This window comes from Protobothrops mucrosquamatus, unplaced genomic scaffold (assembly GCF_001527695.2).
Source record: "Protobothrops mucrosquamatus isolate PMUCROS unplaced genomic scaffold, P.Mucros_1.0 scaffold638, whole genome shotgun sequence".
Taxonomy (NCBI): domain Eukaryota; kingdom Metazoa; phylum Chordata; class Lepidosauria; order Squamata; family Viperidae; genus Protobothrops; species Protobothrops mucrosquamatus.
The window spans coordinates 849,306-921,394 of record NW_015386930.1 but is presented as its reverse complement, the minus strand read 5'-3'; the positions used below and the strand labels follow the sequence as shown (position 1 = coordinate 921,394).

Sequence of the window (72,089 nt, the reverse complement as noted above, 5' to 3'; positions counted from 1 at the left end):
ATGCTTAGCCCTCCCAGAAAGAAATAACTATTTACTACTATTATTATTTATTTAGCATTGATCCCTAAAATTCAAATCTATATTATTTTGCTCTCTGATCAGGCTCTTTTTGCTTCTCTCCTTGTTTTATTTTCATCTGTTCTTGTCATTTTCACCTTATCCTTCTACATGGACCATGAAGGTCTCTTGAAAGGTAGGAATGACCCAAACCCTTGCACATACTTTCTTTCACCATTTTTAAGCATATCTAATTTCTAACTCCCTTCCATGTTTCTGTTCCAGCGGTTTTCATCTAACAGAGTTAAAGAGTAATTTCTTTCTTATTCTGAGATTCAGGCGTCCTGTGTCCATAGAGTTGCATTCTGGCTCTAGATTGAGAGCCAACATCATATCCAATGACATTACAGTGGCCCTAGCTTCATTCCTTTTTCTTGACTAATATTTATATGTGCAGTGGGAAACTGCACACTTGAGTGGTGATTATTGTCATGAAAAAGGGTCTACTGGATTAGAGACTTTGAGTAGTTCCATGTTATCTGGTAAGCTACTGGTATTTTAAAAGCAATTATAACTGACTTCACTTACTGGGTGCTAAAACAAAAGAAGCATGGTCAAGAAGAAGCCAGCAGTTCAGAAGTTCAGAATGATGATCTTTCACTCACAAATTATTCCTTCCAATGTAATGCAACTCTTGAACATGATGCTCCTAAACCAATTTCACTTGTGGCTTGGCTGACTGTGTTTAATATATTAAATAAGCTGCAGGATTTATTTAGTAAGTACATTGTATTTGTGCATTAAAGGCTGAATGCACTTATTTTCCTAATGTATTAACAAGGCAGTATGGTTACTTTTTTGGCTTGCAGTCCAGAGAGCCATGTGCAGAACATCAGAGTATTTGGGGCATGTCAAACAGCATTTCTTACATCTGCTTTTCAATAGCAGTCCTTTAGAATAAGGATGGGATAACTTTATGAAAGAAGACAAAAACAAAAAACAAAAGACTTCATACAGCATACATTGCTGTGTGGTTCTCTGGAATCCAGCCTTTGGGAGATCAAAATAGGAAATCCCTTGAAAACTTTACTGCCATTAAATATGGAAGGGGAAAATTTTCATTGCAATTACATTTTATTTAAATACTTGTTTTAACTTGAAAACAAAGACCTCTAGCATCTGTGGCTTTTGCTGTTCTTGTCTTTATGCCTTCATATAATGCTAAACCATTCTGTCTCAAAGCTCCTCTTGCCTCGGGTTCAATTACTTGCCCAAACCCTGATAATGAAATTAACTTGTGCCATTACAAGCATGTTAATCCACGTTTGCAAAACATGAGATTTGCAGTTTACTAAGATATTCAAAAGCAATATGTATGCATTTTTGAACATTGGCTCCTTCCAGAAGAAAAATAAATTCCTCTTCTCATTTCAATAAAGAACGTTGTACCTGGGACTGCAAGTAACCTAGAATGATTATCTATCTGCTGGCAATTCAGATCACATCAGAGCAAGATGTAACTTTCAATATTATAGTACCGATCTATTGGACAGGTTGAAAAAAGCAATGAAATGGCGATGCTGGAAACCAAAAGTCATTTGTGATGTTAATATAGCTATTAATATTTGCACAACTTGCAAACAATTAAAGGAATACATCTCACATGAGTATCCAGCAAAGCCTTTCAGCACTTCAGACTTAAAGACAAAAAGTGTTACAGAGTGCAGGGTTGTTGGTCATGCCTCTGGAAGAGAGAAAATGCATGAATATGGCACCAGTCTGCAACTCTGAAAGCAACCATCTCTTTTCTTGAGATTGTGCAGTGCCTAGAGAGGACAGCTATAGTACCCTGAGGAAAATGTAGCTACTTTAAGGTGTTGCAGAGAAGTGCTGTGTTCACACTTCTGTGCACTTTAAAATGCATTTTGGCAATCAAATCCAAATTTCACTATCCTCAGGATTCATAACTATCAACAAGACTTAGTCCTGGGAGTCTCTTTCATCTTTTAAAAAAAGACTCAAAATAGTTAACCCATCTTACAAATTTTGCAGAAGCTTTCTCAAGGTGGCAAAGAGAAATGTTATTATATGTCTATTAAGAGTAAATATTCCCTTAAGCTGAGCTTGATTACTATATATTAATGCATTTTCTTGATACCAATATGGTCATCATTTGTCTTTGCCATTTTTTTTAAGTTTTCAATTTAGCCCCTACAGTCCTGAGCTTTTCTAGTGGCGTCCTGGTGTACAATTAACAAGGTTTTGACTTAAGACATTGCATAATTTTCTTCTTTTTTTCTTTTTTCTTTTTCTTTTTTGAGATCAGGCCTGCATCATTTTTTAAAAATTGCCTTCATATGAAATGGCCAAAATGAAGCTAAAAAGACTTCTGTCCTCTTTAGATCTACTGAAACACTTTCAACTAACTTGTCAGTCAGTGCACTTTGGACCAAGTGTATCTTTGATGAAATATATAAACTAGAACGCTCAGAACTGTGATATATTATTCTCCTATATGGCTTGCTAACTTTTATGTTTTTGGCTTTTCAAGATTACTTTCCCTATCGTAACATTTAGGGACTTCCTTCTCCTAATTTATGTAGGTTCTTTGGGAAATGTTACTTTTTGCCCCTAAATATTTCCAGGCATCTGTATTTACAAACATCTCACCATATTTTCCTAGATCTTTATTCACAATTGTTGCCTTTTTGTGTATCATCACTTGGACACTGCTTTCAAATTCTATGATTATGCTTTTCTTTTAAACCATATTTTCTCATTTCTGATGCCTCTCCTTTTCCTTTTAATGTCAGTGATGAAGACAACAAGCCACTGCAAGGCAGTCAGACCTCCTTAGATGGCACAATAAAGCAACAAGAAAGTGATGACAGCTTGGTGGACTATGGAGAAGGAGGTGAAGGACAGTTCAATGAAGATGGATCCTTTATTGGCCAGTACACAGTTAAGAAGGACAAAGACGAGACAGAAGGCAATGAGAGCTCAGAAGCCACATCACCAGTAAATGCTATCTATTCCCTGGCATAACACTATATATTGAAGCAACAGCAGCTAAAATAAATAAGTTGGTATGGATCAGCAGAGTCACCATGAACAAGAGAAAGCAATCAGGGTAGGGCAACAAAGGCCAAACACACAAACCCGACCAGTGCCACCATCTCTTTAGCAAATGGCATAGATGCACTGACTGCTGAAGTAATCATACTGCAGCTGAAATCTGAGCTAACCCACCAGAGGCCAGCTGAAGAGCAGAATGCAAAGATTCTGTGCCCCAGGCTTCGGAACTTGGACTGAAATAAACATCCCCTCAATACCCCCTTTGTCTGATTTGTGAGATAATGCAATTTCCTTCATTAATAATGTATACATCTGACCTGGGGAGGGGGATCCTTTTTTTAAGGATTCGATGCTGTCCTTGTAAAAAGAAACGTCTGAACATGAGGGAAAACTGGAATAGGGAGTGGTGATAAAGCTGAGCACATAATGGCACGCCCCTTGCTAAAACAGCATGAAACCACATTGCAGAATCAGTTATTGATTTAAACGATGAGCTGTTTTATAAACAGGAACTTTTCTGAACATTTATTTCTATTGGAGATCATTGTAGACAGGCCCTAGCCTATGCTTTTCACTAAGCAAGGTATATGCTGCTGCTTCCTATGAGATAAAATGGTTCAGTGTGGAAGCTATCAAGTGGGAAAGGCAGGATTGTTGCATTGACTGAAGATCTCACTTTTAGCTCTGTATTTCAATTTCTGCTTCCCCTAGAAATGGCAAAATGAAGTTGTGCTCTACCCATGCTATCAAAGAGTTTAATTGAAAAGTTGTATCTCTGCCAAAACAAGCAAGAATAGGAAAACAGGACTGGATTGGTGTTTTTCAGAAGAGAATTATTGGAGGAAATTTGTTGTTAAATCTTATTAAAAACAGCCATTCCTCACAATGCGTGCACATGGTATTAATTACCATCCCTAAATCCTGCATGAAACAGGAACGGGAGCAATGGTAACCAGAGAAGATCAGCCAGCCTGGTCTTTCCTATTGCTAATTAAAAGAGGAAAGTAGTTCCCTACTAAAAACAAAAAAAAAGTAATCTGCAAGTCTATGAAAAAAAATCTGGGATTTCCTAGATGTATATGTTTGATGCAAAAGTACATATGCACATAGAATAAATCCCAAAATGAATCCATCTGTGTCTACTTTGCATTTTCAGGTGAAGCAGTCTCCAATATATGTTGGGACATCTTCTTGCTCACACCCCTTCTGTCAGCCTAAAGGCAGTCTTTCCATTGCTAAACAAGCAGCAGCATGGAACTCACATTCTATTAGTTGCGCATCAAAAACACTCAAGTCAAGCTAATTTCCTAACTTGCAATAACCCTGTTTTCCCCAGATGCAGATTCTATTGTGACATTACTCTTCCATATATGCCTTAAACAGCTTCATGCATTCCCTGAAGCTTAATAAACTATGAATATTTATCCATAGATTAAGCCCTTTGTGTGATGGTCTGTAATCTTCCATGCATTTTAAACAAGACTATTACAGCTTGGCAGAATAAGAAAGAAGCATGGATAGTTGTAGAAGTTAGAGATTTACAATATACTGTGTTTAGCAAAATGTAGTATGTCTTCTCTTTATGCCCTACATTTTTCAAACCAAAGGTATTTAAAAGAAGCAATTTGGCTCCTTACAACAGTTGAATAGCTGGAAAATAACATGTAGGAGAATTTTGAAGATCTGCCTAATAATCACACTCAAATGGAAACACAAATATGGGTAAATGTTTCTGTTGATTTACTGTAGAAGGAGTTTTGCTAACATGCATAAATCTCAAGAAGCAAACAGTTTAGCATACTTCATAAAATACTGTCATATTTTAAAAAAATTTAAAGTCAGCTAAATGAAAATTTTAATGCAGCCAGTCTGTATTGTGTAACAAAAAGGCAACCAAATGAAGTCTTTTGGGTGAGTTAGGCTTCCTACCCTCCAAAAGTGGCGTAGAATAGTGTTAATTCCAAATATTGAATTGACTATACTTCCTTGAAAAAAACAGGCTCTATGATATACAGGTAGTCCTCGGCTTACGACCACAATTGACCCCAACATTTCTGTTAAGTGAGACATTTGTAAAGTGAGTTTTGCCTCATTTTATGACCTTCCTTGGCATTGTTAAGTGAATCACTGCAGTTGATAAATTAGTAACCCAGTTGTTAAGTGAATCTAGCTTCCAAGTGACTTTACTTGTGAGAAGGTCGCAAAAGAGGATCACATGACTTTGAGACACAGCAATGGTCATAAACATGAACCAGTTGCCAAGCATCTGAATTTTGATCACATGACCATGGGGATGCTGCAAAAGTTGTAATTGTGAAAAATGATCATAAGTCATATTCTTCAGTACCATTGTAAATTTGAACAGTCACTATACGAACTGTTTTAACTTGAGGACTACCTGTACTGAGTGAATGGTAAATAGAACTGGCTCCCAGTTAACCTTTTCATCTTTGTTTTTCATGCCTTCGAGTTAGTGTTGACTTCTGGAGGCTGCCTGGACAAGGCTCTGCAGTCTTCTTGGCAAGATTTTGAAAATGGTTTGGAAGTCCTTTTTCCTAGGGCTGAGAGAGGGTGACTTGCCCAAAGTCATACAGCTGACTTTGGGCCTAAGGCAGGACCCCCAGTTTCTAGCATGGTACCTTAACCATTACATCAGCTGGCTGTCTTTGTATCTATAGCTTCATAGTAAATGTAATTTTATTCTTTCCAACTCAATAGAAAATGAAGGAAATAAATTGTATATGGAGGTTTAGGATGCGGGCTTCCTGTCCATCAAGATCTTTCTGTCCAAGTAGATAATTCCCTGAAAATCCAAATAGAACTTGACTAAATTTAATGTTGGATTGGGAGGAAGAATGACGCTATCAAAAGAAATTGCAGTTCAAAAATTGTTTGGATCTGGCTCGGGAGCTGTGAAGAAATCCCCCGTGGCAGAGGCAGGTGGCCAGTGGCTTGGAGTGTTGTTGAGCCATCTCTAATTCTCTTCCCTTGTTCTTTCCCAGTTATTTCATCAAGAACAGAGCTATTATTAAGAGGTGGGAAACAATTCCATAAATCATGCTCTTTCTTAACTGGCTATTATCTAGGATTAAAGGAAACTTCTAATCTCTATTGGTTCATTGTTGAACTTGTTGCATTATGAAACATTAGTCAGTATAGCAATAGTTCCCCAGGGTTTCAAAAAGGAGCTTTTCACAGCGCTACCCAAATCTATCAGGGATTTTTTTAAAAAAAAAAAATCATTTGCATGAAAAGTGTGTGTTCTACTGCTCATAGGACACTGAAACATCCACAGTGTCAAAATGTTCGACATATCCTATATAAATTTAAATTTTCATTTTCAGTAGAAAGTGATAAATATTAAACTATACACATATTGTTTCTAAACCTGTCCACAATTGTCAGTAATCCTATGTACAGAGACTCCGAGGATTTAAAGGAATATTCCATTTTACAGATTCAGCTTGAGGCTCACCAGATAACAAGAGAATTCCAGATACATTTAATCACTTCTGTGCATAATGTCTGTCCATAAGATCTGAATGAATATGTGTCTGTGTGTGTGTGCATCCACTTTGCCAGCCCATATATTTGAAGAAAACAGTAAAGTATGTGGTTAACTTTCCATGGCTCTAGAGCAGAGTTCCCCAATCTTTCCAGCTTTTCAGACTGGGGGCGGGGGGTTGTTCCACATGAGCAATGGGCAAGAATCTCACGTATCAGGTATATTTAAATAGTTTGTATATATAACAGTATTATCAAAACTTTTGTCTAATAACTATTTTCTAATGACAGAAAATTACTTACAATGGAAAGCTTGTTATCCTCAGTAGAATAACCTTGGGAACAGAAGTGTCTTAAAAAATGGGGGTTATGTGCCACAATTAAAGCTCTATATGGTCTATTAAAAACAAAAACCAAGGACTCTTGCTAAGATTTTATTATAGGAGATGATGCACTTGCAACGTTTCAAATAGTTTCCAACAATAGAAATATTTTACAATAAATACATCTAAATAAATCCACTATAAAAATATTAGGAGAGCTTTAAAATGTCATGTGAATGGAACAAGTATCCCCTAATTTTGAAAGATCAATGAGATTTGACATTCGTAATACTGATTTAATATTAAAGAACTGAGAGGGGTGGGAAGGCTTTTGATAGGTTTGGGTTCAAGTGTTCAATTGCAAGAAAGGACTCCAGTGATTGTGCAATCAGTTTGGAAGTTTTCTAAATCAAAAATTATAGGGTTTATACATTTTTTTTATTTAATCTGAGTCTTGCAATTCTCTAAGGAGTCTCTACTGTTACAACTGATAATAGTCTATTCTGCAACGTACTAATTTTGCTGACAGAAAATTGTTCTATGGAAAGTCTTTATCTGAACTCCAAACATATATCCCAATCATCTCCAGACTTGGTGTGATCAGAGATAGGAGCGGAAAATACATTCATGGAATATTAGGCTTATGGGTCATGATGCTAGTTAAAATTCTGGTCACTTTTTTATATCTATGATACCATGTTATGGAAGATGGATGGTTTTCTCTTCTCCGTAGGACTATCAACATGAATTTTATTACTAAATTGTTCTGGTCATTTAGATTTAAGGGGTTTGGCCAGCCTAAGCACTGAACCGGTCAAGAAGGTAAGTATTGTTAGACCATGCATTGTGCCTCTTATCCATTGTTTGCTCTCCATCTGCAAAGGCTCCTGATGTTCTGTCACTTTGAGAAGAAGCACTGAAAAAGTTTTCAAAAGTCCACCCAATCAATATAGCATGAAACAGGTGCAGATCTATGCCCATCACTTCCCTGGCCATAGATCTGCACCAAGTGTGACATTTGGCAAGGTGCTATTCAAATTTGCTTAATTTACTCTATATGATGTAAGTTCTAAAAGAATGCTATTGCTCTTCTGCACATTTTACAGTTCGGGTAAGTTCAATTTTTAAAATAACAGATCTGACATTGCTGATATTTTAAAATAACATTTCTCAAGCTAATGCCATTCACCTACGCTGGACTGCAGTTCCCATCAACTATAGTGAGATTCAAAGATTATTATCTGAGCCAGCATAGTCAACCATATGACTAAGCCAGAAGGAATGAAAATGTTATTGTGCTTTGTGCATTTTGAACTAGAAAAGAAATGAATCTATTTCCCTTCATATGGGCAGGAGCCAGATTTATCTAATGTGCTCCTGGGGTTAAGATTGGTACATTTTCTTTATAGATATGGATGACTGCATAATCACATTCATTGAATCCTTGCACAACTGATACTGAGATGAAACCAACAGAAAAAAAATGGCCTACAGTCTTCCTAACATTTATTTCATCCAACTCGAGTTCAATCCTATAGAAGTGTCCCACAGCTCCACTAGAAGAGTAGAGCCTGACCTCGCCTTATCAATCTATCTGCCGTAACCTGAATCCATGCCCCAATTACCTATTAGAAATATCCAAGGGAGATGCTATATAATATTGATTTTCTTTAGGACTCAGCCTCTTGTTTGTATCTTATACCTGACTCCCATGACCATTCCTGCTGGTAGCTGCAGGAACAAACTTATGCTCATTTCCTGGCATGCAGAGAATTGGAGGGATGGAAGAAACCAGATTCATGACTTTGACCTATAAAGGAAGCAGAGTTTGCACCAAGTTTAATTCTTGACTGCTGTCAAAAATCTTCAGCTCAGCAATAATCATCATCAGCATAGTAATAAAACATGAAATGTGTTTCAAATCTAATTCATGGTAGCTCATATGAAGGTGGCGATTTTTTCAGGTAGTAGAAAATCCAGAATATTGTTTGGCTCTTCATATACTACAGATATGCCCATCTCTTGTTATGCTTTGTGATGTGAAAAGTTACTTTTAGACCCTTTACACTGAACTTACAGAGACTCAGTGAACTTCCTTTGCACTTTGAAAGTTTATTTGTTGGACCTATTTGGATTAGGTTTTCACTTATTAATGAGAATAGTCATACTTATCCCCTTTCTCTAATAATGTCCCAATCCTGATTCTCATAATTCTTATATATTTGTTTTGTTGTTTTAAAGTGTTTTATCCCCTTTCCAGATGAATACATAACTGGCTGCAAAAAATGGTTTACAATGATTATTTTCCAAATTCTGAAGACAAGTTTAATGTTCAGATTGCATGAACAATATGAAAAAGACCCAAGCATAGATAAATGTTTTTAATCACTGTAAAAAGTATACTTTTGTTTGTTTATATAGAAAACACTAAATATAATAAAGAATTATTCAAAAGATAGGCTAAGCATGGCATTCATTTTTCTCCTACACAAAAGAGGAAAAATGGCCCCATAGTTATAATGGGAGGTGGAAGGAACTTAGAAGGATTAAACTAATTCCTTTTCTCTTTTCTCCTGTCACTAATGCTTTTAATAATGCTATTGAGAAGCAGGCTAATGCTTTCACTGCTGACAGTTGCCAAGGAGCCTTTAAAAAAGGACTACAGAAACATCTGCCAAAGGTGGTTTTAAGGATATTAAATGCAGAGTGGAGAAATGAAATGATTGGACCAGATTAGATTGCCACTTAGACATTTTTTTAATGGTTACACTTCGCCCATTCCCCTAAACAGTATTACTCCATTTTTGAAAATGCTGAAACAGGGTTAAGCAGCCCAAAGTGGATGATGAACTATTAGCTTACTTGTAATAATATGTGTTTGCATCATCAATGCTGCATGTTCTTGTTTCTAATGATTTGTAATGTAACGATTTATTTGAGCATCTGGTTTGCTAAGGATGATTGACAAAAACACAGTGTTGTATTCTGTATTTTCATAAAAGTATCTTGCATTTCCACAGTATTATAGAAAAAAATGACATAGAAAGATATCATTTATCACATATAATCAAGCTAAAGGGAATGTCATGTCATCTGTGAAGGAGTTTTTCATTGATAATAGAAATACATAGAAATCAAAACCAACCTTAGTGAAAAACTAGAGACCTATTGGAAACAGTGAAGTAATTTTCCAAATGCTGCCATATAAAGGTTTAGCTCTGCAATTTGAATATGCTCTCTGGCCTTCTGCCATTTCAAAATGGCATATACTGTATGAAAAATGACTGCAAAGGGAAATCATCCATAATCCACACGCATACGTCCAGATATACTGTATTACCAGTGAGAGACAAGCAAGCTTAGCAGGTAATAAATGCATTGGCACCATAGACATTCTGATTTAAATGTTGCTTTCTAAAAAACTGTATTCACAGACGGAGCATCCCACATACAGATGCTGTTGTAAAGTTTGCGGGGTTATTGCTGCTTATCTCGACCAAGACAGCCACAGCCTTCTTTTCACCAAACATTTCTCTTGACTAATGAAAATGGTCATCAATCAGAATAGAGCTGGAAGGAATCTTGGAGATCTTCTAGTCCAGCCCCTTGCTCAAGCAGGATACCTTGTACCAGTGGTTCTCAACCTGTGGGTCGGGACCCCATTTGGGGTCGATCGACCATTTCATGGGGGTCGCCAAGCAAGGCTGTCCGCCATTTTTTTTTTCTGCCATTCTTTTTGTCCGCCATTTTTTCCCCCTTTTCCAGCGGGTGCCTTACCTCCCTTGGGCTGGGCCAGCTGGTGGTCGGCCTGCTCCATCTCTGCCGCTTGCCAGCTATGCCTCGGCCGGCGCAAGGGGCAGAACCACGCATGCGTGGCGCTCCCGGGCAGGGAAAGTCCTCGACTTACGACCGGTTGGGGTCGCGGCATTAAAAAGGTTGAGAACCACTGCCTTATACCATTTCAGCAAAGTGGCTGTCCAGTTTCTTCTTAAAAACCTCTACTGATTAAGCACCCACAATGTCTGAAGGCAAACTGTTCCACTGGTTAATTGTCCTCACTGTTAGGAAGTTTCTCCTTAATTCCAGGTTGCTTCTCTCCTTGATTAGTTTTTTGTCTCATCAGTGAGACAAAAGATAATTTTCAGGGCATGATTAGATGGGAAGCAATAAAGGCCTTGTTATTGTTATCATCAAGGTCTTAGATTGCCAAAAGTTTTTTAAATTTTATTTTAAAAGTCAGACTGTTCTTGCAGGTACAGAGGCAAGGATGGTAATACGCAAGTCCAGACTTTATCTTCCAATGCTGTATCTGACTGACAGAGATACCTCCTTTCCCCCTCCCCTTCCCATCCCAGCACAATTGATGGGAGCCCACTCAAAGGGAATCATTGTAAGGACCCGCCTCAATCAGTTCTCCCAAGAAAGCAGAACTCTTGAAACAGCATCATTTCAAAAAGAACTTTTATTGGGAGGTGTTGACAGCAGGAATAGAAGGCAGGATCTGAGGGTTTCCCGCGTGAATCAAGTAATTAAAAGTGTCCATAGTAACCCCACCCAAACTGTCCATCTGGACGGTTCAAACAGGCCAATCCGCAGGTTTGAAAACGCCATGGGAACAGACTGATAAGGCGCAGCTTCCATGGCTGCTAGATGTCTGTGTCATTTCTTCCGCACTCGGAGATAAGGCAGATGGCCGGAGGTACATTCCATTCTCACCCCGTTAGAGACACATCAAAGAGGATAGAACAAGAGACAGAGCAAAGCAAATACACATCGGCACCTCAAGCTTCCCCGTTCCCCCCCCCCCATGAGAATGGCAGAACCTGAAAAGAATAAGAAATCTCATGCACACAGAACATAGGGTTCTGACAATCATATTGCCATAATGGTTTTAGAAAAATCATGTCCTTTCCCAAGGCAACCTAGGGATATTCCAACTGGCCTCTGGTTCAAAATAGCATAAACTAAACAAGCCTATACAAAACAAATTAGGCAGTGATCTCGCCCACGCCCACCCTTCTCTTTGGAGAATATGTTCCACTGAATGCAGTGAGTGTTATCTTTGAATAAACATGCACAAGGTTGTCTTCTTATTTCCATATATGCATTCAGAAGATAACTCAAGCTCTGTTGGCAAATAACAATCACTACTTCGACATCTTGTGTATTTCAACCATCTTGTGCCAAAACAGTGTCACCAAGCTCAGTGTTCAGCACTTTTTTCATTCTTCCATGACACTGAGGAATGTAAGGAGAAATATAGTGAAAATCTCCTTGATGTAGATGCTAAAATAATGACAATCCTATGTGTTAGTTTTTCTTTCTGATTGACAATATTTTTTATGGGTAACTCCTTGCTGACTGAGTAACTTCAGTTCCCAACCAGCAAGCACCAACCAGTTAGAATGATTGATAAAAACTGAATTAAGTAGAAAAAGCTCCCAGATTTAACTGGGCAACTGATTTATTTTAAAAAAGCTATTAGACTGAGTTATGAGCCAGGAAGCTTTTAGTACAAATTCCACATCTGTTATGATTTTATTAAGTGGCATTAACCAAGCGGTAAAGGATATGTACAGAAATTTTTATTTTATTTAGTCCAAAAAGTTTCATTAGCTTTGAACAAAAATATACAAGCAAGATTGCACACTTTTTGATAAATAGGAGCTGTAGAGCCTAAGGAATCAACAAAAAACCCTACTAAGCCCACCCTGGATGCAGGCTGGCCATTTGTTATATTTCTTGATTTTATGACTTAAAATAAAGGTAAAGACCAAATAACAACAACAAAAACAACAACAACAATAATAATAATAATAAAAATGCATGGGAATATATTTTATGTTCCTAGTTCATCACTTGCAAGCACTCATGAATTGCCTTGTATGGGTGCTGTGCTGCTTAGAGTCACATTCCATGACATTTTAAAGTCTATAGAGAGTGGCAAAAAAAATTCCAGTAATGGGAATTTGAGATCAGTGTTATTCAGATTTCACACAAAAGATAACATGAACTTCATTCAATAAAAAGAAGTGAGAGATATTTTTAAGAGAGAGAAGTGAAGTAATATGGTAAGAGGACACGCCACTTCAGCCTTCTTTCCTTAAAATATCACACTGATTATTTTCTGTTATCTGTTATCATACTGTTTTCTGTTATCACACTGTTCATTCTGATGTGGCTGCTCTTGTGAGTGGAGGTAATGATAGAAACCAGAAATTTAGCACAAGGGGGGTGGGATGCTGAATTTCTGGGTTGTTTCTTATTTCCAGAAGACAAAGTTTCAATATTTTTACAGACCTAGGTTTGCTGAAGTAACAATAGAGTTGAAATCCCTTTTCCAGAATTTTTATGTTCTTAATTCTAATCCTCCCCCAAAGTGGGCAAATGAATCTATTTTGGTTCTTCTTTGTGATAATGATGCAGTATTACTTTCTATGATAGAAGTAGGTTTAAGAAGAAACTTTTAAACCTTGCTTTGCATTGTAAGAAGAAAAAACTAGTCATCAGTCAAGCCAAAAAGAAAACTTATTAAAAGGCATGTAAATTGTAATTACTGCTGATAGCCATACAGATCATTTCAAGGCAAATATTTGGGAGTCAATCGTGCAGTGCAGAATGAACAGATTAAAGCTGCTACCAATTAGACAAGAGGTACTACCAATGTAATTCATTGTTTTGCCAGCCATAGAATAACAATTGTGCCTGCTGTTGTAAGCATCTTTATAACAAAAGTAATTTGCCTCTTGCTTTACAGCTCATGGATTTGTTACTACAAGATTTAAGACTCCTAGAAGAATTACAATCTTGATTTTTAAAAGCCAATGCTGCCTCTGAAATGTCTCCAACTTTGATTTGTACCTAAACTATGGGGTTAATCTCCCTAGAGATCCGTAATTTCTCCACATATTATTTCAGATTTTGGTTAAAGTAAAATTTCTGTAATGGATGCCTAGCCCATCTGATCCTGATAGAAAAATTTTCATGGAAGAAACTCCTTGAATTAAACCTTAGATACTGAGGTCTCTTTGCTCAGTCATTGATCCTACTTGGAAATGAAGCAACAGATATTTGACTCTGACCTAGAACAAGACCAATTATTTTTCTTTGTTTGTTTATTAATTTGTATACCATGCAGTAACTCCAGGAAATTCACAAAATAAAAATAGCAATAAAACAAAACAATGCAACAGTAAAGGCAAGAAACAAAAGATAACTCAAACCAGGCAAGGAGAGATGATCCTATTCTGAAGTGGCTTCAACCACTCCAACCCAGGGCCCCGGTAAAGACCAGGTCTTCAAGGCCCTCTAAAACACCAGTAGATTCCAGGGGGAACCTCATTCCAGAGAGCAGGTGCTGCAACAGAGGAGGTCTGGATGGACGACATTGTCCAACTGAAGAAACCCATCTGATAGTTCCCCCAGGTTCCAGGAGCTCTGAAAGATTATGTTCAGTGGTTCCAAGATTATGTCAGCCACCTCTTTCAAAACTCTGGGAGTAATCCATCTGGTCCTGATGATTCAAACTCATCTAAAGTGGATAGGTATTCTCTTACCATTTTCTTGCCTGTTTTGACTTCTATTCATAATCTGTCTCCTACAGTACTGCTTTTGGTAGATTGGACTATTTTTTTCCCTTTTTTGTAAAGACAGATGCAAAAAATGAATTAAGCAGTTCTGCTTTCTCCTTGCCACCCATCACCTCCTCGCCATCTTCTCCCATTGGTGGACTTATTTATTAATTTATTTTAATTAATTAATTAATTTTTAAGATTTATGTAAAATCTTGACTTTTGGTGACAACATGACTGGGTCTAATATTATGTTTTTGGCAACAACATGGAAATGGTTTGCTACTGACTTTTTTCAGGGTACTTTTTTTAACATTTCAATCTGATTTACAGCCGTAGCATTTCCTATTAGTGTTTAGGTTAAAGAAGTGTAGTCTGGAGGAAGGGACGCTCTAGCAGTCTGATGTCTAGAACCTAAAATAACTACTTGCATTACAGTTTAACACAAAAAAATTACCACTGAATTTTTTTTATACAAAGCCAGATGGCAATGACCTCCTTCATTTCTCCATCTCCTATAGGTCTTTTGTTTCCACTCCCATTCTCCCACTTTTACACCTCTGTAAAAGGTGTAAGGAGTACACACTAAAATACACCCAACTTTGCAGTACTTCCTGAACTGAGGGAAAAAAGTGGTGGCAGTAAAGTTTACTTCTCAATAAGTACATTTACTTTTCCTCCTATTGTCAGGATGGCCAAACACATGTTGAAAACCACCGACTACAAAAACGCAAGGCCAGGCTCTGCTCATTCTTCATGATGACTGCTTAATGGCCTGATTCTTTGTGGTGATTGATGCAGTGATCACAGTTTGTTTCATTTGCCGTACAGAAAAGTAATGCCTGCTAAACATTGTCAGCTGCATATGTCACCGCAAGTGGCTTTCTCCGACCGGCAGTACTGCCAATCTCAGATAGATGAAAGATGGCCATATATATGCAGCAGGGACTTTAAACAGCAGAGATACATATTTTCTGCAACCAGCTGAAATCAGGAATGAAAAGATCTTTCCATACAGAATTAAATATTCCCCATGAACAACTGGCCATAATAGTCTGTAGGTAAACTTCTACTGCTATGATTGATTGATTGATTGATTGATTATATGCCATCAAGTTCTTGTTGCCTCTCAGCAACCACATAGACTTTCCTCAGAACAATCTGTCCCTAACCTGGTCTTTCAGGTCTCTCAATGATGCACTAATTGCTGCTGTAACTGAGTCCATCCGCCATGCTGTTGGTTATCTTCCTCTTCTCTTTCTTTCCATCTTTCCCAGCATTAGAGACTTTTTCAGAGAGCTGGGTCTTCACATAATGTGTCCCAAGTAGGATAATTTGAGCCTGATCATTTGTGTCTTGACTAAGAACTCTGGGTTGATTTGTCTAATGATCCATTGGTCTCTTTTCTTGAATGTCCACAGTATTGTCCAATAAAATTCTATTATATGTCACACATATTAGTAAGACTCATCCAGAAAATATCTTTCTTTTTCCTGCAAATGACACTGCCCTTTTTAAAAATAACTCATTAGTCTATTCAGCAGTTGTGCCCATGGCAATCCTGAACTGTCTTTAATTGGTTTGCAATGTTCCCCTTATGGTAAGTCACCTTAACTACTGATCTCTTTGGAAACAGAACAGACGCATTTGCTCATGAAATTGGTTCTGTCTGTAAACCCAATCAATGGAGTCAATTTTTCTCACAGTCCAAAAAGAGGCACAGACCAAGCCGTGGGAAAGAAGCAACCTTTCCTGCAATCTTATTTCTTCTTTGGAAAACACACCTTTATCTTAAATGTTGTGATCTACAACTCAGTCTTAGCTCTTATCATTAAAGAAATGAATTGGCAATGAATTGACAAATATCTAATCAAAATTTAATATAAATATAAATGCAATTGCATTAATATAAATGCAATTCATATCCATTGGCATTCATACACACATATCCAATGTGCTATTCCTTTTCAAAGTAAGGAATGTGGAAATGCAGAAAGTAAGAAATAATAGGATAAATAAATGAAACACCTGAGATAAACAAAAGAAACATCACTAATTCCACTTTATACCAACACCATTCACTTCTCTGTATCTTTCTTTATCATTGGAAACCATTTCTTGCTTTCACCATGTCCATATTCAATTTCATTCACTGTTGTTTTTTTAAACTTCACATCTTTTTTTCTCTGAAGATCTGATCAGCTCCATCTAATCTCTTAATCTTCTATTTCCTCTCACTTTATACATTTGTTCCACAGTTCAATCTTCATTTTGTATAAATCAACCAACTCCAATGTACCTCTTTTGTACGAGCTGTGTATCGTGTATGAACATAATATTTAATCTACATAAATTCAGCATCTATACTCTTCTTGTTTTATCACATGCATCCAGACATATTCAACTTTTGTTTCTTTTAACCTATCTACTCTCATTTCTATATAACTAAACAGATACCACTCAACCTTTCTACCACATTTAGGCTGATTATTTTACCATCTACTGTATTTACCCAATTCTTTTAAGATACATGAGGTTATTTAGTTGCTGTACTTTTTTATCTTTTATATATAGCATGCAATTATTCACTCCATTTTCTTTGTCAAGTACAATCCTTTTAAGATTCATATTCTCAGTGCATCATACAGTCCATTTAACATTCACTGCAAAGCATTCAGGTTCTTCGCCAACATGGTGACACTGGCATTTAAAATTAAAGATACATTCACACCCAAATGTGAATTGTGATCACATGACCATGGAGGTGTTGCAATGGCCAGAAATTCAAGAGCTGGCTGTAACCACTATTCATTCAGCCCCACTACAACTTCAGTCACTGAATGAGCCGTTGTTAACCAAGGATTACCTATACACTCAGGATGCAATTTTGATAAGTTTACACATTTTTTAAAAAATCCTATAAGTTGAACTTCATTACAAATTCCTCTTTATTCAGCATTTCATTTACTAATCAGAATATTAAGATACTAATGTGATCTGAAAACCCATCTTCTTTCTCATACATACTTTGTTTATATAAAGCAATATAGTAATCTAAAATTAGATTTGACATAATTTGTGCTATCAGTTCAGAGCAAGTCTCACAGCATTCATTCTGCTGGACATTCAAGATTGACAGTATATTCTTTCAAGCTAGATTTCTCCAACTGGCACTTTTCGGGTGAGTTGAACTTCAAACTCCCATGATTTTAACAAATTTGATGGACACTTGATTGAGAAAGGCTTTTTAAAACAATAGCACACATTTAGTTTTGCCCATTTTGGTTGATAATATTACATTTATACACAATGTGGATATTTTATATATCCAGGATAATTGCAACCTGCCTGATTACATCATGTCCACCCAAGCAGTGCTTACTAGGAAATTGAATTATATTTTTTAAGAAGATTGAGCAAAAAGGAAGAAGGAAAGACTGAAGAAAAGATAATTAGGTACTTAGAAAAGGAGAACAGAAAAGGTGATATGCTTGAAACAATGCAGCAAATTTCTATCCATCAAAGGCAATAAACAATGCCATGAGCATGATAGGCAGAGAAAGGCAAATAATAAATTAACTACAGCAAATAATTATCCATTTGCCAGACGACTTTCATATATTTAAGATCACCCTCTGGTAGTAAAAGAAACCCGTGTCTTTACAATCAATACAAGGCTAACAGGATTATATGAAACCAATATATTAATTACACTACTTTCCATACCAACTAATCTCTTAGAGTATCCCAATGTCTCCACTGATCTCTCTACATTATTAATAGCCTGTCAATGGTGCTGTGAGGGTGGGCCAGATGCAATGGATGGCAAATGATGACTGGTGTCTTTTACAGCTTTCTTTCTATTGCCTACTCCAGTTAATTCTCACAAATAAGGGAAGACATCTCAGATTTACTGCTTGTATGACTGGAAACTGGTGGAAGGAAGCTCTCTGACAGGGAACGCATGGGATCATTCACCTTTTTGCAGTTCACCCTGAAGGCTGTGTTCATGGAAAGAGAAAGGCCCCATCTGGGAGCAGCATTAAGTTTCACTACTTTGGGGACCATTTGCTGTGACAGAATCATTAGGAGAAGGGAGTAAATGAAGGAAGCTGGGTTAGATGGCATGGCTCAGGGCAGCAGAAATTTGTAACTGACTCTAGGAAGAAGCTCCAGCAGGAAAAAAATACCTCACAAATCGTACATGCAAGCTACTTGTGACAGATGTTCCCCTATGTATCCCATCAATGTTGACAGAAAAGCTGAGTACCACATTTCTGAAAGATCTTTGTAGTAATTAAATGAAATCTAGAGTGTGGAAAAGAGGACTTCCCAAACCAGACACTGCTTTCTAGAGCCTATTTTCATATTTTCATTATATTTCACTCTTCCTCTAAAAGCTCATTTTTTTCTCTACCACCATTTTCATCCATACTACATAACTCCATAAACAAGTTAGCAGAAAGTGAATGACAGACTCACCCAAGGAAATTCCCATGGATTAGAATTTGCAACTCCTCTGTCATTATCCAATAGATATGCATAATATCTGTTATCTATAACAAGTATTTTTTTTCTCCCATGCTTGTGAATGGTAGCAGGTGCAGTCCAACACTTTAATAGAATATCATGCTTGTGGAAATTATTATAACCACTGTATCATTCTAGCTGTAGTTGAATACCCATGTGTTCATATTTCGCATGTAGTTCATAGTATTCTTTAATAAGATATGGAAGGCTGTGTAGTCCTTGGGTTATGATAGCAACTAAGACTGAAATTTCCATTGCTAAGCAATGCAGTTGTAAAGAGCAACATCAAATGACCTCATCACTTAGCAATGGCAATCCTGGCAGTCTCGCATGAGTTGCTAAGCAAGCACTCACATGAGCATAACATGGGAAGTCCCAGACAAGCACTGTGGTGGGCTCTGCCAGTGGATGCTATGACACACAGGCAGGTGGTTGAAAAAGTGACAGGAGTGAGAGCAACTTGCAGGAGTGACTTCCAGGTTCCTGCTGGCTTCTCCATTTACTTTGCTTGTGGGAAGCCAGCAGGAAACATTAGAAATCATGATCACATGATCGCAGCTTACTCTGATGTTGATCATGAGCTAGATGTCAAATATCGGGATTAAAATTACATGACCATGGGAATGCTGCAACAACCAGACCAGTCATATCTCCCGCTCATTCAACACCATTGTAACTTTGAATGGTCACTAAACAAATTGTTGTGACCAAAGACTATCTGTATAGACACAAAGAAAATGTAGAGAAATTTTCTCCTCTCGTGTACAGTGAAAATATTGGCGTTAAATAGCATCCAGCATTTTAGGTTATTTCATCACCTTTTCAATATTGTAAAGTTTACAGATTTTTGCTTCTCCTTTCTTAGCCCCTTTATTGTACCTAAGCCTCGTCATTGACAAAAGAAAAACTTAGTAACAAAAACAGTCATTTCACTAATGAGTATTTCTGCGTAAATTTCAATAATTGCCTAGAAAAAAAAACAGGCAGGATGACAATAAAGATGAAGTAACATCCTTAGAGACAATGCTGCTTCTGCAGAAGATGGAGGGTAACATAACCATCTTCCAGATGTTGTTGCATTTAGTTCTGATCATTTATAGTCCCAGTGATTAGTGGTTATGAGAACTGAAATGAAATGCAATTTGGAGGGGCACATGCTCTTGTAGTAGAATAAAATAAGATGCAAAGAACTGAAAGGAGCCAACGAAGTAGATGTGCACTAAATTGAAATAAACTGAATTAAAGTGTAGGCGCACTTTAAAGAAAAGCTTCCAACTCATGAAAGGGGAAAAAAGCCTCAAGAGCAATCTGTATTTTAATATGATGGTGAATATTCTAATCAAAATACAGAAATCCAATAAGTTACAAAAATATTTTTTCCATAGATTACTTGTTAAAAGCCAAAAGCCAACACATCTTTAGCAGTACAACTCCATAAAGTATATTCAGAAATAAATCCCAATGAGTTTAATGAGTCACCATCTCCCTCTTTCTCTCTCCCATCTATGGATGATCCGCAATCTTTGAAATGTACATCCTCATTGGGACAGAGATGAAAATGAGGCCAAAGTAGGTTTTGTGCCAACCTGATCAAAGGTTTAAATCAGCCTTTTAATTGGTAGCATAGGAGATGCCCACCTGATCGTACTATAATGTATAGGTAGTCCTTGACTTAGAACAGTTCATTTAGTAACCATTCAAAGTTACAACATCACTTAAAAAATTGACATATGACAGTTTTACAACTATTACAGCATCCTCATGGTCATGTGATCAAAATTCAGATGCTTGGCAACTGACTCATATTTATGACAGTTGCAGTGTCACGGGGTCATGTGATCACCTTTTGTGACCTTCTGACAAAGTCAATGGGGAATCCAGATTCACTTAACAACCATGTTACTAATGCAGTGATTCACTTAACAACTATAGGAAAAAAGGTCTTAAAATGAGGCAAAATTTACTTAACAAAATGTCTCATTTAGCAACAGAAATTTTGGGCTCAATTGTGGTCGTAAGTCAAGGACTAGCTGTATACCCCAAATCTCCATTGTGACTACAGAGGCAACAATTTGTTCACTGATATATTCTTTGCTGTGTGCTAAACTACCAGCCTTTTTTTTTTTTTTAGATTTTTAGCTTTTTAAAAAATGAATGGGCAATTAGTATGTTGCAAGGCAAAGCACCAGCTTCAAGCATAACCTGAATTTCCAAGAATACCCTACCAGGAGCAATCTTAGAAAATAAAATGGCAGATGGCAGCTGCCCACTATTTGGCTTGCCTTCTGGCATATGGGTGTTTTGTGACAGCCCACACACCATTATATCCATTTTGTGAGATACTGTAACAGGCTCTCAAGTTCTAAAAGTGCCTAATGGCTCCCAAAGGTCAGGGACCTTGCAGTAGGACAGGGTCTACAGGGCAATCCCACTAGGCATAGGAAATATCATCTTGGCTCTCAGACATCAAAAAGAAAAGTTTAAAGCTTGGAACCATGCAGAATTTTTTTTTAAAAAAAATGATTGAAGAACCAGTGCGACATCTCTATGTTTAGCTCAGAAAATATTCAGGCCAGAAAAAAGAGTGTAACTCACTCTGCACAATCAGCTTCTGAAAGCCATAGCTGTACCTGGTGATGGCCACCACGTTTGGTGGCTTTAACTTGGATCTAGACACGTTAATGAGGAATAAGACAATCACTGGCTGCTAGTCTTGGTGTTGATGTATTATTTCAACCATCAGGTGATGAATGTATGTTCATTCTTGCTGCTGGTTTCTTTTCTTGCTGGGAACTTTCTGCCACAATTGGGCTGTAGGAAATCAGTATTTGCTTGTTTCTTAACAAATTTATGAAGCTGCCCATCTCCCAAAGAAACTCTGGGGACTACTAAATTCGAGACAGACCATATCCTACTTCACTGAATTTCCACAGAAATGAAATTTTGTATGTACAATTAAGAGAATTACAGGTTCAAATGCAGTATTTTAATAGCTACTTAAAACAAATACCCATAGTTTAGTAATAACGTACTAAATTAAAAATTTTATATGGGTATTTTTAAACACCTGTGGTTTATGACTACTAGAATTTTTAAAAATGGAATAAATTCACATTTTAATAAAACATTCAGAAATAAAAGTTGCTTGAGTATTTTTATTTCCCAGAATCAGATTCCAGAACTGATTTATCCCATTATCATCTCTTTGGACAGTCTTGCTTGGAAAAAAAAATCAATCCTTTTTCTTTTTTCTTTTCTTTCTTCCTTTTTAAGACAGATATGGAATAAAGCTTCTCTTTTAAGTTGTTTGGAAATGTCCACGGTGTCTTCTATGAGTTTCCTCCATCATTGGAAAGACAGAGGTGTACAGGTTGTCCTTGTTTAGCGGCCACAATTGGGGGCAAAAACTTGTTCATTAAGCAAAGCAGTAAGTGAAAAATTATGTGACTGCAAGTCTACTTACAATTTTACTTCAGTTTTCCTTTGCTTTACAGCATCAGAAAGGTACAATCCCACACAGCTGGGTGAAGGAAGTTTTCTGGAAATCAACTCACTTTTTCATCACTGTCATAACTGTTGGAGGCAGTTGCTGAATGAAGATTTGATGTGCTGTATGGAATCCCTCTTCTAATTAGAATGTTGATTGCATATATTACATGCATACATTGAGTTACCAAATGGCAAAAGTTAATGTTTGAAGTCTGGGAAGACAAAATAAAGCCTCAATGAAATTCAGAACCCCCATACAAGACTTGCCCATATTTTAGGGAGAAGATCCAGATGTTCAGAAATTTCTTTAGTTCATTACATTTTGAATAGCTTTTTAAGAGCACTCTGAATCATAATCAATCAAAAGATCAACTTGATTTTTGGTATTATTTTTTTTTCCTGGAGCAGTTCTTTAAATCTTTAAACTTGTTCTCAGTGTATATCTTTGCATTTAGATGTCCCCTGTCTCCTCCATCTATCTGATGCCTTCTTCTCTAAATCATTTCCAATTTTTAGCCAAATCATTGCTTCTACATCATTCTTTAAAAGCAGTAGCTAAGAAGATCACTGCAAAAAGGTAAGAGTGCCAAGGCTGTTTGCTCTTCTGTAGCAAGGACTGATACAAAATCTCTTGTTTTGTTCAGAGGTGGACCTTTCATGTAATGAACATTGTAGCTGTCATGATAACCATGGTTTAATCAATTAATCAAATTGCCTAACTTCATATCATAACCTGAGTCATTAATTAATCAGGCAAAATTCACACATCAGGATAAAATGTAGCTTGTGAGTTTATAGTGTAGTGTATCGTGTGGAACCAGATCATGCGCCCCTTTTTAGCTTGTGATTTTATAGTGTAGTGTATCAACCAGATCATGTGCTCCTTTTGCACTTATCCTCAGCAGTCAATACAATCTATTATAATTCTCTTCCCTAGGATCATCTACCCTGACTTAGGTTTTGATTCTTTAGCAGTGAGGAACAGTGATCTGCGCAGGTTCAAAAACACATGCATATGAACACAGGCATTAGAAAAGGAACATACAGCAAGACTTATAGTGAGGAAATGGCAAACTGACTTCCTACAGACATATTGACAATTGCAAATGGTGGCTGGATACTGGATCTTGACTGCTAAAATCTCTCCAAACAAAGGAGAGATCTCAAGATTGCCAATACATATTCTGGACAGCTGTTTTTTGTGAATAGATGGTAGGAACTGAGGCTTTCACAGTCAGCTTGCAAATAGCTGGGAATCATGGGATTCCACTGAACTCATTGCTATCAATGTAGCCTTTATGAACTCAACTGAACCTAAATAATTTTGGATTTTCTGTTTTTTAAACTGCTTTTTAAAGGTCCTTCAGAACAGCAAATTTTATCACATTCATTAGGTGAGTTTTTCTTCAATTGTTTAAGAAAGAAATTTTAATTATGAGCTTAGGGTTTTGCAGAAAAATTGTGACTATACCGCTAAGGGTGATTAGAGTGTTGATTTTATAAAATTTTAACTAGATTAAGGGTCTAAATGAACCTTCATGAAGACTTTAAAATTAATTATAAGAGTCCTTCCCATGGGAAAGTTTGTATGTTTACATCTTGAAAAAAACAAGATGACTTTGAAGGCTGATCACTAGAGGGCTCCAGAAGGAAATGAATATATCAATTATCCATTGAGAGAAATCTGCGACTACAGGGATTCTTCAATTTACAGCAGTGAAAAAAGTGACAGGATCTTTTTTCAGACTTATGACTGTTGAAGCATCCCCATGTCGTGTGATCAGAATTTGGATGCTTGGCAACTGGCATGTATTTAAGATGGTTACAGTGTGTTGGGGTCATGTGATCACCTTTTGCGACCTGACAAGCAAAGTCAATGGGGAAGCCAGATTCACTTAACAACCATGTTACTAACTTAATGACTGCAGTGATTCATTTAACAACTATGGCAAGAAAGGTCATAAAATGGGGTAAAACTCACTTAACAACTTTCTTGCTTAGCAACAGAAATTTTAGGCTCAATAGTGGTCATAAGTTAAGAACTACCTTGTGTTGGCTTCAGAAAAATAACTTTAAAAATATCTGCTATTATAGATATACTAGATGGTGTCATGGAAGAGGAACATGTTCTATTGAATAAAGTTGAAATTGATTTAAATGTGGATTTTAGAACAATAGCTTATAAGAAGGAGATGGGAAAAGATTTAATAGAGGACACACAAAAAGATGAATTGTTGGATATACAAATGAAACTGGATGATTTTTAATGATCAAAAATGACATACAAATACTAAAGCAGAAGAGTGATGTGGATTACCTTTTTATATTGTATTTATAAAAATAAATAAAGTTGCCAACGATTTCTTGAGAAGAGACAGTGAAAATATGAAAAGTGACATGGATAATTTCCTCACACTTGATGTACAAAAGGAACTTGTTAAAGTTGCCAATGATTTTATGAGAAGGGACAAATAGAGCATGAAAAGGAAATAGACATTATATGAGGGGACTAAAATTGTGAGAAAGGGAAAGAACATGAAGTTGATTTATTTGATCAAGGCTAAATTAAATGGCTTGCTATTTCTAGTAATGCTTATAGGTTTATGCTAACTAGGATGAGATGACAGTGTTTTAAAGGTTTTGTTGATAAGATTGAGGGGATTGGATTAAATATAAAAATAAAATAGAAATGTAAAAAGAAGAATTCAAAGTGTATTAAATATAGTTAAAAATAGTTGCATTGTTGCTTCTGCTAATCCTTAATGGACTTTTTTTTACTAATTTAGGATGGAGTAAAGAGGCTTTAAAGATTTGTTTAAATATTTGAATGGGGTAAGATATGGGATGTTGTATTTTAAAAGATGATAATGAATTGTTAATGCTAACTATACTTGCTGGAGATGAAGGAGGAGGCTTTTTCTATTGTTTTATTTTTCTTTTCTGCACATTTTTATTTTTCTAATTTTTTTATCTTTTGCATTTTGCACTACTTTTATCTATATAATATAAATCTAATCCTTAATAAAATGATTATAAAACAAAAAGAAAGAAAAAAAGAAATACGCAGCTACAGTTTTACTGGGAAGCACAACATTTAAATCTCAAATTAAGTTCTGCTTTCAGTCAAGAGTGCTATTGTTGCAGCTTTTAACGTACTCCAGCCAAGAACAGGTAATGAAGGATTGTTCATCTTGCTATGAATCCTAGCAATTGCAAACTGCAACATTTGCAAAAAAAAAAAAAAAAAAAGGAAGATGCTGGTCAAAGTCCTTCAGCAAGACCTTGCTTGCTGGACGAGCAATTTCGAGACCAAATATTCTCTCGGCCACGAGCAGGTTCGAAGTCGGAATTTCTTTGCCGCCGTGATTGCTTGAGGTGGGATAGGGGCAGAAATCGACTTCTAACACTAACCATTAAACCATTTTGTTTCCCCCCCGGCCTGGAGGCCGGAGGAACCCAAAGCAACCGGACCTAGTTCAGAGAAGTGTTAAAAGGAGACGGTCTCCCTGAAACGAGAAAGGCGCCAAAAGAGGCAGTGGCAGCCGCGCAGCTGAAGCCCGACAATTATGGATGGAGCTGCAAGTCACTCTCTGCCTCGAGCGCTGCCTGGCGCTGGCAAACGAGGGAAAGGCAGAGTGGAAAGGGAGGGGGGGAACCCCCTCTTTAGCCCCTTGAACGCTGCTGGAGGGCGGACGCGCGCAGGGAAGAGGGAGGGGAAGGGAGGAGCACATCCTTATGCAGAGATGCTGCAGTGGCTCAGGGCGCGCACACACAACACGGGCAAGCGGGCAGCAGCGGCGGCGGCAGTTGCAACAGCAGGAGGTGGAGGTGGTGGAGGAGGAGGAGGAGGAGAAAGAGGAGGAGGAGGAGGAGGAACAGGGGAAAGGCTCACCTGCAAAGGGAGGACCGGCAGCAGAGCGAGAGGCGTTTGCTGCTGCGCCGGAGCTTCTGAGGCGTTCCTTGCCCCGGCGCGCCACGCACAAACACGTGCCGATCCAGCCACTCTGTGCCTGAGGTAAGAGGGCGGGCGGCTTGTTTATGCTCCAGACTTTGCTTCCCGGAAGCCATGGAGGGTAGCGGCTAACTTTCTAGCCCTCTCTTGGCGGAGCCCGGTCTCGAGAAAGGGAGAGAGCGGGAGGGAGGGAGGGAGAGGCCGGGCGCTTGTGTGCAGGCAGCTGAGCGGGAGCATGACATCAGCGAAGCATCCCACGCAGGGAGAGATGGCTGGGGCTGGCTCAAGAGCCCGCCCGTGCCGAAATAACTGTAGCGGGCCGTCCTGGAAACGGAAAGAGGCGGCGGCGAAAGGAGGAGAAGCCCAGGACACCGGGGCGGAGATGAAGGAGGAGGACCCTGTAAAAAAAAAGTGTTGCTCTGCGAGAAGCGGCGGTGGGACGGGGGAGAAAGTGAGGGCTTCTCTGCTTGGACGCCTGGCTGGCCATAGGTCGAAGGGGACCTAGGAGAACCCCCTTCGCACCTGGGAGAACCCAAGGACGCCCTCGGGATACGGGCAGCGTCTGTCTTCCTCTCCTGGCTAAGAGGAGCGCAGATTTCTGAGAGGTGCGGGGGTTCCCCTTTGGGGAGGTCCGTTAAGCCCTCCCGCAGAGGGCAACTGGAAATGCAGGCAGTGGCTGTGGAAGGGGTTTGCGGGAAAGGGGCATTTTGTGATGAGACGGCCTTTGTGCCGCGGAGTGGAGGAAAGGGCTCTTGTGCCAAATAGCCTTTCATCCATTGATTGCATGTTTATTTTGGACCTTCTTAAACCAGGCCTGCACTTCTTACGATCTGCCAAGCTGAAGAGTCCCTCGGGTTTATAAGGAGGCCAACCAAAACCTAGGAAAACTGCTGGGTTTGGTGCTTTGAACTTCTAAGCACTGGAGAAAAGGTGATAATTAAGTGTAGAAAGAGAAAAGGGAACAATATTTGGTCGATATATACATTTGGCACGGTAGATCATAAATTGTATAGGTCATCTGTTGGTTTTGAAGATTAAAATTTCCAGATTAAAATGAGAAAGTGTCGCTCTCCACCTTGAGCTGCTTCTCATTTTGCTCTGCTGATCTGAAAACTCTTACAGACTTCTGTGCTGAAAATAACTTACCTACCATCTGTTATCACTTCAATCCAAGAATAAGATCTTTTTATCTCTTTACATTTAATGTATTTGGAGCACTGTTCTTTACAAAAGTTTTTTTCAATTTTCTCTCATTAAATCTACATATCCGTGCTATATAGATGCCTCCTAGTGCCTGGTGATAAGACAACGGGCTTCCAAAACTGAGATTTGTCTATAAAACTTAAATGCTGATTAAGTGGAAGATATCCCCTTCCCCTTGGTATACTAGGATCCCCTCTTTTCCTTTCCTGTTGGTTACAATAGGAGGGAATTTTCCTTAGCTGGAAAGAGGACTTTGATTGGATCTTTCTCGTAAGTGAAGCAGGTTTGGATCTAGAAAAGCATTATGCCAGGAAACCCATCTATAGCTTTCACTGTTATAAACCTCATGTATCTTATATTATAATGGTATTTTCCTGCTGATGGAGCTTCTTTATATTAGTGGGGACTGACAAAGTATCTTCCTCTGTACGATTCCACCTTTTAATAATAAATGTAGAAATTTATCTTAGCATTTAAGGTGCCATAGAACACTTACTTATTTTAAATGGGCTAACAGAAATTTGGTGGAATGAAGCTGGTGGATAAACCAGCTAAAGCTATTACATTTGCTTAAGCATAAGCCTGGGGCTCTAAAACTTCACAATCACTGCTTCTGATTTATTTATTTGTTTGTTTATAACTCAAGGCGCCAAACATACCCAATATTTCTTCCTTCTCCCAAGTCACCCGCCTGACTTTCATGCCTAAGGCAGGACTATAGCTCACAGTTTCCAGGTTTCTAGCCTTGTGCCTTAACCACTAGACCGAACTAGCTCTACACATGATGTACTTTACATTTTCCCTAAGTCCAACTTTAGTTTTATATATTCTAATTTGAAAATGACAACAATGTGTAAGTTTTTAATCTAGCAAATATTAGCAAGTGGATAAATATTGATTGCTTATAAAGCATTATAAAAATCAAATTCCAAAATCTCCAGGCTGTTTAGAAGTAATCCTACTGTATATCATACATCACACACTGAAAGAGCAGGCTTTATTATGACATCCTCATCATCCAAGCCAGACTCTGCTTATTTAACCATTAAATTTGATCTACGAATTGTTATCTGGATGACAGAATGAAGTGATCTTGGAGATTCACTATGTCACATTTCTGTTCTTAATGATTCTTAAATCATTTACCTGTCTGGCTACAAGCAAAAACACTCGGTCCTTTTCCTTTATTCATGTACACACAGCTACTAAAAATCTTGCTAAGAATGTGTAGCAAGAAGTGAGATTACTAGAAATATGCAGGAAACAGCCTGAAACATGAATTAATGTGAGCAGAATGCAACTGCTTGATGAAAAATGCATTACCTGATGGGCTAGTTAGGGACGTTGTACTATACCGGAGTCCTGAGCCATAGTTATATACTATTGATATCTACATTTTTTTGGGTATAGCTAGTGATTATTCATAGGGATTTCAGGCAACTCAAAATGCAGGAGAAATTTAAAAGTCCTGCATCTTTTTATTTCTACCCATTCCTCATCTACATATGATGCAGGGGCTATTTAGGCCTGGCAGATTATGTATTGATATGATTGCTGTATGTTTTTCAAAAAGCTTATGACTCAGTAAGAGAAGCCTTTCCCCAACATGAAGATCTAATGACAAAAAAAAACAATGCCCTGAATGTAATTCTGTCAGGAAGGTGGGGTCCTACCATATATAGTTATTTTGCTCCATTTAAAAAATAGCAAAAAAAATAATGCAGATTTTGAATCATGTTATCTTAACACACCTTTCCCTGATTTTCCTTTATACCAAACTTGAAAATTATTATTTTAACTTATCCTGCATATCTTGTGATCCTAATTTTTAATTTGCTAACACAATGATTTGGGATTTCTTTGTTGGAGAGTATGAGAGATGATCCAGCAAATGTAAAAGGTACCAGTTTAGAAAAGTTAGTCTAAGCAATCAATAGTATCTCTGATCGCTTGTGGAGTATAAAAACATGGGGGTGTCTGTAGCAACCACGACTGCCCTTCTTTTTCTTGAAATTGCTAGAAGCTTTGCTTTTTATGGAACCAAGTGATCCCATCTGCTTTGTGCTTGTTGTGAAAATCACAGCTTTCTCTTTTGATTGGATGGCGATGTATCCCAATTATTTTTAAGCAGTATTATATTTGTTTAGCAGAAAATAGCCTAAGTTAGAGAGATTTTCAGGAAGAAAGAAATACTATTGAGTCCTTTAACAAAAAGAATTCTGTGTTTCATGAAGTATAGCAATTACTTTTTCCTTCAGAATCAAAGTCAAAACATGGTTGCACTTCGGTGAAACCTCTATCTGCTAAGATCATGCAATTCATAAACCCACACAATTTAAGTATATTTCAAACCTTGCTTGCTTCTGTGTTCAGACTTCGAGGCCAGGTTTCGGAAAAGCTCTTACCATAAAAGAGTTTCTGATGATCCAAAAGACAGGAATAGCGGTCTAAACCAAATATCAAAGCATTATTAACTCATGCGCTGAAGTTTAGTTAGCGAGAGTGGACAGTTCCTTTGAAAAGGGATTCTAGGAGAATATTTGCGTCACTGTGAATTAATAATAAGCATGACACTTTCCATTACTTATCTTGCTCTTCAGGCCCAAATCCTTTTCCAGAAGCATTGACTTTTGTATATGTCATTTTGATCTGCCCTTTCTGAAATTGTGACACTGTATGGAAGGAAATGATATCAGGGAAAGCCATAGAGTGGTCATATAGTAGAAACACGGGAGACTGAATTATATTGTTGAATTATCCGGGGTGAGGGGGACATTATACTTATTAACAACTCTCAAATTATCAAAACAATATTTAAGATTGAAAATATTATCAAAATATTTTCAGTGGTGTGTACTTAAAACTATGAATGCTCCCAGACAACAAACATGGCTAGCGTTCTCTATAGTGTCCCTATCAACATGATTGTAAAGAAGGAACAACAACAACAACAGAGCCATCTCTTTAAGTGAGGTGATCAGCCGAGGTCTTGAAAAGGAGATTAATGTTATAATTCTCTCTTTTTTTTCTCCATAAGTTATTTTTTGTAGTTTTTTATGTAATTTGAAACAGTTAATGCCTCATTGTTAGCTTAGCTATACTTCATTATTTATGTTAGCGATATAAAAAGAGGTTGGATTTGAAAGCATTTCAGTTAAATCTCCACCCTGAACTGATCTTCCAAATTTCTTTTTCTTATCTCATAGCCCTTGTTCAGTTACGTCTCCAGGCTAAACACAGGAAAGCAAGAGGAAGGGGAGAAAACATTTTTTTATGTGCATTGCCATCTTGACTTTTTTGACCATACCGTGCAGACACTCCTGAGCCAATGAAACCCTTTATATGGTGCTGCATGTGGCTGCATCACGTTCTATATATTCTCCTGTCATTCTAAACAGTCTCTTATGGCTTCCTTATTTCTTTCACTTCAAATCTCTTTTGCTCTTTATTCACTGCTCTTGCTTCTTAGAGTCGCTCTGTCCTCCTGTTGCCATTCAAACAAATTTTCCTGAATTGTTTCATGCTCTTTTCTACTTTTCGCTCCCCATAAACAATCTCATCCAATTGCAGCAGCAATTCATATCTCAAATATTCTTAATCTTTATTTATTTACTTATCTTTTACTTATTTACTGATTATTTTTTACTGTCATCTTAAAGCATTACTTGCACGGAAGAGCAGAAAGAATAATTTAAATTTTGAAAATGATATTTTCAAAACAAGTAATAAAAAAACAGCATTTCAATTATTTAAAAGTTTATTTCTCTTACTATTTATTTAAAAAGAAATAAAACCGAGGGAGCAGCGGTATCAGAAATGTTGTCAGTCTGATGGATCTCTATCTTAATTCATGGTCATATTCATTCTCTGAGAATAAATCATTTCCAGTCACTATGTCAAATTGATTTTATTGAGCTTTTTTGTATCCTGTACATAATCTAAAATTAGCTTCTGTTTTATTTAATAATAGAAACAAGTCTCCTCCTGCCCACCTGTATGCATTGTTCTAAAGTGAATATGGATCCAAATAAGAACCAGATTGTCTAATTTGAATAGAGGAGATCAAGGCAAACCCATGGCTTCAACCTCTGTTAACTAACCCCTTCTTCTTTTTCCCCCCTTTGATTATCAGCTTGCCATATTAAAGGTGGTAGGGAATTGGAAAGGTCCTATACTCCTTTGTGACTTTGAATTGATCAATAAGGGCATTACTCTACTATGAATGTTGTAATTTTCTTGAAGCCTTTAAAACAGCTGAACGTTCCATGACCTTTATGAAGGGAAGCCAGCAGATATTAATCAGTATCTGATTTTGATCATCAGTCAACTTCCATTAAGAAAATAAAAAAATCAGTGATCTGCAGCATACAATAAGCAGAACCAAAGATAAATCCCTGGTGCATCTTTGAACTAATTGAAAAACAAGTAGGAGAATTGAACAGGTTTTAGTTCTGCTCTTTCAGTCAGTGAGAAAATCTGTCACCAGAAGCTTCCAAATGCAAAGAACTGCTCTAAAGTATGCAAAACAGGAAAGGAAATTGGTAGTACAGCATCACATAAGCGAAAAGCATTGAGGCTTTACCCCCTTTTTTCCCAGCTGAATTATAGCTGCCTCCCACATGCTAATGAACTAAAGAGCCTTTCTTTGTTCTATCTCACACTTGCAGAAAAAGTCAAGAGGCCAAGATTGACACAGTCCCCACAAAGTCACTAAATCCCCACAAAGTATGATCCAGACCAGGCTGAAAGTATGATACCATATTAATTAGAATAGATGTGGAAGGGACCTTGAAGGTCTTCTAGTCCAATCCCCTGCTCAAGCAGGACACCCTATATCATTTCAGATAGGTGGCTGTCCACCTATCTTTCTTAAAAAACCTCCAATGATGAAGCATCTACAACTGAAGGCAAGCTGTTCCACTGGTTAATTGTTCTCACTGTTAGGAAATCTTCCATGTCATCAGTGGAGAGGTTAGTTGAAATGCAATGGAGAGTTTAAGAAATCCAGGTAAGCAAGATAAATTGTCACAAATGTTGGGGTTGTTTTTTTACAAGTAGAGAACTGTCCATGTGTGCTTTTACACTTGGACCCAATTCAGCTGGTATTCCTTACTATTTGGCATAGCAGCCACTCTCAAGGAAACAGTTACTCCTAAGTAACCTAGGATTGCTCTGCTTAACTCTCTGTTTTACCTTAGGAATCAGAGGCTAAGGAGTCAGTTAAGGAGCTTGAGCAAAGGAGTCCATAAAGGTAATAGTAGAAGATTCATTTTAGGTCCAAACCAAATGCTTACTCTCCAGTCGGGTGGGATGGGGGATGGAGAGTTATTGTGAGTTCTGTTGCTGTGCTTTCCATCAGAGTGCTTTTTCTTCTTTGGGTCTGAGCTCATCACAGCATCATCCTTCAAATGCAACATATCTTCCGAATGACCAAGAGTAATATGTAGACTTTCTGATTTTAATCTCTCACACTTTGTTCAGAATGTATTTTGTTGAACTTGTAAGTTATATTGTCAAATTCATGTGACATTCATTGCAAAACATTTTATATCTACTAGTTCTCTACAAAGTTGACATGTGATTCTTTGTTCAGAAATAGGCTTTATTTCATGATCCTGAAATTAATCCCAACTGATTTTGCAGATAGGTCCTAGATTGAATTTCATGAATTCCATCTCATGTTAAGATCTGTGATACATTTTAATGGTGTGCCTCTACTGTGGGTCACATGTGATTTCATATCCATGATTATGGGCTTAGAAAGATACTTTTCAGGAAAGCATAACAGAATTGTTACTGCATTTTTCTTACTGTGAATTCCAAATTTCCTCTTTTGTACATTTGAGCACTGCAAAGGTGTATCCTTGTTACCCAACTATTTATAGTTTGTCCATAGTATGGGATGGTATTGCATTCTGGGTTCCACAGTCATGTTTGTTACTGTCTTGGTCATTCTGCAGATGCTATTAAGTGTGAATTGAAGATTGTGGAGGTCAGGATATTTATATGATTTCTTAGAAGAAAGATACAAGAAGATCTTTAGCTCCAATATTTTTTCCTGTCAATGGTAAAAAAAGAATGTCCAGATTAACTGTTTCTATATCCATATAAAACTAAAATAAAAACACTATAAATTTAAAAAAATAAAACAACTTTGAATACTATTTGAAGTGCTGCAGCATTTTTTTCATAACTCTATTCATGAATGTCTCTGCTGGATTCATCAGATGAACAGATGAAAGACTGTGGGGTTAGTTTGATAAATTAATCACATTTATGCCAATCATTTGACTCTTGTACTCCATTTTCCAAACTGTGTAATTTAGTAATAATGAACACATTTGCATTTATGCATTTTTAATTCTACATCTGCTACGACTCTATTTTTCTGATTTTGTTTGTGTACTTTTAGGAAAACAGGAGCTTTCCCAGGGATGGAATAAATAAGATTGGTTAATTTCTATGGGATGCTGTTGTTAAAGACACAAGAGCGGGGCTAAGAAAAATGTGGAGTTCTTAATTCGGAGCCAAGATATATACTTTTTTTTTTAACATTTGCATCGTGAATTAAAGTACACATAGCAATGATTAGGATAAACTGCTTTGTTTGGACAAATATTTTTTCTTTAGCCACTGAGGTATTTGCTCATTTTTATAGGTAAACTTGTCCACTGTCAAAAACTGCTGTTGAGCAAACAAAAAAGACAACAACTATTATATCCATCAAAACAGGTTTAAATCTAAGCTGCCTGAGAGTAGGTTTTCTCTTGAATTTTTGTTTTTGTTTTTAATTTAAATTAATTATATAGTTGTCCATCTCATAAAACTAACTCTAGGTAATATTCAAAAATTAAAACATGCATGACAGCATACAACCTATGATACCCATGGCAGCATACAACCATGGCAAGGATGAAACAAATACCAAAGGAAACAGCCAGATCTTCAGCAACTTATAAAGGGCTATCCTCAGTGCAGGAACCTGAATTAAAGTGTCCCTGATAGATGGTTCTCTAGCCTATGCTTGAACACGCCCAGAGAGCTTTTCTATCTGAACAATTGGTTCCATTGTCAAACTGCTGTTAGTGTTAGGATTTTTTCCATTGGAATTTACTGTCAGATATATCTGTGCTCTAGTTAACCTTATTAATAATGCTATTTTAGGCTACTCTTGATAAAGTGTGTAAAACTATAGTCCTGGAAAAAAAGTCTGTTTTGGGCCATTTTTCTTCCCCAAGATATTTGACAAAGACAGAATCAGCTTGTTTGAGAACTTTAATCATGCATGGAACAGACCCAAAACTACAGAGGCACTGGCTATTACATCAGTTCCTTGATCATGAACCCTTCCTGTATCCCATCGGTGCTTCTGAAACAGCTAATCTTTGACGATTAGTGGAACTTTCCTAAGTGTCATTTGTTAATCCAGGGAATGGAAGCATTAGCATTGGCATTCATCAGTCCATCTCATTTCCCACGAGATAAAGACCCACAAGTTATGTCCGCACCTGGTGCTGTGTGGCATTTTGAAAACTGCTGTCCAAATGTGGGTGGACCCAGGGTCCAATTTGGGGCTGGGGAAATGTGAAAAGAATGAAGTGAATGCCTTCAAAAAAAAATTATGGCATCTATTGTGCCACTTAAAGCCCACCAGCCTCTCCACAAATGACCAAATGCTTTCTTCCATCCATTCTTGAATCCCTGGAAGCCACAGAATTGGTGCTAGTAGTCTGTCTGTGCCCCATTGACTGCACACTTTCCTTATCACAGATAATTCTGGAGTGATCTCTCAGAGGAAGAAAAAATGAAGTGATCTCTTCTAGCTTAAGATGAAAACAATTATTTTATTTGTTTTGGCATGTTAAAACATGTCATTTGCCCTCCACAAAGCAAATTCCATTGCAACGTTCAGAAACCTCAGACATCTTAACATATTTACGTTTTTATGTTAAGTGTAAATATTTAAAATATTTTCTGTGAGTGTGACAACCTTATATTTGAAAGTTTATATGAAGAGCTACACTGGTCAGAAAGCTAAACTGACTGCTGATTCTTCCTCAGTGTACAATTGTTGCTTTATGAAACAACCTTAAAATTTGCCACAAGAAAATTGTAGGAAAATCGTATTCACTTGTTAAAGTGAGTGTGTTTCGCCTTCTCCCTTTTAGGGCAGACACTGGTCTGTCATTCACATGACATATAGATGTGTTTATCCAATGGAAGTTTAGCTGCTTCTCTGATAGAGATGATGTGGCTCTTGCCAGCCCTGAGTCCACATTCTCACTCTCCTTTGTGGTTATAAGAATTATGGGGGTATCTCTTAATTGGATTTAGCAACACTTTTTTCCTCCTGCTTACCACATTCATATGGGTTGGATGATTTTTATCCACTTATGTGATCACAGCTGGCAGAAAGTTCACACATCTTAGCTGTTACTTAATTTAGTTGTTAAACATCCTGAGGCACCAAAGATTGACGGATGACTGCACACATCTACCCTCATTGCCAACCAGCTATGAACAGATGGGACCAATGCCACCCTGGGACTATATGACAAATGGTGACCAGTGAGGCAGAGCCAAGCAAACAGGGGTGCCTAGCCTGACTTTTAAGTCTGGAGGACGGTGTTTACGGATGATCCACAAGGAACTATGTACGTCGTAGTCGAAAATACCTGCCATGTTAGTCTTTTATATTTTCAGGTAGATAATGCTTCACTTGATCTATAAGCAGGTGAGGAGAGGAAAACTCATTCGTCTTATCTCAAGTAGATTTTAACAGTCAGAACATACAAGAAAGTAGAGGTTTCGAAGGGAAGGAATGCCAATTTAAGTATCATTTTAGAAATCATTGAACCTTGAGTACTATGGCCATTTCTTACCCCAGAAAGCAAAAGAAACTAAATCAAGGTCTGGACTTTCAAAACAGCAGGACTGAGAGTTCAAATTATTGTCAGTCATGGCCCACTGAGAGGCTGGAAGAAGACAGGAGAGTTAAAGCCTGAAAGGTATGGCAGTTCTACTGTTTTCTTTTATGATGTGATTGACTATTCAGCCACTTAACTCCCCTGGCACTATAGTTTGTTTAGCTATATACCCAGGGAGAGAAGGGACAAGATTCACTCTAATTCACACACAACATCTATATTTTATAAAGCAAACAAGTGAGAGACAGAAAGAACACAATTACTGTATATACCTGCTTTCTCGGGCAAAAACCTTCAAATTTCACTAGCTAAATGTAGTTATTCCTTTACTGATTGACCTTCTGAGCAAAACCAGGCAAGATTCTGTGGGTGTTTTTTTTAGTCTTTTAAATAGAAATTGTGGAAAGATCATGATGAAATATTGTCTATTCACAGATGCCCTACCTTTTGAATATATTAGCTCTGTTTTATTCAGTTCATAGCTGTTCACAAACTGTATAAAGGTATACTTTTAAGATAATGTTAGGAGAAGAATTTCTAATCGGGTTGCATTTTAAGTGCACACACATACACACACAAACACACACACACACACACACACACAGAGAGAGAGAGCATAAAGATTTTGTTGCTATGGTGGAGGTAAGACAGTAGGGCTCAGGTGGCTGATTCTGCTAATCCCATAACAGTCACTCTGCAATATTGTCTTTCCACAATGTAAACCAAGCATATTGAGCGTGAAGATGCAATAGAAGTAAAAAAAAAACCTCTGCATTCCATCTTTCATTTGTGGCTCATTGCATATTTTCTTTTTCAGTGCTTATTATAGGATTGTTCACATGGCTAAGTATAATTTCTACATTAGTTTAAAATAACGTGCTAAAGAGTTAAAGCAAAACTTCTCAGAATTATCCCACTGATGTGCAAATAACAAGAAAATTCTCAAATTGCCTTTTCTTTCCCCTCTCTTCTGGTTTCCACTTCAAATTTGCTTGCCTTAACATTGAGAGTGTTTTTGCTTACTTTTCTTTTATTAGAAAGAGCTGAGTGAGAAAATGCTACGCAGGTGGTAAGTGTAGCACTGGACATTGTGGATTCAGCAAGCCTTTCTTGCATGGTATACACAGAGGAAAGTAAATAATGATGTAAATAGAGAATAACAAAATTTAAATAAAATAATAATGTAAAATTTGGACAGCTTCTTCAAGTGGGTGGGTTCAGTGTTATTATGTCTGCACATCCTAAATTCAGATAGCAGATCTATGGAAGTTAAAATGTACCTGCTTTTTTTAGAATTGTCATTTCTCTTTCCATCTTGCATTAGCAACTTTTACATTATAAGAAAGCTCAAGTTATTGTACTTTATGTCGGAAAACCCCTTAAAATTTCCAGCTAGCATAGGTTAGCCATTGTTTGAGCTGATAGAAGCCTTCAGATGTAAAAGCCAATACAGAAATGTACTATACTATAATATGTAAAGTATGTCTTTGCACTCAGAACAAAACTTGGAATATAATTCTAATAAATAATAATTAAATGTTTAAGATATAATCTCCAAATTGAACTCCTCTCTGGGCATGGCATGATTGTTGGCCTATGTGAGATGACATCATCACATAAATGCCATATTTCCTATACTCCCATCAGACAACATGACACAAGTATGTAATTGTACCATTGCTTGATGTATACATATTGTTTTGATGTTGTTACTGTTTAATACTACTACTACTACTACTACTACTACTACTACTACTACTACTACTAATAATAATAATAATAATAATAATAATAATAATAATAATAATAATAATAATAATAATAATAATAAAGTTGGAAGGGACCTTGGAAGTCATCGAGTCCAACCCCCTGCTCAGGCAAGAAACCCTACACCATTTCGGACAAATGGCTGTCCAGTGTCTTCTTAAAAACTTCCAGTGTTGGAGCATTCACCGCTTCTGGAGGCAGGTTGTTCCATTGGTTAATTGTTCTAACTGTCAGGAAGTTTCTCCTTAGTTCTAGGTTGCTTCTCTCCTTGATCAGTTTCCATCCGTTGCTTCTTGTCCTGCCTTCAGGCGCTTTGGAGAATAGCTTGACTCTCTCTTCTTTGTGGCAGCCCCTGAGATATTGGAACACTGCTATCATGTCCCCCCTCGTCCTTCTCTTAGTTAAACTAGATATACCCAATTCCAGCAACCTTTCCTTACATGTTTTAGCCTCCAGTCCCCTAATCATCTTTGTTGCTCTTCTCTGTGCTCTTTCTAGAGTCTCAGCATACAATGCTAGTGCTAGCCCGTGCTAGTGCTAGTAAAAGAGGTTGTTCTTAACATAGCTAGAGAACAATCTTATATCCTATATGAAGATAACCAATGCCAGACCTCATGGCCAAAAGAGAGAGTCTTATCTATCATTGCATAGCATGATGGAAAGAAAAAGAGATGCTAAAGCTAAGCCACAAGTTCACTATACATTGGACTTGGTTTTGATACGTAACAATCACTGGAATTCTTTGTAATAGCTTTTGAACTCTTCTGCAAATAACATTTCTTGTCAGAGCCTGGTGTGAGTGATTGTTAGGAAGCTGGGAAACCCATGGAAGAGAACATAGACATAAACATAAACAGGCAAGAGATAGTGGGCACACTAGTTGACATTGTATCTCACAAATGGCAACTTGGTCCAGGAGGAGAGAAATCTAGGAGACTGGATGTTAAATCACTCTGCACTAATTAACTCACTGTAATTGAGTTGTGAATTTCCTCTTACAGTGTTTAAAGATTTGGTATTTACCCTAGACCATGGGTGTCAAACTCGATCATGTCATGTGATGAATCGTGATGTTTTTTGCCTTTGCGGAGCCAGGGTGGGCATGGCCTGCGCGTGACGCATCTGGCTCGTGGAATGCCAGTTTGACATCCCTGCCCTAGACTCACATTAAAGGTATATTGCTGAAGTGTTTGTAATACTTTTTTCTTGAACTTTCCCAGCTGCATGGAAAACATCTGCATTCTTGTATGCCTATTAAATGTTTGTAGTCCGGCGTGCTTGGGAGAAACCAGGCAATGGCTTCATGGATATATCCATCTAACTTACTTGGTATTAATAATGCAAAAGTTGCCCTGCCATTTTTTTTGCAACTTTTCAATCTCTCCCATCACCTGTTATTTCCATATGGTCTCCAATCCAAGTATTAATTAGATGTAGCCATGTTTAGCTTTCAAAGATCAACTGACTGTTTTGGTTGCCCATGATTCTGGAAGAGGAGATTGCAGGAGCCTGAAAAGGCAGCTGGTCTTTCTACTTCATAAGAAGCCAGGCCTGGATTCCATAGCCTGAATAACTTCCATCCTATCACCAACTCCCCTTTCTAGGGAAGGTTGCTGAGAAAGTGCTAAGGCTGCAACAACAGAGACTTCTAGATGGTATTATCTACATATAGGAATCTGGTTTCAGATGAGGCATGGAATAGAGACAGAGATATTTAGCGGCTTTTCTCATGGTTGACTTTTGGTAGGCCTTGCACTTATGGAACATGACTCTCCTTGTCCTTCTATACTTCCTGGTAGATTTAATTATTGTCAACTACAGTTGACAATATTACAGTTGTTCCATTTCTACCAGACTGGGTGGCTACAGTTATTAAGGCAGTCAGCTAGAGATCTAACCATCTGACATTCTGCTATGAACTTTAGTCCTGTGGCCCAGAATTCAATCCTTTCTCCATCCTATTTAACTTCTACATAAAGTCGTTGCAGAAGGTAATTTGTTGGTTCAGAATATGGTATCATTAAAATGCTGATATAAAACTGTTCATTGTTATTCTGGATCCAATGAAGATGCATTCATAACGGAGAAAATTGCATGTTTGAAAGGTTTCTAAAATATTCTATTATAGAGAATTCTCTGTTATGTGGCAACAAGTTTCCCCTTGTAACTTAGAAGAATCTTTTCAGCTCTGTGCAAAGATTGATCCTATAAGAGAGACAATTGAAATCAGTCTCCAAAGGGAATACATGGGAAAGTATAGCAGTTAATGATCAAGGATGTCTGTCAAGGGTGCAAAAATGAAAAATGGAAAGGTCCATCTAGACTAGAATAGTTTCTTATCAATTAGCTTTTGTTCTGTTCCTGGGCTATATTAAGAAATTAGAACAAAGGAAGGAAGAAATCCAAGTATCAATTATTGCCTTTTGTTGACTATATTCCCTAAGTATTTTGTATTTGCTTCTGATATTGCTTTGTTCCGATTAAATTACATTAATTAACTAATTACTTAAATTACTTTGTTTTATGCCTTTTCCCTTTATAAAAAATTCCTATTCCTTTTTATTGTTAATTCATTGTCAGTATATTACTGGATTTAATTTTTTTATCTTTGTATATTATTCATATTACATGAATGAGTTGATCCCTTAATAAAAATGTGGTATGTGTTTTGGAAATATATAAACATTTAGCAATAGAAACAAGAGCTGCAGATTTTGAATATATGCCTTATTGTAAGCATTTGTTATAGCCATGCTATTCATGGATAGCATTTTGTTGTGGACTTTAACCATTTAGATATTTATAACTATCCCAAATCATAATTTGAATAAGGCTATTTTTTATTTTCTTTTAAAAAGAAATTGTGAATCATAAGCATATTCAGAGCAGTTTTTGGAAACACTTTATTGAGCTCCAGAAGCATCTGTAATTTCTTAACATTTTCTCTCAGTGAAGACTATTTTAAGAGCTGAGTTATCTGATCAGCAACATCGTGCCTCTCATCTTTGCTAAATTGCACCATTGTACTATACTTTTTGGGTTATGCAACGAACTGTGTGTGTGTGTATGGGTGTGTGTGTTTCTGATATTTTAATATACTTAATAGATATTTTACAGGAAAATATGGAAGGGAGATCCTATAATTGGATTAGAGCATATTTACAGAACAAAGCATAACATTATTAAAGTCTTACTAATTGTAAACTATTGTTTAAGCAATTCCATTTAACAGAGATAAGAGATTATACTGCTGGCTAATAAGTAATAGTAAAGTAGTAATTTGCAAATATAGCTTTCAGTGGCTTGGTAGAATTATCAACAATTGCACACATGTTTTCTTACAGATTCACACTCTGTTCTTCTGTTTGCTGAATTGTCTTTCACCTACTGAAGCCTACAAATGGGAAAGTCTGCAGAACTTCTCTTATTTTCATTAGTAACTATCTCTTCTACAGGTAAGAATTTCTTTGAAGGGTTCATTCATATTTAATTGAGCATAAGGACTCATCGAATTAATGCCAGTTAAGTAACAAAATTATTTGTATTTTCATCTAGCATTCATGATATTAAGTTATACAAGAAGGATAACTCAGCTAATATGAACTTCCATATGTTTTCCTTTTAAGTCATGTACTTACAATGTAACTTAGATATGTCTGCAAACAGAATTTATAAAGCTATTTATAATTATTTTTGTACTAAGTAGGAAAACCAAAATTAAAGAATCAGACGTTGTATATCAACCTTATTAGAAAAAATGTCTTTATTTTTTGGGGAGTTACATAGAAGTTTTTTTAAAAATGTCATTTATCTATTTATGATATTCTAAATATCAGAATCCTTTTGCATTTTCTGTCCTTCACCTAATGCACAAACCTCTGCTTTTCATTGTATTCAAACTATTCATAGAAGTTTCATGCTATGCTTTAAAAGGTTGATCTCTCAATGGGAAGGCATTTCATTTTAGATGGCTGAGAATTAGATAATGCTTTGGTGCTAATTCGTCATCTTGGCAGAGGCAACTTCTATGTCCCTTATAAATATCTAATTACATTTTAATGTTTTTGGGGTCTCTTGGGAAGGTAGTTGGCCTAGATCAGGAGGCAATTAGCTTGTGTAGAAGCTACTCTGGCCCACATATGTCAATGACATCAAGGCAATGCTAGGAGGTTCCTCTATTAACCAGCTGAATTTAGGAGACTTCTTTTTTTGCATTCAAGCAGAGACCATAAGGATTAAATCATTTACAAAGCCCTACAGGAGCACTTTCTAATGGTTGATAACATATGACATAAAAGATTAGTATAATGATGGCCAGAAGGCTGGAAATACCTCATGGGGAGCATGAAAAGGAGCCAGGCAGAAGAAAAGCCACCAATTGATCCCATTGGGAGATCAACCTTTTTGAGAATAAAAATCTGGATTTGTAAAAATACCTAGATATTTTCATCAATGTCAATATTATTTTCAATACATAGCTCAGGTCTTCAGCTCTAGAAAGTTGAGCAGCTCCAGAAGCCTCCCTCCCTCCCTATCCTAAGCGCATATACAGGGCTATTACAGCTGCAGAAAACAAAAGATGAGTTGTTCTAAAATGGGTGCTGACTCTCTTCATCACTTGCTTGGCAGCATTTGGAACTGAAGAGACTGTTACTCAGATCTGGCTAACCACAAACTTCTCTGCAGTGCTATATAATGCCAAAAAACTGCAGCAACAGGACCAACGTTCTTATGTAATACATTGAAAACATTATCTAATAAACCGCATGTGAAATAATTGTTAAAAGAACTTATAAATAGATCTGAAGAAGTGTCTCAGAAAAATATTGAAGGCAAAGCTAATTTAAGTTTTGCCCATCCTTCTGTTCTCTACTGAAGCTCAATATGGTCTATTCTGATTTTCTGCTTTCTTTGCCATATGGATGTAGGCTGTTCTACCTATGATCACTCAGAATTGTGTGTAGTACAGGATTTCTTTCCAAAGAAATATCCTGTAGTCTGACAAACCATACTCAGCAAGTAGTCCTCAATGGTACTACATCCACATGGAGAGAAGTAAGCAGTGGGGTACCACAAGGCTCCGTCTTAGGCCCAACATTCTTCAATATCTTCATTAACGACTTAGATGAGGGAATAGAAGGGGAACTCATCAAATTTGCAGATGACACCAAACTGGCAGAAATAGCCAATACCCCAGAAGACAAGCTCAGGGTCCAAAAAGATCTTGACAAACGTGAACAATGGGCCCTATCCAACAAAATGAGTTTTAATGTGGAGAAAAGCAAAGTTTTATATTTAGGCAGGAAAAATCAAAGGTTTAAGTACAGATTAGGCGAGACCTGGCTCAAAAACAAATAAACTGTGAGAGGGACTTTGGAGTCCCAGTGGACAATCACGACTCTGAGCCAGCAGTGTGCAGCAGCAGCCAAAAAAGCTAATACAATCCTGGGTTGTATAAACAGAGGCATAGAATCAAGATCACGTGAAGTATTAGTACCACTTTATTAGTACCCTAGTAAGACCACACCTGGAATACTGCAATCAATTTTGGTCACCATACTACAAAAAAGGTGTTGAGACCTTGGAAAAAGTTCCGAGAAGAGCAACTAAAATGATCAAAGGCCTGGAGACTAAAACATGAAGAACAACTGCAGGACTTGGGTTTGGCTAGTCTAAAGAAAAGAAGAAATAGAGGTGACATGATAGCAGTATTCCAGTATTTGAGGGGCTGCCACAAAGAAGAGGGGGTCAAACTCTTCTCCAAAGCACCAGAGGGCAAGACAAGAAACAATGGTTGGAAACTGATCAAAGAGAGAAGCAACCTAGAATTAAGGAGAAAGTTCCTAACAGTAAGGACAATTAACCAGTGGAACAGCTTGTCTTCAGAAATCGTGGGCACTCCACCACTGGAGTTTTTTTTTTGTTTTTTTTTAAGAAGAGACTAAGCAGCCTTATAGCACAATCCTGAAAAGGCTTCTTCAGCTGTAGAGATCTCTGATTTCAGCAGGACTTGTTCTTATTTAACATAACTGCACAGCATTGTAGTCTTAACTACTGAATATACTTTCCTGGTTTTTGTGCTGGGATTTCTGCTAATCCTATTTTAAAATAGCATTATTAGTGGCAGCACTTATTTTGTATGTTAATACTTATTAGAAACTTTATATAAGCTTGAATAATTCAGTTTAATGAAGAAAAATGTTTTGTCCGCAATTCTTTTATTTTTAAGCAACCAGGAATAGTTGATAAAATTGTTTCATGGAGATAGATTTAGCCTTCCCCAATGTATCAGGTTCCTGGTGTTTTTCACCACATAGAAAGGCATTAACAAATAACTCTTATTAACTCATTTAGTTTTAAGTTTTATGTTACTTGCTAATTGTTTTTTTTATTGAGATACTACTAAAACAGGGCCGAAAAATTTCTATCCTTCCAGATGTTACTGAACAATTTTTAACATTCCAATTTTCCAGCTGGACCTTCTGAGAACTGCAATTCAGCAACAACTGAAGCACACCTGCAAAACTATTTTATCTCTGTTCTTAGATAGAATTATCCTATGCAACCTTCCTCATTCGTGGCACATGTCAGCCTTTAGTTGTGCCACAGATCCTGAGTTTATGCTTTAATGATACAATAATATAAATAGAAAAAATAAGACATGACCATGAGAGATTTCTGCCATACCATCCTAACATTTACTCTATAAGAACCTAACAACATCATAAGTACTTCATAAAGATACCAAATGCATGTTATTTTGGCATTTTATCAGATGCCTTGAAATCTCAGGTACAAATCTTCCTAGTCTTTTTGCACTTTTCACAGCTCCAATGCATAGCCATTATAGGAAAAGATGAGGGCAACAAGAAAATCAGGGACGGAAAGCAGAACCATGTAAAATAAAAAAACAAGATTAGCCAAGATTGGATTTTCTCGCTTAAGAAAATATACCATTGATATTTAGAGGCAGAAATCTGAGGTTTGAATGTGCAATTATCATGAATTATTTATTGAATTCTGAGTACTCTTAGCCAGTCCTCCCCGCCACAGCCAAAAAACTCTAAGCCTTGAGTACATCTGCTTTTAGCTATTGAAATGTCATTAGAAGATGACAATCTTCTTAAGCCAATATTCCATCCTTTGTCCATCAGCGTCAAGGACAAGACCATTTCCAGCTGAGATAGGATAAGAGGGAGCAAAGGGTCCTGCAATTATTTTAATTAATCCAGCAATGCTTTATTATCAGCATGTGGATGTGTATATCTTGCTAACTTAAGAGAAGACAGATTGCTCAGATTGAAATGCAGAAGGTCCCACTTAGTGAGATGTATGTCTGATGTATTCCACACTGTCAACCACTTTCACTTCCACATAAATATAAACGTATGGATTTTTTTTCTATACTCTTCATGGCCATAAATGGAAAAGTTGGAGCTCAGAATAAAATGAGTACCTTTATCCTTCTATATTCTCCCCAGTTGGAAGTCACTCTGGCATAAGATACTATGGTGTTGTTGTTTTTTTAATGCTTATTTTAAACAGCACCTTCCTGTTGGAAGTAAGAAGGCAAGCAACTGATTGGAGAATATTAAACTTTTCTTGGAGCTTCATTTGTCTGGTGTTTTATGTTCTGTGTCCCATACAGAGCACATGAAAGTTTAACAGAAATTGGCCTGTGGTTGTTAATTCTAAAGGGCAGAAAATACAAAATACAGAATAAGAACAGTCATCTGATGAGATACAATTATGCAAGGGCTTGAGCTTCATCATAACTTTTCTTTTTTCATGAAAGAAAAGTGAGGGGTATTAACAAATGCAGAGTGTAGGGCAGCCAGACTTCATTTGAAGTGCTCATTATTATTTCTGAATTAGATTAAACTGTGTACATTTTAAGGGGGTTTTTTTCTGTCTTCCTATGTAGTCTGGAAGTCAGCTGAGACTATGATGAGAAACTATGGGCCTGTCTTTGAAGACCAGCCACACAATATCCTTTTTCCAGAACGGTCAACAGAGGAGCAAATTTTGTTGGTGTGCCGAGCACGAGCGAGTCCTCCTGCAAATTACAGGTGATGTCACTTCTAGCATCTGCTTTGTTTAATGGGAAACATGATTGCAAAATCAGAGGGCACATTTTGTGTCAAATGGCACTATATCTTTGCCTAGGCTGCTAATAATGTAGACAAAGGCAAACATTTCATATTCCATTCAGTTAAATGAAGTACTGAATGCATTAGTAAAGCATAGAACTAATTATTTTTAATTCACATCCAGGGGAATTTAATTACATTTAACATATTAGTGCAAGCTTGTTCATGCCTCTTTAGAAGTAAACCAAATATAGATTCTTTGTGCTTACTTCCAAGTAACTGAATCTGATGCTGCCTGTTTTATATCCTGGATTAGGTTTTATGCTTTGAAAACTTCTGAACTTAAAATATGATTCAATAGATAGAAACATCCAAATATTGTATCCACATTGTGTTTAAAAAAGGAAATCTGCTGAAAAACAAGTTGCTTAAAATGTGCTTCAAAACACAATACAGGTAGCCCTGACTTAATTTTTTAAAATATAATTTTGATTAAGAATTTTAATTACAATACTCAAAACTAACTACTTTTTTTTGTATGTCCAGTAAACCATCCTTTTTCTCTTGATCTGTCATTTGTAATTTCACTTTCTGCACTTTATCTTGTCCTCTTTTAAAGGACACTAAGTTTGTAAACCTCACTTTCAAATCACTTTCAGAAATTGCCTGCTAACTATCTTAAAGCTATGAGAGATCACCCCAAACATCTCATCATATTTTGCAAAAGTATCAACCTCTGAGCAAATACATTTGATTTTATTTTTAAACATTATACATGTTATACTGCATGTAATAATCATAAAACATTTTAAGCATATGAATGATTTACCAAGGTCTGCAAATAAGCTGTTTGAAATTATGGTTCTTTGATCTTTTGGACTATATTCTATATATTATAGATGAGTGTGTGATCTTTTGGAATGAATCACATCTGATATATATGTATGTATATATCAAAAATTCAAACAAATGCTTCCATATTTATTTGCTCAATTTCTATAGTTGCTCAGCTCACCAATTGCGACTCTGAGCAGCTTCCATAGGATTATAGCAAACAAGGAACAATAGAACGCAGAAAAATATAGGCTGCAGAAAAAATTAGGAACCAGAGTGAATTTTTAGATATTCTAGCTTCTCTATTTAGAAACAGTCATGGATCTCAGTCCTAATCTTGGTGCAAAATATGCTTCTGGTTATGCTTAAACAATATTTAAGTTGGTGGTCTTTCATATTAAGAAAGTGCAATCATAATTTGTCCTGTTTTTGACTGGGGTTTTATAGAAATAGACAGACAATATTTCCCATTCAACTACTATCAAACAATAGGCTCTTTTGACCATTCAAGTAGTGCTAATGTGCAGCTGTGGGTCTTCTAGTATGTTCTCACTCCATCCCAATATCATTGTTTCTGGCAGGTGGAAGATGAATGGAACAGAGATCAAAATAGAGCCAGATTCACGATACAGGTTAAATGGTGGCAACTTGGTAATAAGAAACCCAGTGACAGCTAAAGATGCTGGATCCTACCAGTGCATAGCATCCAACTCCATGGGCACAATAATAAGTAGAGAAGCTCATGTTCGCTTCAGCTGTAAGTAATTTGTCCCATTTTGAATACATTCTCTGTACAAAAAGGACAGCAGTGTCAAGACTTCTGCCACCCAAGCTGCTGTGACAGCATGCTTGGCCAACATAAGCAACCTGGTTGAAAATCAGTGCAGTTGGGGCAGAAGTAAAGTTCTGATATATAGCTGGATCACACTGCACCTTGTCATGATTCAGTCTTTTGCAAGGATGATCAGGATTTAGCCTATAACCAAACAGAATTCTTCACAAATTTATTTTATAGTTCCTCTTATAACCATGATTTTAAATTTTTAGTCAAGATGCTAGAGACGTGAGCTGTTTTAATGAATATGTAGATATGAACAAATCACTTTCTTTTGGGGTGCATGATTCTGAATACAAGCCTGTAAAAATGATGGGGGGCTAGGAGACTATCTAATGGCAGTAGCTGCCTTTTGTTGTAAATAGGATAAATAAAAGTTAAATTTAAGGATTGTCTTCTCCACATTGATTTCCTTCTTTCATAAAATCATGAGATGATACTGTGCATAAATGCTAACTGTGCATCATTCTTCTAACATGTAAATAAGCCCTATTTAATGCTTATCTTTGCTGTGTAGTATTTCTGATCCAAAACTGTACTTTTTCAGATCAAACTAATTTACTAAAAGCTCGAAAAGAGTTGCAAAATTATTTATCATATCACAGAGTTTCCAAGTCCAGCATACTCGTTACTTTTTTCTGTATGGAAAGCTTGCTGCTGTTTTTACATTTTATTAATAAACATTGGGATTATATGTATATTGATTACAAACAAACAGATGTGACTCATTTTAAAGAGCTGCTTAGAATTGGAATTACTAATAAGAAAAAAAGGATAGAAAGATAGCATTGACTTCTCTAATTCAAAAACAGCAGACTCTCTAAAGACTGCTCCTGAAGACACCTGCTGTTATTTTCACAATTTCCTTTTGATAGGCTGGGAACATGATTACCTGTAGCAAGCAATATTTCCCCTAAGAACCAATTTGTAAAAAGTGCTAGCCATCCTAGCACACATCTGAACACTGGGCTGTTTGTATGTCTTAGATCTGCAGGAATTCTCTACAGAAGAACGAGATCCAGTGAGGGCTACAGAGGGCTGGGGAGTGATGTTGACGTGCAGCCCACCACCACACTATCCAGGTGAGGAAATAGCAATGCATTAGAAGTGAGGCTTTCACTGAAAGGGTACAAAGCATCCATATTTGAGGAATGACATATCAGAAATTGGTGTTAGGCCATAACATTTGGCCTGGTAGAATGTTAATATTTGATTGCTGTTATTTCTTTGATGTTGTCTTTATTGACATTATTATTGCTCCTTCTTGAGTAACAATAAAGTCCAAAAAAATAAATAATTGTTTGGTACTGAACCCACTTTGTAATTATTTTTCGATACACCACCAACATTTAATTCTTATTCTTTAGAATTGTTTCAGAATCATTTGGACCTAATTAGCAATGTAGAGTGTTGCCAAATATTAATAGAAGTTGCTACACTTTCTGTTAAGTGCAGATAATTACAGTGAGAAAAGCTCTGAAAAGTACGAAATTTTCAAATTATTACAGACCTCATCTCTATAGTTTCCAGTTCTTCAGTGAAGTCTGAAATTCTTCCCTGAAATCAGGAATTGGATGCTAATTGCTGCTGCAAATTCCCCATGTCAAAACTGAGAATTTTGATATAGATAGAAATGGCATTTATCACTGTTTAGTGGCACAAATCTATGTGTGCATATTTCTCTGACTATCCTACAGAATTTGAATAATAGGATACTGTATTGCATTTCATGAAAAGGGATTGTGCTAAATGTTTCCATCCAGAACTAAAGGGGTTTCTAATTTAAGATACTGGATTCAGCTCTTTTTAAAGAATATTGTGGGACAATTACACATCCTCTCTAAAAGGACAAATATTCCCATTTCATTCGGCATAAGACATCAATATATATCACTGATATATACCAGGCATTGGGGTAGATAGATAGATAGATAGATAGATAGATAGATAGATAGATAGATAGATAGATAGATAGATAGATAGATAGATAGATAGATAGATAGATAGATAGATGGATGGATGGATGGATGGATGGATGGATGGATGGATGGATGGATGGATGATAGATGGATGGATGGATGGATGGATGGATGGATGGATGGATGAATGAATGGAGTGCAGAATGAATTCATAGTAACTGGATTTAGTAATAGGTTTGTCTAGAAAATAACCAGCTGAGGTCAAGCTTTCACTGTAACTATCATATGATATAAAAAAATCATTCTCCCCCTTCCCCTCTGTTTCTCTCTCTCTCTCTCTCTCTCTCTGTATATACAGGACTTGAATATCGCTGGTTAGTGAATGATTTCCCAAACTTCATTCCAGCAGATGGCAGGCACTTCATCTCTCAGACAACAGGAAACCTTTACATTGCTAAGACTGAGGCTTCTGATCTTGGCAGCTACTCCTGTTTTGCTACGGGCCATATTGGCTCTGTTAAAAGGAATGTTTTTAGCACGTCTTCTCAACTCGTTCTTGTAAGAGAAGGTCAGTATTTAAAGGCTCCTATCTGTGTGTCTCTCTGTCTATAATGGGTATCCACTAAGCCAATCATTTTCAGGGGTTTGCAAGGTGGGTTTTCTCTGTGTGTATCTCTAATATGTCCCATATAATTTGCTAGTCATGTACCTACAAAAGTTTAATGTGCTTGATTAATATGTTTGCTGGGTGTGTGTTTGTTTGTGTTTGTTTTTGTCTCTTTGCATCATTCACAGTGAGGCTAGGGGAGGGTGTTATTTCTGTGACTGGCAGGAAAAGATCATTAAATGAAGCCCATGGATAAGGGGGCAAACTTTGCTCCTTTGTGCATTATATCATTCTATTGGATAGTTTGATTCAGTGCTTATATTTGAAAGAATCGTAGAAACAGAATTGTGGAGTTTGAAGGGATCATAAGGATCATCTAGTCCAGCCAAGAGAGATGGTTCTCCAGGTTCTTAAACACATCTAGAGAACAAGAATCCACAACCGTAATTGATAGACTGTTCCACTATTCTACAGATCTTACCATCAGGATGATTTTCTTTATATTTAAACAGAAATTATATCCATTGTTTCTGTTCCTAGCTTCTGTGGCAATGGAAAACTGTTCCTCACCATGTTCTCCATGGCATCTTTTTATGTATCTGAACACTGACACCATGTTTTTCCTCAGTGTTTTTTCCTTCAGATTCAACAACTCAAATTCTTTTATCCTGACTTTATATCACTGTATTTTTTTATTGCACTCCTTTGAACCTATTCTAATCAGACGATATCCTTCTGGCTTCACTTCTCTTACCAATAAGTCTGATTCCATGATTTCGTCTACTTCACACTTTACAGGTGAATACTACAGACAAAAGAATAAAATATGTATCACTTCTAGTTTTGACCTTTGTTTAAAAAAACACCTTTAACCGAGGCCATTATTCTTTGATGAGGTTAGGAATATTGAAAAGTATATTTTACTAAGTCAGATCACTACTTGTCTCTCTAGCTCAGTAATGTTTATGGTGAATGGCATTGCCTCTTTCAAATGTCAGATCTGGAGATACCCAAGACTGAACTGGACATCACATAACCTAGCACATTCAAATATAAAGGAGAATACCCATCATTCAAAGTAATATCTTCTTTGAATGAAACTTGACTCTTGTTGTTCACATGAAAACATTGGGGTAGTTTACTTGGCAGCAGAATGGAAGTGGTTTGTCATTTTCTTCTGGAATGTTTTTGCTGGTCTTTTTGTTGGTCTTCTATCCAAATGCTGACAAGATCCAATTCTGCTTATCTTTCTGAGATCAGTCAAGTCACTGCCATTTAGCTGGATACCTGTCAGTTGCCACCTGTTGGGCTCAGTCCAAGAATGACATATTTCAGTCCTTTATTTGCTTACACTCAATAGAGAGATTCTTGATAGACTAAATCTTTACTACTCTTATCCTAATGGATACACCCTGGGAGATTCTAGGGAATGGTTAGCCTAACTCTCTTCCTTTGCTCCTATTTAGCTCCAGGTTATTTTTGCTTCTTGTCTTGCCTCTCTCCTTGGAATCTGCTCCTTACATCCTGGGAAACTGCTGCTTCACTGTAGTCTACTACACAACTTCTCCAATTAACACTAGACAATATTTTATATTTTTAGGTCAAATTATCTTCATAACAATTCTGCAAGTCTGATTCCTTGTCTTATAATTTAATAGAAACCAAAGCAGAGAAATGAAAGCAAATATTCTGCTTAGCACACCATGCCATCAATTTTTAGAGTGTAGAATTGATTTGCTTTTATATTATTATTATTATTATTATTATTATTATTATTATTATTATTATTATTATTATTATTATTATTATTATTATTATTATTATTATTATTTTATATCTCATTGTTGCTGGAAGCATTTTTATAACAGAAGTTAAGATATAGAGTCTACTTTAAAGTCATCAAGTAAAAGTTATTGTTTTACAGAAACCTGAAACTAAGTGTCTGTCAGCCTAGTTTAGGTTCTTCACTTCTTCAGCGTATGTCTCTTAACATTGCAAGTAATTTAAATTTTACAAAAGTCCCTTTAGTTACAATTGTCTTATTACTTTTTTACTGAAGATAGAAGTAGAGCTGAGATTAGGAAAGGACTGCAGCTTATCTGTTGGGCACACCAAAAGCCTAATTCAGTCCTTGGTACCTTCCAATATGGCTGGAAAAAGCTTGCTTTAGAAATTTTAGAGAGTTGGTGCTTACACAGGGTAGATAATGTTGAACTAGAATGCCAGGGCTTGGTTCTGCTGAAAGTAGTTTGCCATATTCTGAGCAACTTGATAGCACAGCTGAATCAAGACTTTTGGGTTGAAAAATTTTGAGATTTTAAAATTTTTCAAACCAGAGGAGAGGGGGTAGACCATATGGTAGCTCCAGTAACATATTGAGTCTGCTGCCACAGCCATTGAAGTAAAGTTCTGCAATTAGTGTACTTCCTTGAATTTCAAGTTGAAGATGCATTACTATTGATCTCTGCTTTATAATGACTTATTTTTCATGACTAACATCTTTGCAGTCACTTCTCTTTCTCTCCTCAGATTCCAGACCTCATGCCCCAATCATTAAAGCCAAGTTTCCTTCTGATACCTACGCTTTGACTGGGCAAGTGGTGGCTTTGGAGTGTTTTGCCTTTGGGAAGTGAGTAGCTGTATCAATGCATTTAATTCCATGTTGTTGACAACATAAACATTGCCAGTTCTTATTGTCACTGGTTACATGCTATGGTACCTACTTAAAAGAATCAAGTTTATAGAAGAGAAGGGAAGTGTGACCTATCACTTTTAAGGAACTATCATAGGAAAAGTATGGAGAGCTGAAACTATTAACCCTATTGAGCCCATTCTCTTTTTGTTATAGAGTGGCTGATTTATGCAGAGTTTTGTACTCTGTTTGCCTATTAAGTGAACAAACTAGGGTTTTAATAATTTGATTATTATTTACTCACTATTTTGATCATTTGACTACTAAAACAATAAATGTCAACTGGATTGAGTTAGAGCTCACAAATGTTTGTTTTATTCTATTAACGCTACTCATTTGCCCTGGACTGGGTGATGTGATAAGAGTGTTTTGAAGCAAGTACAAAATCCACACAAACAAGAGGGGGAATGTGATTTGCCAGCCAGTCTCCTGTATATTTTAATATATTGATAAGAGAAGAAATAAAGTTGAGAAGGTTAAAAGTAGGTCACACAGTGGTTTCCAATCAAGGGAAAAAATATGCTTCAGAGAGTGCAGAGACACTCACATAGTACCTTTAGCAATTCCTTAAAGCAGCTTTGTATTTTCCTGGCATCACGTCATTTCCCTCTATACAGTTACTGCATCCTATGACACACATAGGATAGCCCTGTATAAAAGTAATGGACAAACTGCTACACATAATAAGGAAAGGAAAATGTATCAGTGTGCAACATGTTGCATTGCCCCTGATGCTTGAGCGGAATGGGACCCTGTTTAAGTATCCTTTGTGACAGATGTTTCTTTTACAATATAGCCCTGTCCCTCAAATAAAATGGCGAAAGGTGGATGGTAGCCAGTCCTCCAGATGGATCTCATCTGAACCTGTGCTTCAGTTTAAAGAGGCGAGCTTTGATGATGAAGGCACTTACGAGTGTGAAGCTGAGAATGGCCAAGGAAAAGATACTTTTAAGGGCCGCCTCATTATCCAAGGTAAAGTCACAACTTTTAGTTTATTATGCTTTTGGAACTTTTTGGAGCTCCCTTATATTTATTTATTAAAAACATTCATAAGTTCCATATTTGTTTAGCTTTAACAAAAACTGCATTATGAAATAGAGAAAACCATTTTCTGGCTTGTTTCAGATTGACTTTATTTAATGGAATGGCAGTATGCATGTGAACATAATCTGAGCAAATAATCTACATCTGATTTTCACATTGGTGAAGGTGGTTTTTTTTTTTCATTTTATTGCATTGACAAAAATGGCCATTTTATTGTTGTGATAACTCCTAAGCTATTTGCTTGGTAAGTGAATCATCTGGAGAAGAAACCTATCCTTTCTTAGTGAAGAGACACATGTTTATGCACAGGTGCTATCATTTGGGTTTTTAGAAATGAAAGGTACAACAATGAAGTTGTAGCAAATCTTCACTAGATTATCATCATCATCATGCACTGTTTGAAATGCATAAAACCTGCTCCTTTTTTACTCTTTTTTTTTTTAGCTCAGCCAGAATGGCTAAAAGTAATCACAGACAAAGAAGCTGACATTGGATCAAATCTCCATTGGAGTTGTGCTGCAGCTGGCAAACCAAGGCCTACATTAAGGTGGCTACGGAATGGGCAACCATTAACTTCCCAGGTACATATGACGAATGAATAAATTGTACCTGTACCATTGACCCTTGTGTCAACATCCTGAAGACTATGTAACATGTAATTTTATGAAGACTATTTAACATATATCTGGGTATCCCTCCAACATAACCCAGGAGTATGTTTTTTTTATTTGTTCAACTTGGTTGCTAAGTGGAAAATCACATGACTGTGATTGTGCTTACAATTTTATTTCAGCTTTCCTCTTCAATGTTGTATACATTTAATATGAGGCAAAGATCTTCTATAGTTACTTTGTTTAATTATAACTTTAGAGTATTTAAGATGGCTTTGCATTTAACTGTTTATTTTTATTCCTTACTCTGAAGTAAGGAATTTCAAGTTCAACTCATTACTTTGGAAAACTTGTTATTCTAAAGGAGGAATTATTTCTCTTTGTTATGTTAAATTTTAGTCTCTGGTTTATATTAGGATAATGGGATTAATTTATATTTCTGAAATGTGACTTTACTAACGGGTTAGAATGGAGACATGAAGTGTATATTTGAATGAAATAAGTTGTTATTTAGAATACTGTTTTCCAGCTTGTCTTTTGTAAAGGAAAAAAAGAGTCTCTCTTTGTCACATTAAAGTGGACTGTTCTTTTAGTCCATTTACATTAATATATTGACAATATTTATATAGGATTTTTTTGTACTTAAGTTGAGATGTGGAATGTTGAGCTTGTATAGGTTCATTAATGTTAAAATGTTAGAGATTTGTTTGGATCTTTTGCTGATAACTGGATTGAAGAATGACATTACTTAATTGATTTGCTTATTATTAACAGATGGGTTATGGGATTAACTGTTTTATATTTGTTACATAAAAGAAGGTAAAGAGATTATGAAATTATTTGCCACGATGAGAATGGGAAGTTGCTTTTTTGGGGAGTAGGTGTTATTATTATTTTTTATTTTTTCATTTTTTTCTTACAATTTTTCTATTTTTTCTTCTAGTTTAATAACATTATTTTTCATAATAATGTTATCTTTGACATTCCCTTGTTTAAACAGAATCGCATTGAAGTGAATGGTGGGAATTTAAAGATATTAAAGTTAACAGTGGATGATTCAGGGATGTACCAGTGTATAGGAGAGAACAAACATGGCAAAATCTATGCAACTGCGGAATTGTATGTCCAAGGTAATTTCTGGCTTTCCAAGAATTAAATGAGAGTTGCCCTATTTATAAGATAGGGAAGTTAATTTTCACAGCCCTCAGTACTAAGTATGTTTAATCGGTTGTCCTGAATTGAACATACTATTGTTTGTTTGTGATAGTGTGGTTTTGAAAACTGCAGGTTGTTCTGCTTAAAAAGCTGGATAGAGTAGGCACTTAGTCAAATTGTTTAATAGATGCTGTAGATTTTTATATAGAAAAGAATGTTTAGAAAACACTTGCAAAAGGCAGAAAAGTGTTGGTGAAAGTTTGAGAAGAACTGGGCAACTTTTCAGGATCTTCATGCTAACCACATTGGCTTTTACACTATTATAATATTTACAATTATTCAATTAACCAAGGGCAATGAATTTAAAGTGGTTGTTCTTGCATGGTACATTAGACCATCTTATTACAAATTATTTTTAATGACCAAAAAATAATTGCTTTTGTGACTTTTTTTTGGGGGGGGTAGAAACTCATTAATTGCTTTTTCTCTTTAGCCTTTGCTCCAGATTTTCGACTAAACCCTGTCAGGCAATTGATACCAGCAGCTCGAGGTGGAGAAATTATTATTCATTGTCAGCCCAGAGCTGCCCCAAAGGCTATAATTCTTTGGACCAAAGGCACTGAACTTCTGAGAAACAGTTCCAGGTAGGAGAAATCCATTTCTATTTCTAGCTTAGGGTCAATAACTTTACAAATATTCTAGTTAATGCAAGCTCTAATTAGTCCAAATGTGGGACTGATTTTAATGCAAGTTCTGATCCCATCCATGCTTCCTTAAAATTGTGTTCTGTTGGCCTTACTTCCAGTTAAGGATAATTATTCAAAGACATATCATCTGTTGTGGCTTTGCTTGAAGCCCATTAATTGATTTAAATGTGCAGTGGTATCCATATGGCAGCATGTTGTATTAGAATAGAATAGAATAGAATAGAATAGAATAGAATAGAATAGAATAGAATAGAATAGAATAGAATATTGAAGGTTTGTTTTTGGTTGGCTGTGGCAAACTATTTGAACTAACTGTGTGCACACCTTTTTGTAAGAGAGAGAGAGAGAGAGAGAGAGAGAGAGAGAGAGAGGAATACAGCGGCAGAAAGACAGGGAGAGAAAGAATGTGCAAAGTCAGCTTCGTGGTTGGGTGGACTTAAGTCCCCTGAGTCTTAATATAGCACTGTAACTGAAATGTACACTGGCTCTACTCTTCCAGATCACTTTAAAGTAAGCCAATGAGCAGAGAGTATTTTACAGGATTTGGTTTGAATGGCCTGCCATCATCTAATTATCCTCTTTTCTTTCTTTTTATCTCTTAAAAATGACATCCTAACCACAATAGTATTGCTTCTTACTGATGAGAAGATGTAAGCCGTCAGTGACTCCACTCATTTCACTGAAATTCTATTTTATATGGAATGTTATTGTTGACACCTTCCTTGTTCTCTAGGGCAAAACTCATCCATGTCTTGATGCTTTGTTTCCAGTTCTTTAACCCAGGCTTCTGTGACTGTCATATCCATGTGTTTACTGTTGGTCTCTGCTTTTATTGCAGCATAATTATTACTCCAGAGGGCACCTTGATCATTCGAAATATTAGCAAGCCCGATGAAGGGAAATACACTTGCTTTGCTGAGAATTTCATGGGCAAAGCAAACAGCACAGGAATTCTGTCAGTCCGTGGTAAGGATAAATGCTTTATTTCTATGAGGACAAATGCAATAATAATGGACAGGGTAGTAGTACATTTTGTCTATAGAAACTCTTCTCTGGAAGAGAAGAATACATCATTAATTTACTCTCTCCACGGTCCTATGGAACCTACCAGGAACCATGGGATTTTTAAAATCCTTTTCGCCTCTAAGAGTGGAACATGATATCAGAAAACTCAGCCCCCATGCAAGTTCCCAAGGTGTGTTTTATCTTCATATGCATACAAATGGCTTTCCATTAAGAATTATTGTTTTGCTTATCTTTTGCAGATGCTACTAAAATCACTCTTGCACCATCCAGTGCTGACATCAACTTAGGTGAAGATATTACCCTCCAATGCCATGCCTCCCATGACCCAACAATGGACCTCACTTTTACTTGGTCCCTGGATGACATTTTAATTGACTTCAGCAAGTCTGAAGGCCATTATAAACGAGCTAGTACAGTGAGTACCTGATGCTATTTTTCCCCCACTAGCAAATAGATTGTAAGGTATGATGGTCTTAAGTCCTACTGTCAGAGCTATGTCTACTTCCAAGATAATGCACTATTTTTAAAACATCTTTGTAAATGTATGCATTGCAAAACTCCTTTTTGATTCTGACACTGTTGCTGATGGTTTGTTTCTCCCATGGACAGAAAGAGAATATTGGAGATCTTGTAGTCTTGAATGCTCAACTGAAACATGCTGGCCGATATACTTGTACAGCCCAGACAGTGGTGGACAGTGCCTCTGAATCAGCTGTACTAGTTGTAAGAGGTATTTTTTCTTGATTCCTTTTTCTTGAAATAACAATTTCCATTTTTAATTGCTTCTGCTTTGTCTGATAGATAGATGACTTCTGTGATTTCAAAGTGCCTCTTATAGTATTTCTATAAGAGATAGAAGTATATTTTGTTACATGTATACAAACTCACCTAACATAATATAAATTACTATGCTGTAGTATTAAAGCAGGCATGTCAAATTCGCGACATCACGTGACGTCGCACAACGTATCGGGTCGGTTTTGCCATTGCTGGCAATGGAGTGGGCGCGGCTTCCATGTGACACGTCCGCCCTGTAAAGGCTTCAGTCTTATGAGCACACAAGCACAGCACTTTAAGTAAATATAGTCATTTAAATGTACATTGCATTCAAAAATAAAATAAGAGGCATGTGGAGATTCTTTCTTACAATGTGAACGGGGTTTTTTTAAAAAATAAATCCTATGAATATTAGCTACAATCATAAGTTTTGAAATAGTTTTGCTCTACTTCAGATTTGTGAAGAGCTGGTAAATGAAATGTATGTGGAACTGATGTACTAATGCTGGACATTTGATAGAGTTTAGGTTTACAAGACTGCTGCTTCTTTGGAGTGTTTTTCCTGTTACCAAGTATTTATTTTGCTTTTTGGATACTCAGAGCTGTGTTTGTAATGACTGTGCTATGTCCTTTGTCAGTTGAGAAGATATTGATGCATTGTGACATTTTATGTTCTTTGCTTTTTATGTTAAAATCATATTGTCTGTGCTTATAGCTTATACGTCTATGATATATTTACTTGCTTTTTTATTTATTTCATACATTTTAATGCTGTTTCTAAGTATGCAGAGAATTGCAGTATATTCATTTTTTCTGTATTATAGTTTAGACCTTTTTGGAAGGCATTACACTGTGATACAAATGTGACTACAATATTGCCCATTCCAGTTCAGTTTCATGCTTCTTTGTTGCTATCAATTTCCATATTTTGGTTTTTAGTTTGTTTGGGGTTTTTTAGCTTGTTTTAGCTTGTTTTCGATGGCTGCAGTTTTCATTGTTACATGCTCTAGTTTTAAGATTTATTCCAATTTTTGGCGGGTATGGTTGATGGTTGGTTTATATTTGTGCAGTCTGAGGCATGCACTAACTATAATCCATCATATTCCTCAGCCATAGGTGCTATTTGCCATTTCTCTATGAAATCTGCACCTATCCACTCTGGACAAAGTGTAATATATATTGTGTTCTGTTAGTTTACAGCTCATCCAACACAAAAATAAGCCCAAAAAATAAGCACACATTCAAAATGAGCAGGAGGCATAGTTTAGAAAAGCTTTATCTATAAAATATATATAAATATGATACATACAGTTTCATTCAGCTCTGGGGAGCATCAACAACTCTTAACTTGGAGATCAGAAAAAAACATAGAGAAGACTAAGACACGCCCAGACCTAGGCTGGATCACAAGCCTCACACAGCCAATATTGTGTCTTAATCAAAAACAGTTCTCATTTGCTGGTTTGTTGCTATGGCTATTCCAGTTCATAAAATTTCTTACACAGTGACATGTTCTATTCTCTTTTTTTGTTGTTGTTGCAGCTTTGAAAATTGTGCGTTAAAGGACAATTTGAGCATTATCATTTGAATTCAGAGTAATACTTAATGGACTGCCATTATGGCAGGGAAAGGAGATGGGATAGTGATCTTCCTCCAGGAAGCCTATGGATCTCTTGAGCCAGACTTTTAAATGCAATTTCTGTTTCTTTTTTGTAGGTCCTCCAGGCCCTCCTGGGGGATTGGTGGTGAGGGATATAAAGGACACCACGATACAGCTAAGTTGGAGTCAAGGTTCTGCTAACCATAGCCCCATAGCTAAATATGTTATCCAGGCCCGTACTCCACTTTTTCCACAATGGAAGCAAATGCGTACCAGTAAGTGTCTTAAGGGCAGTGGCCTGCACTAAGTAGGTTTCAATATAGAGTTAACCTTTTCTCCCTTTAGTGCTGATGGCTCTATTTATTCTGTTTTTGTGCTTTTGGGTTATAGATCCCACAAATATCGAAGGCAATGCAGAAATAGCCCAAGTTATCAACCTCATACCATGGATGGATTATGAATTCCGTGTCCAGGCTAGCAACATCCTTGGTAGTGGAGAGCCCAGTGTGCCATCTACGAAAATTCGAACCAAAGAAGCTGGTGAGTATATGTAAAACATGAAATAATAAAATGTGGAATCAGCTGCATAATGTTAATAGCATTCTCATAGTAAGGTAGTGGCCCATATGCATTATCCTCTTCTTCCATTGGATTCAGCAGCCAGCTGGTGTTGAAAATTTTTTAATCATAATTTGTATGGTTTTCATACTTTACGGGGACTAAAATTCTCTTTTTGAAAAATGCATGTTACTTAAAATCTTTTTTACTGCATGGTATTTTGGCTTCCTTATCTAGTTATAACTGTGTTATCCTTTAAAACAGTGGTTCACAAATTGTGATTCCACAACAGCTTAAAATTATACATTACTTTATATAACCCCACTCCTTAACTAATTAATGCATTAGGCTTAGCAACATTCAGAAGTCCAAGCTCAAATCCCATGCCTTAGGTGTCATTAAAAGGGGGGGGGGGTTCTTCTAAGTTGCTCATGAGCCCCAGAGGTTCCCAATCTATAATTTGAGAATTCCTTTTTTAAGTATTCAAAAATAATAATCATGTCAAATAAGTCATAAAGCAAAAGACCAGTCAATCTAAATCTCATTTATGTCATTTTATCTTTCACTTGGTAGAGTGAAAGGAGGGGGACAAGGTTCAGTGATAGAGCAGATATTTTGAATATAGAAAATTTCAACCACAGATCTGAACAATTCAAATGCTCTCTAAAATCATGACTCTCAATTACCAATCAGTATTTACAGTATTGAGCTACATGAACAAGTAATCTGATTCAGTGCAGAGCAGCTGTCTATATCTTTATTAAATTATGATGTTTTTTCACTATTATTTGGCTTTTTTCCCCTAATTCGACTTGCACACTCTCTTCCTTACTGGAAACACAACAGCCCCTACAGTTGCACCATCAGGACTCAGTGGAGGAGGAGGAGCACCAGGGGAACTCATTATCAATTGGACAGTAAGTTGGCCACAGAAGCATACATTTTCATAATTAATGTAATATAGTTTCTATTTAACAGGAATTTTTAGGAACATAGAAGTAAAGCAGCTATTCAAAACACATGAATGTTGGTACTGCTTTAAATAGATTTGACTCCTATGTTTTATTAAAATAGTCAAAGCTACTGTGCAGAATAGGCTTTTACCCACCTGTAAAATTTTATAGGAATTGGATTAAAATACATGGGTGCATTAAATTGGATTAAAATGTAGGATGTAGCAGATCATTTATATAAATAAAAATGTAAATGTTCGTTTGTTCAAAATCTTAAATCTCCGAAAGTTCTTCACCGATTGCTTTGAAATTTTGACGCAACGTTGCATTCGAATACACACGTGTTTTTATATACCTATATTATATAGATGTCACACCTGTGACAGGTAAAAACATGCTTTTTTGAAAATCAGTGCCATCTGTTGGACGTAAAAGCAACACGCTTTTACCAGACTGAGCCACAGCAACGCGTGGCCGGGTACAGCTAGTACTGAATAAGAGAATATGCTGGTGGATTCCAAATTGAATGTGAGCCAACAATGTGAAGGAGCTACAGTATAGTGTCAATGTCAGGACTATAGAGAATAATTCCTATGAGAGGTGGGAGATCTAGAAACATGAAATATAAATAAATTAAATAATTTCTCCCTGATTGGCATTGGTGGGATCATGCTAAAAATATGGGGCCAATTTTGAACATCATATACTTAACCAGGAAAAGGGAAGACTGTAGGGACACATGATAGCAGTCTTCAACAATCTGAAAAGTGTCATGAAAGGACAGAGCAAAAGTTTTCAGAGCTGTCCCAGAAGATTGGACAAGAAAAAAAATGGATTTAAATTACAAGAAAGTAGAACGGTTGGATATAAAAACAAAAAACAAAAACAAAAAAACCTCCACCCAACAACAATTCCCAGTATAGAGAGCGATTCAACAGTGGAACAGAAAATAGCATAGTGACATTTATCTAGATTGGGAACTATCTATTGAGAATATTGTAGTAGTGAATTAATATAGTGAGCAGGGGAATAATATGTACTGTATATGCTATATATATATGTGAAGCATAATTTCACATACTGTTACTGGTTTTAGATTTTTACCTGCTGTAGAGGTTTTTGTGGTTGTTGTTTTTTTTACTCATTTGGACGTTTCATGTTATTGTTGCATATATTAACCTGTAATATATTGGCATCATAAAATCTTAACTATATAAGTGTTGTTCAGTATTTCTGTTTTATTCACTGGTTGTTTCCTGCCACCCTATATCACAACCTTCATCTCAGCCGATGCAACGAGAATACCAAAATGGAGATGACTTTGGATATAGGCTCTATTTCCGGAAAGAAGGTACCCAGTCCTGGAAGATTGCAAATGTGCCCCATGCAGAGTCACTACATTATGTTTATCGCAATGAGAGCATTTCTCCTTATACACCATTTGAAGTGAAGATCAAGGCCTTCAACAGGAAGGGAGAAGGGCCAGAGAGCCTAGTATCTGTTGTGCATTCTGCAGAAGAAGGTAGGCTGGGATTAAAAGGATTTTAAAAGTTCTGTAGCAGATGTTCTTGATTTCCAGATATACTGTTATCTGGCAGTTTCGTAGATATCATGAGTTAATGATGGCCATAGAGTCTGGAAAAGTATATGGATTTCCTCTAATAGTTATAAAGGAAAAATTCTAAGCAATAATATATAGCCAGCAATAATTTGTTCTACACATTCTGGGTTAGAATCAGTTTAATTTTCTTCTGTTTCTCCTAAAAGCACTTTATAGGGTTGCCAGGTGTCCACTATTTGAGTGGACAGTCCACTTTTTTCACATTATGTTCACTATTTTTTTTCACAAAATAGTGGACATTTTTTTTATTCAAAAACTTTATGATGAAATGGTACGTAATCTAAAGCTGTACAGTCTACTTTTTTTACTACTTAACCCCCCCCCCCCCGCTTGTCCGCTATTTTTTGGAAGCAGACATGGCAACCCTAGCACTTTAACAAAATTAATCTAGCATATTTGATAAGATGTCTGCTGCTTGGTCTTTTACATTTTGATCAAGAGTCTGGCTTCTGATCTTGATCTTTAAAACTGGATTAGATTTGCCTTTACATGTAAAGGAATTTTGCCTACTAAATTGTTTTACTTTGACAGAACCAAGAGTGGCTCCCTCTAATGTTACAGTCAAGGCAGTAATGGCTACAGAAATGGACGTTTCTTGGAATTCTGTGGAACATCATGATACGAATGGAGTCCTCTTGGGTTATGAGGTAAGAGATAGGACTGAAACTGGAACAAGGCAGAATAAGAAACAGATCAGTTGCTTTGAAGTCTTAACGCCTGATGAAGCCACTTCACTGAATCGGCAAATATGAATTGTCTTATAAAATGACAGTCTTTTCTTATCGAATGATAACATGGGCTATTCAGTTATATTCATGTAATGCTAAGTCAATAGAAATTATTGTGTTTAAGAAGCCAGAGTTGTCGCTTAGGACCAACTGACCCTGTATATTATTGTCTTCAGATCCGATACTGGAAACATGGTGACAAAGAAGAAGCCGCTGACAGAGTAAGAACAGCAGGCCTTGTCAACTTGGCACATGTGACTGACCTCCATCCCAACACAAATTACCATGTGTCAGTCAGAGCATACAATGGGGCAGGGACTGGGCCAGCAAGCTCCCCCACCAGTTTCTCGACAAAAAAGCCACGTAAGTGAACATTTGATCAAATAGCAATTACTCCTCTGTTTTTCATGTATTTCAGCTGCATGTAATATGCATGGGTATTATTTTCTAGACCTATTATTTTGCAGTGGAGATCTATTTTTAATATATATTATTTCTCTGCTGTTTCATGTTGGTGGGGTTACCTTTGAGTGCTTCTTAAACCAGGCAATTATATCAGGATTCTTCCCTTGAATATAAAACAAGAGAATATTTGGAACCAGAGACATATGGCAAGGATATCAGTAAGAAGATGAGTCTACTCAAAAAGAGGGCAATCCATGCCAGGCAGAAATGTCAAAATCACCATTTATCTAACCATTGTTTATTATGACACTTTCCCTTCTGAGAAAAGATGGGTAAAACAGAATGTATGACAGGCCCAAGCCCACTGCAGTTTGCCAACCATTTTTCTGCAGTTCACAAACTAGGATTTAGCCTTTTTGATTTCCAAAGGAAAAGGACAGGTAGAGATCTGGTATGGCAGTGGCTGTTTTCAGTCTGGAAAATCACAATTTATATTCACGCGTAAAACCTTTTCTAAAAAAAATATATCATTTGTGAAGTATCTAGGAATAAAGAGCAATACAATGGAGATGTTTAAATTCTTCCATTTTCCAAATGAGCCAGGAAAAGAAACTTGGTGCATCTGTGAGTCACCAAAATAAAACATTAATAGTCTTTAGAGAGATGAAATGGTTGGCTGCAGTACACAAGCTAGTTTGCCTTCTGTTCACTCTCTTTAAATATATACTTTTTACATTTTCTAGCACCAAAAATGCTGCCTGGCAACATTACCTGGACATTTTCCAGCTCCAGTGTAAGCATTAAGTGGGATCCTGTGATTGCCAACGCAGATGAATCTGTTGTCACTGGCTACAAGGTATTTATAATCTGTAGCATTTTCCCCATGAGCAAATGATTTTTAATTTTTAAAGAGCAGTATAACAAATCAATGCAGCATGGTATCATTACAAATAGTTCAGGGAATTGTGGGATTGCTGCATTAATCACTGAAAATCAGGTCCTATAACCAATTCTTGGTTCTGAATTTTTGGCAACTTTGCAGTTCCTTAGAATGTGTTTTCAACCTATAGGTTACTTTCTATAGACCTAGGTTTGTATATTGTAAGTCCTGATAAATATGCATAGACTCAAGATGGACATATTTCAGGTTGTTGAAGAATTTTCTAGGTACTGATTGCTAAATAAGAAGGAGGAAGAAATTAAAACATGGAAGAGACTAACAGTAAACTCAAAGTGCTTTCCTCCACAGATGCTATATCATGCTGATGCACACTCAGCTCCTGTTCTATACATAGCCAACAATAACTGGATTGAGATCCCAATCCGAGAAGATTCAACTCATGCATTGGTGCAAATTAGGACAACAGGCCCAGGTGGAGATGGTGATCCAGCTGATGTACACATTCTGAGAAACAGTGGTGCGTCTACCTTTCCTTCCCTTTCCTTGTTAGTTTGCATTTTATTCATTTATTTAGAACATTTGCATATTGTTTTCAAGAAAAAAATCTTAAACTGCTTGCTATGTTTTGTTTTTCCAGTAGAGTCAGCATTTCACCAGATTTCTAAAAAGTCAAGTTGTTGTCTTCCAGGGAAAGCGTATTCATTTTCCTCTTCTTGATTCTATTTTCCTTAATTTTCTTCCTGGTATGATATTAAAAAAACTAAGAAAAAATGATTCAGAAAAAATAACATTTCAGGGGTGACCAATCCCAGTTTTTCCCCTTCTATATTAGAATAAATAATAGCACAATTTCCACACTTTCATTTCTGAACATCATCCAATTTACTATACATGACTGAATCTCAAGAGTATCATGGTTGGTAGAAAAAGTGATGAAGCTATTATACATTCAGGGAAATTAGAGAAACCATCTCATGAACATCTGGTTATGTATCAAGAATTTAGAATTTCTTGTTTCTTGGAACTAAATAATGGTAATCTAAATCTCTTTAGATTCAAATTTAAGATGGAGAAGAATTATGGGGTTGCAGTTTTCAGCTAATATTTGAGATAAATATTATGGTACTAGTTTATGAATTTAAAATATTTACCAGAAAATGTAAAATATGAATTCGATAACACATTTGCTAAATCTCCTGTTTGTAAGAAAAGGGGATTGTTGTTGTTTTTTAAATAAATCTGCACTACTTTTTTTTTTTTGCAGGCACAAGTATGATGGTGGAAAATTCTTCAGATCACCCAGTGCTTCATACAATGGTTGCCCTAACTCATGCATTAATAATGCTTGCCCTCATTGGCTCCTCAGATCTCTGATATTAACTACTAAAATGGAAAGCTATTAGATAAGATTTTTCATAATCTAGCAAATCCACAGGTCACCATTTGGACTACAAATTTCTACCACAACTATAATTATAGACAGTACTTAGTGGAAAAGGACTTGAGAAGAAAAATATACTTTTTTCTTTCTTTTTTTAAAGAATATATAACATTTCATACAAGACATGAGTCTTTGATCAATCCGATTTTTTTAAAACTGACAAAACAAGAGGTGATTTCTTGAAACTGGATGTGTCTTTCATATTACTGTATTCAGTAGATTTTTCTGCCTTACAAAGCCACGTGCAAAAGTAATGACACTTAAAACATGATTTTTTTTAAAGTACAAGAAACAAAAGACAAACGAAAATAAATGCATATCTTCCAAGAGAAGGTGTGTCTCAAAGGATGAGCATGTTCTGTATCATTCCCAACTGCAGCCAGTATCGTGCCAAGGACTCCAGTATTTAATGTTAAAATGGAACTTATTGAAGGGCAATATTGTTCCAATAAACTTTTTTCAAGGCATCTGGCTGGAGGACACAAGCCAATAGAAACTCAGACATCTCACACTGCAAAGACACCTGATGAACGAAACAATGTTGAATCTAGTTTGCTGAAAGTGGGATATTGATGGCTCGCTGGTGAAACCAAAAAGTAGTAATAATTTGCCTTGTACTTTGGCTTTTACTTTGCATTTCCTGTGACCGCTCATCTATGCTTCTTGAAGAGGTACATTGTTTATGCATTCAAAACTCAAAAACAGTTCATTGGTTCTTGCATTTTCTTATGGTTCCTCAGTAGTGGGAGGCTTATGGCAGGAAGGAAAGCTTTGGAAATGGGTCATAGAGACATTTGAACAGGAACGTTACTACAGAACTTTTATTCCACTTTGTCAGGAGACACACAGTATCATTTATCCAAAATTCATCAACCCAATTTGAACCTGAAAAAAAAAATTGTGTTGACATGATAGTTAATAACAATAATTAACATTTTAACTTGAATTTAATTTTGCCAAATGATAGTATTGATTTTTCAGGTTGTCCTTCAGACATTTAATTTTGCTATCAATGTATTTATCTGCTTAGTTGTTTTTGGTTTGAATAATAAGGAAGGGGACATTCCCAATATCAGTCTTGAAATACTGCTACACTTTTCTAAAACACCGTCCTGCTTTCCTGAACTCAGCAGAATAGACTGCTGAACTTTTTTCTGAATGGAAATTTTCCAGCTACAGCAAAACCGTGATTAGCAAACCATTTGACAAGGCAGGGCTGTCCATGAATGTTTGTTAAATCTGAATGTACATTATTTGAATCAATTTATGACGGTTTATAATATTTCATAATTATATATTAAGTAATGGGCATAAATTGATAGAATGACATAAACTGACAGTAATTATAAATGTAAGTGAATTTAGCTGACTACTTCAGATACAATGGACTTTATCTCTTGCTTTAGATGTTTAGATGCAGATTTAAAGTCTGTTAAATCCATTAAATCGAGGTTTTACTGCACAAAGAAGCTTCCTTTGTCTTTTCCCTTACCAAATCTTACATGCAGAAAAGGAATTGGAGGCTTAATTTTTCCACATTTGCATTTAGGATTAGATCCTATTCTATATTTACAAATGCATTTCCAAGGACTGAATACCCATAATTAATAATAGCCAAGGCTCAGTGTGGTGATGCCCACCATTTTTAAATGTAATGGAAAATGAAGGGTTAACCTTAGAAAATATTTTTAAAATATAAAACTCTATATTATATGCAGAAAATTTTATGCAGAGAAAGATTGAGGAAAAGTAGAAGTTTGAAATTTGAACCCATCCTTCTGCACCATCATCCTTTCCCGTGCACCTTCTTGCCACTAGAAAATTATCCAACATTAACATAAAACATGCATTCTATAGATGATGATGATGATGATGATGATTACATGCCATCTGGCCATTATCAACTCTTAGCGACAACGATTTTCTCCAGAAGGATCTTGTCCTAACCTGATCTTTCAGCTTTTCCAACAGTGCATTCATCGCTACTTTAATTGAGTCTCTCCATCTTGCTCTGCTCATTTTCTTCTCTTTCCTTCCATCTTTCCCAGCATTAAAGCCTTCTTCAGACAGTTGGATCTTCACATAATATGTCTGAAGTAAGACAGTTTGAGCTGGATTAATGATACATTGATTTCTTTTCCTGGCTATCCACAATATAATCAGGCATCTTCTCTCACATCAGAGTTCAAAAGTGTCAATAATTTTCCTAGCTTGCTTCTTCAAAGTCCAACTTTTACTTCCATATAGAATCATCGGAAATACTATGGCTTGCATGATTTTGATCTTTGTAGATATAGACATATCAAAGCATTTGAATACCTTTTCAAGTCTATGATGGATACTCTGCAAAGTGCTACTCTGGCAAATTTCTGGATTTGATGGTTGATCTTAAAAAGCAGAAACTATCCACCACCTTGATATCTTCATATTTGATTGGGTTTATTTATATTTTACTGTAGTCCCATTTTTCACTGTTCTCCTTGACCTTTTATTACTAGGGCTTGCAAATCCTTTGCATTTTGGCTATTAGGGCAATATTATCAGCTTGGGTTTGGTTATTGATGTTTCTTCCTCCAGTTTTCAACATTAATCTTCTTCCTATCTAGCTTCCCTTAATATATATTTAGCTTATAAGTTGAATAAAGAAGGGAAAAGTATATACAGCCTTGTTGCATTTAGTTGTCAACATGGAGCCAGTCTATTTCACTCTATTCTGGCTGTACTGTGGCTTCCTGAGCTTTACATAAGTTTCGCATGAGAATAAGATGTTCTGAGAGTCCCATTTTTCTTAGCACTTACTACAACTTGCTGTGATCAACACCATCAAAGACTTTCTATGAAAAACATAGTGACTTCTTTTTGATATTCTTTGGCTTTCTCACTTCTCCAGCATGAATCGGCAATAATGTTCCTTGGTCTTTTCTAAAACCAGCTTGGCCATCTTTTTCAGTGTAGGGTTCAAATCTGCAATGAATGATCCTAAGCACTATTTTATTAGCATGTGAAATTAATGATATTGTACAATAGTATGCACTCTTTTTTTAGTATTGGAATGTAAATTGACTTTTTTCAATCTATTGGCCATGTTCAGTAGTTTTCCAGATGCACATTTTGCATTTCCCTGTTCTTTCTCTGGGAGCATCGCTTGTTTTCTGTTATTAGAAACTAGAATTCATAAGATACCATAGGGCAATCCAAGCAGAATTCCTCATGACCAAAACTGGTATTGTTCAGATTATAAAGTAGCAAACTCTCATTTCCTTGTTCCTAATAATCTTCTAATACCTTACTAAACTGAGGGCTTAAAGGGCAGTTGGTAAAAATCCTGACTTAGTTTTGGATTTTGATGTGTTTGGGAAGTATTACATATCTATGCCATTATATATCTTGTTATCTTATGTATTATGCTAGTAGCATGAGGGCAGCAACTCATTCAATTAAGTATATCTTAAACATAATTATAATAGCTTGTGCTATTTTGCCAAGCTCTGCCTTTCAAATTCAAGAAGAACATTTAGCTCCATTAGAAAGCCTGTTCATGTCCCACTTTTTAAAATATTGACTTTGGTCCTGCTAGCTAAGACCACAGTCAGCTACTGTTACTGCACCATGAATGTGGGACACCTATTTTTTTCAAGATAGGCTTGCTGCCTTTAAAAAGTTATAAGATGTGAAGTGGTGGTGTGCAGTTATTTGTACCTGGAAACGAGATACTTCATATGTGCCCAATTGTGCATTTCCAGTACCTAAGAATTTAGGAAATATTTCCTTCTGTTTGAGAAAGAGAAAAAAGATACAAGCATTTCAAGAAAGGAAGAGAAAAACTGATCATGGCTCACTGGCCTTAGTTTTTGCCAGCATGCTAACCTCTAAAGAAATATCCTTTGTTTCTTCTCCAGGCCGATGCCTTCCAGACATATAGAATTAGCTCACATAATAACAAGCCCAACACTAATGGCACATTGACAAAACCAATTTGATACCTAATGCTCCCTTGAACACTATTTCAATAGCTATACTTTCTTCAACTTTATAGTTTGTGTATTTTAGACCAGGGCTTTTCAACCTTTTCACCCATTGTACCACTTTTAGGATATGGCAATATCCGAGTACCATCAGTCGCCTAGCAAGGTGTCAAAAACTTGATGACCAAAAAAAAAAAAAAAAGGAAAAATGTGATAAAGTACAGGTAGTCCTCGACTTACAACAGTTCGTTTAATGACTGTTCGAAGTTACAATGGCACTGAAAAAAGTGTCCCCCAAGCCACAGCCGAGCAAGACACGGCGCTCTTCCTCCTGTTCGAGGCTTTCATTGTTGTGAGCATTTCTGTTGGGGATTGGCAATGGAGGTGGGGTGGGGGGGTTTGGTTTTTAGTCCATCCATCTGCTGGGTGGTTGCAGCAGGTTTTGGTCACTTCACATTACCCTGGGACACTGTGACCGTCCTAAATATGAATCAGTTGCCAAGCATCTGAATGTAAATCGCAAGAGCCTGGAGATGCTGCAACATTCCAGCTGATCGGCGCTTTTTCTGGGCTCAGCAGAAGCGCCAGGATAAGCGCCGAGCTCCAACTGAAGCCTGGCGCTGATCCTGGCACTTCCACTGAGCCCTGACAGCCCCGAAGAAGCGCCGATCAGTTGGAAAGTGGCACTGATCCTGGTGCTTCTGCTGAGCCCTGACAGCCCTGCAGCTCCAGCCATCTCTCGCTCAGGATTGTGCAGTGCTGCCACCGGTTCAGCTCATTCCCCTCCCCCGCTACCACTTTTCTAGGTTGGTCGCATACCACCTGCCATGTGCCAATGTACCACAGGTGGTACCCGTACCGCTGGTTGAAAAGCCCTGTTTTAGACAATGTAAGAGTTACTTCCAATTTTCTACAAGTTCACTTTATCTTGGAAAAAAAAATAATCTAAAAAAACTCCCACCCACATATATTCAGGTTTTTTCAAAAATGTTAGAGAAATAATTTACTTTGACAGCAAACTCTGAGTGTTTAACAAAGACCCTTGCCCCTTGTTAACTTCCCAACATGGTAGCTTATATATTGTTTTGACATTCCAGAAATTTTACAGAATTGGAATATTGCCTCTTCTGCCTATTATTTATTTATTTATTTATTAATTTAATTTATACCCCGCCCTTCTCCTCATGGGACTCAGGGCGGCTAACAGCCTCATAAAAACCACAATACAAATACAATGATATCTATATTAAAAACCGAATTAAAAGGAAATATTTAAGAAGGC

General features: G+C 36.7%; 2 protein-coding genes across 2 annotated transcripts in view; both read left to right on the top strand.

Annotated features, from left to right (window-relative positions):
- NFASC (neurofascin) overlaps positions 1 to 4,049 on the top strand; it is a 93,186-nt gene extending 89,137 nt beyond the window's left edge. The window contains exons 30-31 of the mRNA XM_029284475.1: positions 182 to 193; positions 2,811 to 4,049. Of these exons, the coding sequence (XP_029140308.1) occupies positions 182 to 193; positions 2,811 to 3,042 (244 nt within the window). The 3' untranslated portion in view covers positions 3,043 to 4,049. The remainder of the gene's footprint in view (positions 1 to 181; positions 194 to 2,810) is intronic.
- Positions 4,050 to 41,738: 37,689 nt separating this feature from the next.
- On the top strand, positions 41,739 to 66,876 carry CNTN2 (contactin 2). The gene is made up of 22 exons (XM_015817807.1): positions 41,739 to 41,793; positions 46,263 to 46,407; positions 47,844 to 48,019; positions 49,084 to 49,179; positions 50,375 to 50,584; positions 53,153 to 53,252; positions 54,112 to 54,287; positions 54,804 to 54,940; positions 55,971 to 56,100; positions 56,619 to 56,769; positions 57,671 to 57,798; positions 58,098 to 58,273; positions 58,468 to 58,588; positions 60,352 to 60,510; positions 60,626 to 60,775; positions 61,640 to 61,710; positions 63,034 to 63,268; positions 63,899 to 64,014; positions 64,272 to 64,458; positions 65,244 to 65,356; positions 65,750 to 65,918; positions 66,666 to 66,876. Exons 1-22 carry the CDS (start codon positions 41,739 to 41,741, stop codon positions 66,773 to 66,775), a joined length of 3,111 nt encoding a protein of 1,036 aa, XP_015673293.1. The 3' UTR covers positions 66,776 to 66,876.
- The last annotated feature ends 5,213 nt before the right edge of the window (positions 66,877 to 72,089 follow it).

Coding starts and splice junctions, on each gene's coding strand:
- CNTN2 (XM_015817807.1), top strand. CDS start 41,739: ATGGGAAAGTCTGCAGAACTTCTCTTATTTTCATTAGTAACTATCTCT. Junction 41,794..46,262: donor AGTAACTATCTCTTCTACAG/GTAAGAATTTCT, acceptor CTTCCTATGTAG/TCTGGAAGTCAGCTGAGACT. Junction 60,776..61,639: donor AATTCGAACCAAAGAAGCTG/GTGAGTATATGT, acceptor GAAACACAACAG/CCCCTACAGTTGCACCATCA.